This window comes from Culex pipiens, chromosome 2 (assembly GCF_016801865.2).
Source record: "Culex pipiens pallens isolate TS chromosome 2, TS_CPP_V2, whole genome shotgun sequence".
Taxonomy (NCBI): domain Eukaryota; kingdom Metazoa; phylum Arthropoda; class Insecta; order Diptera; family Culicidae; genus Culex; species Culex pipiens.
This window is the reverse complement of record NC_068938.1, coordinates 141099765-141160712: the sequence shown is the minus strand read 5'-3', so window position 1 is coordinate 141160712 and position 60948 is coordinate 141099765. Positions and strand designations below refer to the sequence as shown.

General features: G+C 38.9%; 7 protein-coding genes across 8 annotated transcripts in view; 5 read left to right on the top strand and 2 right to left on the bottom strand.

Moving 5' to 3' along the window:
* Window positions 1-744: 744 nt before the first annotated feature.
* On the top strand, window positions 745-2220 carry LOC120415229 (inactive CLIP domain-containing serine protease A30-like). Its single transcript, XM_039576686.2, has 3 exons — window positions 745-973; window positions 1034-1535; window positions 1595-2220. The coding sequence occupies exons 1-3, from the start codon at window positions 768-770 to the stop codon at window positions 2174-2176; spliced, it is 1290 nt and encodes a 429-aa protein (XP_039432620.1). The 5' UTR covers window positions 745-767; the 3' UTR covers window positions 2177-2220.
* Window positions 2221-7580: 5360 nt separating this feature from the next.
* LOC120415239 (uncharacterized) lies at window positions 7581-17460 on the top strand. Its single transcript, XM_052706999.1, has 7 exons — window positions 7581-7743; window positions 11704-11885; window positions 11958-12104; window positions 12166-13058; window positions 13235-13286; window positions 15767-16030; window positions 16288-17460. Exons 2-7 carry the CDS (start codon window positions 11712-11714, stop codon window positions 17335-17337), a joined length of 2580 nt encoding a protein of 859 aa, XP_052562959.1. The 5' UTR covers window positions 7581-7743; window positions 11704-11711; the 3' UTR covers window positions 17338-17460.
* Window positions 17461-21456: 3996 nt separating this feature from the next.
* LOC120415226 (balbiani ring protein 3-like) lies at window positions 21457-25028 on the top strand. The gene is made up of 2 exons (XM_039576681.2): window positions 21457-24024; window positions 24089-25028. The coding sequence occupies exons 1-2, from the start codon at window positions 21649-21651 to the stop codon at window positions 24602-24604; spliced, it is 2892 nt and encodes a 963-aa protein (XP_039432615.1). The 5' UTR covers window positions 21457-21648; the 3' UTR covers window positions 24605-25028.
* A 1151-nt stretch (window positions 25029-26179) lies between these two features.
* On the bottom strand, window positions 26180-28787 carry LOC120415227 (uncharacterized). Of its 2 annotated transcripts, none has more exons than XM_039576684.1 (3): window positions 28604-28787; window positions 27087-27517; window positions 26180-27020 (listed from the first exon to the last, which is right to left on the bottom strand). In XM_039576684.1, exons 1-3 carry the CDS (start codon window positions 28734-28736, stop codon window positions 26289-26291), a joined length of 1296 nt encoding a protein of 431 aa, XP_039432618.1. In that variant the 5' UTR covers window positions 28737-28787; the 3' UTR covers window positions 26180-26288. The 2 variants fall into 2 exon arrangements, with proteins under 2 accessions (XP_039432618.1, XP_039432616.1); XM_039576682.2 differs by having other exon boundaries at window positions 26180-27023; window positions 28604-28785.
* Window positions 28788-33524: 4737 nt separating this feature from the next.
* LOC120415228 (phenoloxidase-activating factor 2-like) lies at window positions 33525-35737 on the top strand. The gene is made up of 5 exons (XM_039576685.2): window positions 33525-33712; window positions 33774-33892; window positions 33951-34114; window positions 34188-34387; window positions 35015-35737. Exons 1-5 carry the CDS (start codon window positions 33620-33622, stop codon window positions 35570-35572), a joined length of 1134 nt encoding a protein of 377 aa, XP_039432619.1. The 5' UTR covers window positions 33525-33619; the 3' UTR covers window positions 35573-35737.
* Window positions 35738-39887: 4150 nt separating this feature from the next.
* LOC120415240 (uncharacterized) lies at window positions 39888-49015 on the top strand. The gene is made up of 3 exons (XM_052706998.1): window positions 39888-41614; window positions 46328-48358; window positions 48418-49015. Exons 1-3 carry the CDS (start codon window positions 40067-40069, stop codon window positions 48940-48942), a joined length of 4104 nt encoding a protein of 1367 aa, XP_052562958.1. The 5' UTR covers window positions 39888-40066; the 3' UTR covers window positions 48943-49015.
* Window positions 49016-55732: 6717 nt separating this feature from the next.
* LOC120415223 (phenoloxidase-activating factor 2-like) overlaps window positions 55733-60948 on the bottom strand; it is a 12407-nt gene continuing 7191 nt past the window's right edge. Inside the window, exons 2-5 of the mRNA XM_052709185.1 lie at window positions 56898-56980; window positions 56660-56838; window positions 56400-56605; window positions 55733-56335 (exon numbers count right to left, since the gene is read on the bottom strand). Coding sequence (XP_052565145.1) covers window positions 55796-56335; window positions 56400-56605; window positions 56660-56838; window positions 56898-56980 — 1008 coding nt within the window. The 3' untranslated portion in view covers window positions 55733-55795. The remainder of the gene's footprint in view (window positions 56336-56399; window positions 56606-56659; window positions 56839-56897; window positions 56981-60948) is intronic.

Below are 60948 nucleotides of genomic sequence, written 5' to 3'. Positions count from 1 at the left end.
TTCCTTGGGCTTATACGAACCCAACGCAACAAAGAGCACCTCGATCCGACGCTCCGTTTTGAACTGATTCGCGTTCGAACAAAACCGTCGAAATTTTTTATATATATATATATATATATAGATTTTCTTGATTCTGGATAAAACCGTTGATTCCGACGACCCCAGATGTATTGCCGTTGAGCTCGAGTCAGGTTCAACGAATCGACCTGGTCTCTTCAGGAAAGTTGTTCTAAAAACGATTTCGCTCATGCTTGGTCACACCAAAAGTTACCGTTTGTTTTCTTTAGGAGCTTGTAGAAGCGATTGAACAAAACATCAGAATTTCTTGTAATAAATCCCATTAAACTCTTACCAGGTTGAGGCAAGCCAGTTTCCAATCAAATGAGCTGATATTTGGAGTGAGAATCCCTAGGGGGAACCAATCCAGAACTTGATCTGAGAACTGTTCAAAATCCGTACGGTTCCTATTATATATGGTAAGAAAACTTCACATTGATAAAAAAACAATTTCCACCTATACAATATTTTGAAAAACAGTTTCCCTGTCTCGTAATATAATCCCTGATACGTGAGTTGCTCTAAATCTGATCGCGAACTGCTATGTTGACCGTACTTTCCTGGGGATTCCCACGAGATGCTGCCGCCTGCGTCTGTCTACCAGCGATCCTTGCCAACCTTTGCTCTCGTATGCGGCTCATCATATACGTGGATTTGATAAGAACGAATACAAAATAACGTCCCGCGAAGGTACAGTTGACCGCTCAGCGATGTACGGGAAGGTTGTAGCAGCGTTGTTTTGCTTCTTGTGTGCCACGGTGTTCTTCTGGTGTGTGGTTGCCCAGAACGACGCCGACGAAGTGTTTAACTTCAGCCGGCGTAGATCTACGACGCCGGATCCGATTTTGAACTTCTTCGCGAATCCTCCCACGTGTGACAATGGCCGAGGCGTTTGTATAAAGGAGTGCGCGGACATGTAAATCGATGTTCAATATCGTTGATAGTTTAAATGACTAATTCACTTAATAAATTACAGTGCATTGATGAGGCCCGATGTCAGCTGTGGATCGATTTTGGTTTGCTGTAGCAGAGAATCCGACAACTCGGTCAACCAACCTGACAATGGATTTGCATTTCCCACGCGTCCCACGAAACCACCAGCAATTACCACTAAGAGGATCAAACAAACAAGACCAACTACTACAACGACGACAACGACTACGACTACGACTGAAGAGCCCGAGCTTCCGGAAGAACCGTTTGATCCTGAAGACTGTGGCTATGGAAGTTCGGAAGAGGATTCCAGGGGACAAGCCATTGGGGACTCTCATCGTGGTGAATTTCCATGGAATGTGGGAATCTTTTCGCGTGAAAAGAGCTTCTATGGAACCAACCAGGACATCTTCCACTGTGGAGGAACCATAATAGATGACTTTGTGGTCCTGACGGCAGCCACATGCGTTCATAATAAGAACCAATCGTCTCTAATCGTTATCGGTGGCATGCTAGATGTTTTTAGTAAAAGAGAAAAACGACAGGTACTTGGAAATCTTCTTAATCGTATCTTTCACATTTTAAAAACTTATAATACTTTTAGGAGCGCTCCTTGGAGCAAGTCATTATTCACCCCAAATTTGGCCACACCTCTCGAATCTACGACATTGCGTTCTTAGTGCTGTCGGACAAGTTCGACTACTCTCGTACCATCAACCGGATCTGCTTGCCCAGACTCGGAACCAGCTTCAAAGAGAGTAACTGCCTGTTTACGGGCTGGGGCGATGGAACCTCGGACGGAGTTCGTCCGGTTATGAAAACTGTCGAGCTGCAGCTGACCGAGTCGAGACCCTGTGAGGACAGCCTGCGACGTATGATTTACAAAAACGTGTTCAAGCTGAGCGAATCCTTCCAATGTGCCGAGGAGGAGGCCAACACCGTCAACATTGGCAGGTTGGATGTGGGATCGCCGTTGGTTTGCACGGTGCCCGGGAAGGACCGGCAGTTTTACCAGGTTGGGCTGTACTCCTGGAGTACGGTGGAGCCGAATGTACCCAGTGTATTCACAAACGTAACATTCTTTCGGGAGTGGATCGATGGTCAAATGAAACTCATCGACAGACTTCCGTACATTTACGAGCCGGAAATTGAAAATGAAGAAAATGAAGGGAATGAACACAACTAACCTTCCATTTGTTGTTCATATAAATATCAGATGATATGAAAGAATTCCTTTTTTTATTGAATTACTAAAACAATGAATACAGTACTTGTACAATAACTGGGCTGAGAACGTAGCCCAGCCACCGAATGCTGCTCGTTAACTGGGCTGAACGAAAAATAACGAGGGGATCACCGACGCATAATATTTTCCTGATGAAATATAAAAGTAAAAGTTTCTCAAATTTATTTACAATGCTTACTTTTTATATTTCTTTTATTGTGACTTGAAATTAAATAAAAGTTTGAAAAAAGTGTTTTTATTTATTGAACATGATTGTTGCATCCAATAACCCCTTGGTAATTTGTTTTGGTTTTTTGACGTTTGTCTGCTTTTTGACTGGGCTACGGCCCAGTTATCGAGCGCCCAATTAAAAAGCAGCCCAGTTAAACAACGCCCAGTTACAGAACAACTACTGAATCTGACATCCGAAATCATTTTCCCCATAAGAAATGCCCTCGAAACTGAGCATCAAATAGTTTGTGACTTATTAACCCTATACTGCCTAAATTTTTTTTCGATTTTTTTTTATTTTACTCTTGTTCAGAAGGTCATTTTGAGCAACTTTCGTTCTACGAAACAAAATCTTTTCTCTTGTTTTATATTTTTCTTGTTTCATTTTTAATATGTTTATTTGCACTTATGTTGTTAAGTTTATATATGTTTCTGATACTATTTGGCTTACTCTACCATCTCCTATCATTACCTTTGGCCTATCTATTTTTTGCATGATTTTAAAGTCATTTTGTCAATTTTTTGTCTTTTTTTCTCATTTTCTACTATAAAAAAAAATCAAATTATTCGCTCTACAGCATTGCCTTGGCGTTCTCGATTGCGAGATTCCTTCTCAAAACTAGGTGTCCGAGGGCGTGATTGTTGAGGCATTTGCAAACCTCTTTTTACACCTTAGCTTCCATCCATATAGGCGGGGTTTGGTTGTAGAAAGTTAAGAGGGACCAGAATACACTTATTTCTCTATTGATTAATTTTATAGAGTTTTTTCTGTCCAAAAAAAGATTTATGTCGGGTTTCTTCATTTCAAATTACAAATTTATCAAACGATTGACACTTTGAATACTGTTTTGCCTCAATTGTTAATTGGGAAATAGAATTATATTAAACAAGCCTTACCCGAAAAACTTCGTCTTTTCCTTTTTTCGTTTGTTGACGTTTTTAGCTTTTTCCTTATTCAGCCTCCTATGATCAAAATTTGATTTTACGCAACTTATTCCATACAATCTGCAGATTTTCCGGAATCGGTTCCAGAGTTGCCAAAGTTGCAACTTTTTGGCGTAAGAACCTTCCTAGCACCCAGAACTGGGCATCGGCATACGAGAGGATAAAGAGCACGATTCGGTAGTAAAATGGTACTGTGTGCGGACGGAGAGGATAAATCCAGAAACTACCGAGAGTACTTTACTCATGGGTTCATCTTCAAAAAAAGTTCATCTATCAAAAAAAAAGTACCGGTACCGAGACTCGAATCCAAGACCTTCGGCATATTGAACCGTGCCTTTGCCGTATGGGGCACCATGGTTCGGTGACTAAGTGGTGGTCATTTGTCCATATAAGCCACTCAATAGGATGAACTGTTCCAATGAACGAATGAACACGCGAGAGGACTATACTCTCGCAAAATAGCACTTTCCTCACGTTTCTTTTCGTGAGGACTTTTCCCTCGTTCTTTAACATTGGGTGTGGGCGTATTGAACAGATTCGCGTTCGAACAAAACCATCGAAATTTTTTATATATATAGATTTCATGCGAATCAAAGAATGTAGCATTTTGATATTCTAAATAAATATTCAAGTAGTCAAATTCATGAGAAGTTCACTGAATTTTTATGCAGAGTGTATGGGTAATAAGATTTCTTTTTTTTTAAATATTGTCAAACAAAAAGGGTTTGACTTTCATTTCAAAAACGAGAACGAAATATAATGCCATCGAACACATAAAGTTGGTATGTCAGCACTTTGACAGCTTCTAAAAAGGGTTTTAGACTGCAATCAAGTAATTAATAGCTCAGTCGGAACCGGAAGTGAGAAAGCATGTTTTCATTAATAGTATTGCATTAAAAAAATGATTGAATAGAGAAAATCGACGAATTGGTTGGAAGTAGAATAAACTCCTATACCTGTCATACATATTAGAACTTCACTTATTACATTTTTTTAATTATAGTAAACCGGGGTGACATTAACAAGGGTTAAATTTAATTTTCAAATATTATTCAAATGGTTATTCTTAAGATATATTTAAATAAATGTACTGTGGTAGGCCACACAATGTCCCTGTCCACAAAAAAGCTGTAAAAAAATGGTTTCATTGAAAATTGTAATCTTAAAAATCGAGGAGACTTAAAGTAGTGTACAAATTGGATTGAATAAGGGGAATTCCATCTGAAGCGGAAGCGAAACAGGTAGCAGTTATTGATCAGCCCGCCTGTGTGATTCTAGCAGATGTGGCGAATGAAGCTGATGTAGGTTATCTCGAAAACACAAAAGTTTAAAATTCGATATCTCTGGAACGAAACATATTCATTTCTGTCGATAAGTGATTCTTATGTAAAATTGACCGGGGAACACGATGGTGAGGTCAAATAAAAAAAATAAGCTGGGGTGTTTTGAGATACGGCCGTTTAAAGTTTTCAATTGCGCAATACAGGTAGAAAACATAAATTAATCAAAATTTTGATAACGGATTTTTGGATTCTACATCCAATTTCCTTCAAAATTGAGTCTAAGACCGACCCTCTAAGATTTGTGGTTCCTGAGTTATCGTCGTTTGAAACTAGGAGGTTTGGTCAAAAATCGCCAAAAAGTCGATTTTTTGGGGAGGTACAAAATTGGAGGGGGTGGTCCGATTTGGATGAAATTCGGGATTCTTGCATGTTTTGATAGTATCAACAGCTCTGCCAAATTTGAGCAGGATCGGAGAGGGTAATTTTCAAATTTGCACTTTTTCGTGCACAGTTGAGATGGAATGTCAAATTAACCACAGGTAAGCCATGATTATCTCAAGTTTCGATTTTGCGAAGTTCAGTTATCTGAAGGTTTGTATTGGACTTCGGATAATGGAATCATCATTAAAAAAGTTTTTTGTTTTATTTCTTTTTAATGTTGTTTCTTTTGACATCAAATTCTATTTCTGCGACCCCTTTTAGTCAAAATATAGAGGTGATCGGCATTTTCTCAATATTTAATATCCGCCATTTTGGTCACCATCTTGAGTCTTAAAATTCTGAGTCTTTTTAAGTGGTTAAGAGCGAGTTTTTCACCGATGTGAAACAGGTCGTATCGAGGTGCTCCGATTTGGATGAAACTTTCAGGGTTTGTTTGTCTATACATGAGATGAACTCATGCCAAATATGAGCCCTCTACGACAAAGGGAAGTGGGTTAAAACGGGTATTGAAGTTTGAGGTCCAAAAAACATGAAAAATCTTAAAATTGCTCGCATTTCCGTAAAACTTCATCAATTCCATCTTTCTTAGATGCATTCGAATGGTCTTTTGAAGCCCTTCAAAATGTGCTATAGACATCCAGGATTGGTTTGACTTTTTCTCATAGCTTTTGCAAATTACTGTTAAAAATGGATTTTTTTAAAACCTCAATAACTTTTGCCAACAGCCTCCAACACCCATACTCCCATAGGTCAAAAGTTAGGGAATTTCATGGACTAGAAGCCTACGGTATTAACTGTTTGGCCAATCGCAGTTTTTCTCATAGTTTTACGATTTTTCTAGAACAAACATTTTACAACGTTAGTTTTTGCCCTGTAGGCCTCCATAGCGGCACTTTTTGGTATCAATTTTGACTTATTCGGAATCCTCTGAAAATTTTACATAAGATTGAAGTGTTGTAATTAAGAATTTGATTGTAAAAAATGCCATTTAAAATTAATTAAAATATTATTTAGCATTTTGTCGGATTAGGGGTAAAACAAGTTTTCGCCTACTTGATACAGCATTTGACGTATTGATCACAGGGTAAATAAGATCTATTTCTTTTTTCAAAAATGTTTTATTTAATTATTTTTTAAATCAATATTACAACTCCAATACTTCTAACTTACGTGAAATTGTCCGAGGATTCCGAATATGACAAAATTGAGACCAAAAAGTGCCGCTGTGGAGGCCTACAGGGCAAAAACTAACGTTGTAAAATGTTTGTTCTAGAAAAATCGTAAAACTATGAGAAAAACTGCGATTGGCCAAAAAGTTAATACCGTAGGCTTCTAGTCCATGAAATTCCCTAACTTTTGACCTATGGGAGTATGGGTGTTGGAGGCTGTTGGCAAAAGTTATTAAGGTTTTGAAAAAATCAATTTTTAACAGTAATTTGCAAAAGCTATGAGAAAAAGTCAAACCAATCCTGGATGTCTATAGCACATTTTGAAGGGCTTCAAAATACCTTTCGAATGCATCTAAGAGAGTTGGAATTGATGAAGTTTTACGGAAATGCGAGCTATTTTAAGATTTTCATGTTTTTTGGACCTCAAACTTCAATGCCCGTTTTAACCCACTTCCCTTTGTCGTAGAGGGCTCATATTTGGCATGAGTTCATCTCATGTATAGACAAACAAACCCTGAAAGTTTCATCCAAATCGGAGCACCTCGATACGACCTCTAGAACAAACCGAGCAGAATCTACAAATACTGCCTCTTAAGAGGTCCACACCGAAGCTTGATTATCAAAAATAAGACAACGAAAATTTATTTATCGTGATTGGATTATCCGCAGAGAAATTTTCCCAAGGCCGTCAGAGTCTGGACTATATGTGTAGCCATCAAAAGCAGTTTTATAGTTTTATTTTACTAAGAAACTTGTTTTATTGAAGGTTTGAATTCTATTTCAATAACAATTAAAACTTGTAATTTAGAAATTAATTCTTACTGTTCTTTGTGTAGAATTGTCCAAAGAATCGGATAAAGCAGTCCGTTTTACAATTCGAACTGATTTTCATTGAGAAAAATAATCACATTGAGAGTATTTTAATAATCATATTTATCAATGATTCAAAATCTATAGTTCAACTTTATATCTTTTCAAAAATAATTGGAATTTACTTTTTGAGGTACTTTGAACACTACCAAGCTCAGCATGGTTCCATACCATTCTGTTTGTATTGAATTCGTAATTTTCATTAAAAAAAACTTCAACCCAGCTTTCAATTTAACTTCGGTATACGGTATGTGTAAAAGTTTCTTAAAAATTAACTCTATAACAGATCACAATACTACCCCAATGAGTGATAGTTTCACAAAAAAGAGAATTCGTGAGCTAAACTCTCTCAACTTACACTAGCAAACGAGCCGACGACGAATCGATTCAAATCAATCAGAGATCGAAGAGGATCGGTGATCGCTGACCCGTACCATACAAAGCAGAGGGTTAAGGTGGAGCTATAGCTAGAGTTAGTTGGGTTTGCTTCGTGTTCGCATCCTCAAGGGAATCGGCGGTCAGTGTCATTGGCGTCAGGACAAGAAGACCAGACAAGAAATACCGGTTTTGCTGGCAGGCTCATCGTAAGGTAAGTTCTGCGTACGCTAATGTTCTAGGCGAGGAAGAAGATGCTGCCAAAGTGGGAGCTTAAACTTGTTTGTGCATAATCACTCGTCGTACCAAACAGCATATTGATCGGAACGAGGAAGCTTCGCAACGAATTGTGCGACCTGGTGGAACCAACCCAAACGCCACTGGTGAGGTCACACTCTGAGATTGATACTGGGATTTCCAACAAAGTGCAAAACAACCATGGTGGCGTTTTGTTGTGGAAACCGTTGTATTGCGCGGCGCAAAAAATGGCGATTTTACGGAGTATACATTTCATCTGTTGACATTGGATGGACAAAAACGAGCTGAAAACCGGCTAATGACCGGTTTTGGAACTGAGAAACAAATAGCTTTTAGCATTCATAATTTTATTCTGTTTGGGTAGTTAAATCATCGTTTAAGTAATATCATGCATTGAAAGGTTGTGAAAGTTAGCTTTATTGTTTTGTTATAATTACAATTTTTATTATTCCAAATGTTCATAAAATCAAATATTGTATTAGAAAATGTTGCACGACGTAATGTTATCAGCGCGTCCATTACATAAAAAACTTAATAGGGCGGGTAAAATTTTTGAAAAAATCTCAAAAAGGCAGCAACTTCTAGTAGGGTCAGTGAAGGAATTAAATTTTACATATGAACGATTTTTTTAGAGAACAACGTTCCCGAAGAGACCAGGTGAGCAATTCTCTACGAAATCTGATATGAGTCAGGGAAAACTTAAATTTTCCAGTTTATCTTTCTTAAAGCCGCTGTATCTCAGCACCCAGTAGTCCAATCTTCAACGTCTCTTTGACAAAATTTTAGCATTTTTTTTAAATTGACAAAAATAATTTTAGAAATGAATGAGTTACCATTTTTGAAAAATCGAAAATTTATCATGGTTAATGCCGAGTGGTCCGAAACTGAAATCTGGCGTGACAAAATTGATAGCGGCCACACGTTAGGATTTAAGGGGCATCTTTTGGTAAATTTTCGGGTGGTTCAGAGTTTTTATTTTGACGGGATGACGAGTTAGCACTTCGGTGTCTTCAGAAAAATTGTAGGGAACACCATTCGAAGCAACTGTGCTGAAAAGCACAAAGCTTTATCTTCATTCAATTCAAAATACTCATTTTTTCATACACATCTAAACCGAACATCGATCATTTTGAAATGTGTATAACTTCAAAAGGTGGTGGAGTTTGACCTCGCTCTTGAAAGCATCTGAAAGTACACATTCTAATTACATTGCTTTCTCGGAGGTCTTTTTTGTTTAACTCATTTAATTTCAATTTTAAATGAGCATTTTTAAATCGTTTTTTGCCTATAACTTTTGATAGATTTGACCAAAATTCGTTTTTCAGGAATGAAATTGTTCATTTTGACAAGCTCTACAGTTGTGTAGCAGGGCTCAAAAATGTACAAAATGATCTAGTAGTTTTAAAAGAATAAATTAGTTTTAGCTGAAATATTTACATATTTTTTTTTAAATTTTGTTGACCACCAACTCGCTACGATATAAGCCTGAGTTAATAAATTCAAAATATTTATTTTTTCATACACATCTAAACCTAAATCACAAAAATGGCTCTAAAAACTTCCCGTTTGACGATAGAGCTCTATGCTCTTGAGCAATGTTGCTTAGAATGGTGTTCCCTACAACTTTTCTGAAGACACCAAAGCGCTATCTCGTCCCCCCTTCAACATAAAATTCTGAACCACCCGAAAATTTGGACCACCCTAATGACCGCCATACCAAAAGATGACCCTATTGGCCATGATTATTTGTCCCGAAGACACCAAAGCTCTAAATCTTAACGTGTGGCCGCTAACTATTTTGTCACGCTAGATTTCGGTTGATGACCACTGTGCAATGTAAACAAACCTAAACAATGGCACTGTATTTTTTCGTTGTAATGTTTTATCATTTCAACTGTGTCTTAATTACTTACCGTTTGTGGTTTGGTTGAGCGTTTTAGCAGAATGCATTACTGTGAATACAAAGAGACGAGTTGTTCCTTTTAATTCCGCTATATATTTTAATATCTTGACAGATACGTATTTCGTCTACTACTTGCAGACTTCATCAGTGTTCTGTTCTCGAGTCGAGAACAGAACACTGATGAAGTCTGCAAGTAGTAGACGAAATACGTATCTGTCAAGATATTAAAATATATAGCGGAATTAAAAGGAACAACTCGTCTCTTTGTATTCACAGTACTTACCGTTATTTTTCAACGCCCTCTGGTGTTTCGAAGTGTTACTTAACACTGGAACTCCCAACGCATGTCCAACTTACACGGACGCCCAAGCCTCCCAAAAAAGGTGGAACGGTGACTTCAACTCGCTGGTTCTCGGGCATTACTCAACCAATTGGGACGATTCTTGTTTCCAGTGATTTGTTAGGATGTCTAGATGATTCTAGAACTTTGCAGAACTTAATTAATTCAAATCTGTAATTTTTGCGACCAAAAACATCGTTCCATCTTTTTTAAAACGATTGCCTCCGCGGAATTTTTGGCGATTTTTTTTTACACGCGAAAAAAAAGTTGGCACGATGTTTTTGATCGCAAAAATTACAGATTTGATCAAATTAAGTTCTGCAAAGTTCTTGAATCATCTAGACACCCAAACAAATTACTGGAAAGAAGAATCATCTTGATTGGTTGAATAATGCTAGAGAACCAGCGAGTTGAAGTTACCGTTCCAACTTTTTTGGAGCCTTGGGCGTTGGATTGTTAATGTATGAAATTTCGATCCAAAAATCACTATTTTTTTCAAAAAACTTATATCTCGGCGGCAAAATGTTTGACCATACTTCTTTATCGCTCAAAAGTTGCGAGATTTGGTCCACTATGAAATCAAAAAATCTCGAAAATAAGTAAAAACGGGGGAAATTTGGGAAATTGAGTTTTTGCAAAAATAAGTTAATTAAAAAATCGACAAAAACCGTGTACCTATTATTACTGAGTAGTCCTCATCAATACCTACAAATTTTGGTGTCTTCGGAAAAATTGTAGGTTTTGATCAGGAAATTCCTCCAGAAGTAACAGATTTTCAAATATTAACGTATCATTATATGGAGACTTGTATGAGTGAACCAATGAAAAAAATGGCAACTTTGGTCATAGAAAAGGCCCCACAAAATTTGAGGTAAATAAAACATACAAGTAAAATCCATTTCGGGTTTGGCAGAGAATTGCTCAAGGCGATTCGATCAACCCTGATCGGTCTCAATGGCAATACATCCAGGGTCGTCGGAATTAACGGTTTTCCGCTTAAAAAGCATAAAAATTTCCTTAGCATGCTCTAAAAGCTTGCCGTACACCGCGATGCCACATGTCAAATTGCTACCACGTGTATTAGAATCGTAATTATGTGCTTATTCATGGGAAAACCGTTGACTCTCAGGATGTATTTGCCGTTGAGCAAGACGCAGTTTCAATACATCGATGTGCTTCCTTCGGAAATGTTGTTCTCCTGACAATTTTGCTGATATCTGTCCGTACTAGAATTTGCTGCATTTTTCTCCAACCTGATATTTGGCATGAGAGGTCCTATGGATATTCTCTACAAGGGACACTACACTAGAACTTGATCTGAGTACTTTTTAAAAAGGGTGGGTACCCTAATAATTATGCACAAGAAATTCAAATATACATTTTCCAAAACATTGGAAAACCACCTTATCTGCATGCTGATTTTCTGTTTGGAATAAACGAAATCCTGGGGATTTCAAAGCATTACCGGTTATCAAATCACCAACCAAGCTCTAGCGATACGCCGCTCGTTCCGTTCGAACTTGAATTTACAAATAAAATTAACGTTCTCTCTCTCGCTCGTGCGCGCGCTCACGCGTTCTCGGCGGCGTCCAACCGCGCGCCATCTCACACCTACACTTGTATCATTATAAATCGCCGAGTCTCGAACTTCAGCACCAACATTTGTATTCCAGCATCCGAAATGAGGCGTACCACTGCGATATGCGTCGTGCTCGTCCTGGCTTCAGGGGCCGTCCTAGCCGAAGATGGCGACTTGGACTCCCTCATCAACAGCCTGTTCACTCCGGAACCACCGGGGAAGGTCGAGACGAGTTCGATGGCTCCCGTGCCTCCGGCACCGCCCGTTGGATCGCAGGTTGGTTTTGAGCTTGAACTTGGTGGTGAGTTGAGGTTTTGACGAGTTTATTTTTTTTCGGTTCTGCTTCAGGGTAACTGTGAGCATGGTCAACGGTGCGTTCAGAAGTATCTCTGCACCAACGCGAGCACATCCGGCGAGGGTCTGATCGATATTCGATTCAACGATGACAACCCTTGCGTGGACTATTTGCTGCAGTGCTGTTACGAGGAGGACATTGTAAGTGATGAGTAGATAGCTAAGTGTGTTGATTGATACTAATGAACTACTCTCTTAACAGATCCACGCTCCAATACCCCCACCAACGCCGACTCCACCGACGGTCCCAGTCATGAACGAACCAGCATGCGGCAAGCGCAACCCGGACGGTATTGGATTCCGCATTACCGGTTCCAAGGACAGCGAGTCCGAGTACGGTGAGTTCCCGTGGATGATGGCAGTGTTGAAGCAGGAAGCCGCGCTCGATCAGGTCGTGAATGTGTTCCTCTGCGGTGGCTCGTTGATTCACCCAAGGGTGGTCCTTACCGGTGCTCACTGCGTGCAGAACAAGTCACCCCAGCAGCTGAAGGTTCGCGGAGGTGAATGGGACACGCAAACCAAAAACGAAATCCATCCCCATCAAGACCGTAACGTGGCCGAGGTCATCGTCCATCCGGAGTACTACAAGGGTGGCCTGTACAACGATGTTGCCCTGCTCATCATGGACGCTCCCTTCAACCTAGATGAGGGCATCCAAACAGTCTGCCTGCCTCCTCAGGATGCCAAGTTCGATCACCAGCGCTGCTTAGCTTCCGGCTGGGGCAAGGACGTGTTCGGCAAGGCCGGATCCTACCAGGCCATCCTCAAGAAGATCGAACTTCCGATCGTCCCCTCAGCCCAGTGCCAATCCGCCCTCCGCTCAACCCGCGTTGGACCCAAATTCGTCCTACACAATAGCTTTATCTGCGCCGGTGGAGAAAAGGGCAAGGACACCTGCAAGGGAGACGGAGGTTCCCCCCTGGTCTGCCCCATCCAAGGCTCGTACCAACACTACTATCAGGTCGGGCTCGTTGCCTGGGGCATCGGCTGTGGGGAGAACCAAATTCCCGGAGTGTACGCCGACGTGGCACACTTCCGGAACTGGATCGACCAGCAGCTGCATACGCGCCAAATCGACACGAAAAGTTACACTCCGTAACCAGTGATACTCTCCTCACTTTGACCTCATTTCTAATCGTGTTACTATCAGTCGAACTCTAGACCATTTTTAAGTGTGCCCATTTCAAAAGTGTGTGTTATCAGAATAAAATAATTAGTTTACGAATCTTGGTTTTCTTGTTTTTGTTTGACATCATTTTATTTTTTTCCAGAAATGAAAATAGAAAACATGTTTGTGTCAACCAAGGCAAAAAGAACCGGTTTGTGAGCGGCAGGGTTGCTGAGTCGGGTAGCAAAAAGTAGTAAAACTTTCTCCAAGTACTCTTCCAAACTGTTGAAGAAGGTTCCTCCAATCATCCTGATCTTTAAATTTCACAAAAAGCTAGTAGAACTCTAATATAAAAAATGCAGTTCTTATGACCGCTGTCTGGCTCAAAATATCATCATAGATTATAAATTTTAGAGAACTTGCTCGGCAAACCGTTCTCTACAATGATATTGATTCAAAAATGTTTAAAAGTGTTACGGTGTAATGGGGCAGAGGATTGAAACAATAATTTGAGAAACCTATTGAGTAATAAATAGCTTTTCAATGAAATACTCTGAGTTTAGTATTGCTAGATGCTCAAATTTGCATTCGGGCAATATGTTTTTGTATTGCTGTACTGGATTCTTGGTTCTGGGTAATAGCGAAGAAAACTAGAAATCTGGTTGATTTGGTCAAGGTCAAATTTTGTGGAAACGCGTAATTTAGAGTCCCTCCAAGCTTATTCATAAGAATTTGCTGGATATAAACATGAATTCATTGGATTTTCTGAAGAAATATCTTATGAAAAAGTAGTTCTAGACCCTCTGATAAAATTTGTCGATGCATCTCGAAAAATGTTGGGAAAGAGCCCATCTTGCATGGTGCCAAATTACAGTCTTGCCGATTTTTATTTTATTTTAATGTTCTTTGAAATGATGTAAAACGCAAAATGATTTCCCATCAAAATAGGAAATAATGTAAAAGGCTAGTATGCAGATCGGAAGGAAAGGGAAACAACTTTACGAACAGCAGAACAAAGGAGAGGGAGCGATTTCTTGGGGATTTTCTTCACCCTCTCTGACTTGCTTGCGCTGCCGCTGCTGCCCATTTGATTTTTTTCTTGACCGGTTCCTTCCGAAGTGCGTATACCGCTAAAGGAGAGAAGTCTCCTTAATTTAACATTTTTGATTTTTTTATTTCTGGTCTGTTATCTCTCTGTAATTTTTTAAGGTGAACTTTGAGCTTCCCAATTTGGTGATCATGTCATCGATTACAATTTTCGGTATTTTCTAACAACTTCAATTTTAGCAAATCAAAGATGCATTGAAAGAATCGAATTTAAAAATAGAAATAGTAGTTTATGCAACAAGTTGTAAAAAGAGGATTTTTTCAGCACGAGTCGTACATTTAACCAACGAGGTTCACCGAGTTGGATAAATACTAAGAGTGCTGAAAAAATCAAGTTTTGCAACGAGTTCCATACAACATTTTTTGCAATTCCAAAAAACACACACTGAGTGAAATTTTAAATCAAATTTTCATGTATTTTGTCAATAAATCGTTTAAATCAAAAAAAATGTTGAAAAGTGTTACTTTTCAAAACAAAGGCTGAAAAGTTCAACTTTTCAGCACCCATTTGAGTGCTGAAAAGTAGAACTTTTCAGCATTTATTTTGAAAAGTGTTGCTATTCGATTCTGTTATTTTTGGTACAGAAAAGTAGGCTATTTCGTCGTTCAAGAATGACAGGAAAAGTGAGTAGTTTCACGACGGAATTGCAAAAATGTAATTTAATTTATCTAATGTTGCTAATTTTCTTTATGCTATTTTGCTTCCATTATTATAAGTATCAAAATTGTCGTGAGTCTTGATCAAATTTACCAGGATTCGAGATGCTCAAAAAATGACAATTTTCAGGGAAAATTTGTACCAGAAATTCCCGCTCATCACCCCCAGAATCCAGTACCATCTATTTCATACAAAAATAAGAGTCATGTAAAATCGTCAACACTCTCATCGATACGATGCGTTCAAAGCATTCGAGCATCACGCGAGAGCGTATCACCTCTCAGCTTCCACACGTCGACGGATTTGCTACGCCGGGTTATTCCATCCGCTGAACATTGTTATGATACACAATACCGGTTCCGAGGTCGCTCACAACCACAACAACCGGCGCCCGAATCGATTGGCAACCGATCACCAATACGCTGATCGTCGTCAAGTTCATACGCTCTGGGAAGCCCCGAAAACCGGCGATTCCTCTCTCACGAGTCGCGAGTTGACTTAAATGATACCGATCCGTCGGCGGCCAGCGTTAATCGCGTACGAACCGCGAACCGTGTGCTACATCTTCTGAGAGTTCCTGGAAGTGTTCTGTAGAGAGATTCAATACGTAAGTGTGAAGATTTAGTGACTTTTTTGTGCTCGTATCATTTGTTGGAGGAGAAGACAAGATCACAAAAGCTGGTTTAACTGGTTCTGAAGGTTCTTTATCTTGCGTTGATTGCGTTTTTTTTTGTTCTATCCTTGTGAAGAAGACTTAAGCCTTGAAGACTTGTCTTGACCGGCCAACAATATTTATGACTATTTCAAAATTTCGTGCCCTACTTTCCGCTAGCTTCCACTATCAGTAACCAAAGTTGGAAGGTCAACATTTCTCAGATTACACACTTCAGTGTCACTTATCACCTAACTTCTCGCTTTCTTTTCCTCCAGAAAGTACGATTAGAACTTAAGCCAACCGCGATGCTGCTGCGGCTACCGACCGTTGCCACGTTGGTGGTGGTGGCCCTGCTTGGGTTCTCCCAGGCTCAGGACGATCTGGACGCGCTGTTCGAGTCGGTGTTCAACAACCCCGATACCAGCTCCAACCTGGCTCCAGTTCCAACGACAGCCGCACCGTTACCTCCTCCGCCGCCATCGGCGGGTCAACCACAGGCCCCGATCGCTCCAATTCCACCGCAACATGAGCCGGTTTATGTGAGTATTGCAGCTTATTTTTTCGTAGCCATTTGCTTTTTTATTGTCTAAATTAACGGCCCTACAAATGGGAACAACCCTCATTTCGCCATTTTGCTATTCTGCTCACTGCTGAGTTCGAACAGTAAATTTACTGGAGAGATTTGTAATTGATTGAATAAACAATTAGCTCCATAGCGATAAGATGTTTGCCCAAAACATGATCATCAACTCTCGACTTAAGCGGCTGGTTTTTCATTAGCGTATTTCTATTCCAGACTTGCAACGGTGAGTGCGTCCCGTACTACTTGTGCAACAATAATGAAATCATCACCGACGGAACGGGCATCATCGACATCCGCGTTGGTGAGGACACCACCCAGGAGAACGAGTGCCCCAACTACCTGGATACTTGCTGCGAAAAGAGTGACGTGCTGATTGAGCCACCACCAACGGCGACCCAGGCTCCACCACCAAACAACCAGTACGGATGTGGTCAGCGTAACGCCGATGGTCTCGGCTTCCGCATCACCGGAAACAAGGCAGGAGAGTCCGAGTACGGCGAGTTCCCCTGGATGGTGGCTGTCCTGCGCGAAGACAAGGTCATGGACTCGACGTTGAACGTGTACGAGTGCGGAGGTTCGCTGATCGCCCCCAACGTCGTCCTGACCGCGGCCCATTGCGTTGCCACCAAGCAGCGCGAGACCCTCGTTGTCCGTGGAGGAGAATGGGACACCCAGACCAAGAACGAACTGTACCCGCACCAGGACCGTCGTGTGCGCGAGGTCATCGTCCACGAGAAGCTCAACAAGGGCTCGCTGGCCAACGATATTGCTCTGCTCATTCTCGAACAACCGTTCGACCTGGCCGAAAACATCCAGCCAGCCTGTCTGCCCCCGAAGAACACCAAGTTTGACGGCGCCAACTGCTTTGCCTCCGGCTGGGGCAAGAACATCTTCGGCAAGGAGGGCAAATACCAGGTCATCCTGAAGAAGGTCCAACTGCCGGTCGTCGCCCACGACAAGTGCCAGGCGTCCCTTCGCAAGACCCGTCTCGGCAACCGTTTCCGTCTGGACCCGAGCTTCGTGTGTGCCGGTGGCCGTGCCGGAGAGGATACTTGCCGTGGTGATGGAGGTTCGCCGCTGGTGTGTCCCATCCAAGGATCTCCGACGCACTACTATCAGGCCGGTATCGTTGCGTGGGGTATTGGCTGCGGAGAGGACAACGTGCCCGGAGTGTACGTCAACGTGCCGCTGTTCCGCGACTGGATCGATCAGCAGCTGGCGACGCGCAAGGTCGAGGCCAAGCACTACACGTACTCGGGTTAGAGCTAGGAGTGCATGAGATTTGTGAAGGACATTTTTTTTTATACTTTAAGACGATCGGAGAATACAAAGTCAGTAAACGTTAAAACTAGACAACCTACAAAAATAAACGATTTTGAAAATTAATCATTAGTTTTGTATTGGGTATGACCCAAAAAATATTTATCACAGTAGAAAAGCATGTATACAAGGGTTGCTCTACCTCCGGCTTCAACGGAACTGGAAACTGTTCAATGACTGCCCCATGGGCACTTTATGAGAGCCTTATGACGTTTCGCGTACGCATACTAGTGCACCATCTGATTTTGCTGGCCGGACAAAATTTAACCTCAATCTTTTTCGTGTACGTACACTCAATACATGCGCACTAGGGTGTTTCAACCAAACAAAAAAGTTCTCAGATTACGGCAAACCGAGGTTCCCCTTGTAGAGGATACCCATAGGGACTCTCATGCCAAATATCAGCCCATTTGTATGAGATTTGACCTGTCCCCAGCGGTTTAAGGTTTACATGGAAATTACTATAGGATTTTTGTGCTTTTCGTTCAATCGTTCCTACAGGTCTGGGGACAACATGGATTCACTCGGAATAAAGACAGGTGTGTAGGAGATGGTCGCATTGCGTACGTAGAAATCTCTACATTTTTGATCTAGTGAAACCAATAACTAGGATTCGTGATTTTCACGCCTAAAAAATGCAATTTTCACGGGAACCATAATTCTAAACCTCAATTTTTTTCGGGAAATTTCACGGAACGTAAGTGCATCTCCAGCGCTGGTGGCAAATATCGAAGCAAATCAAATTTGCACCCGTCGTCAACCCCACCGCTGTACCTGTCACGGTAGCAAATTTGCTCTCAGTTCTTTGGGATTTCACTTTGCTACCCGGTATCAAGAAATTAAAAGTGCAACTCTGACTCTGTTTTTTGCAATCATTTGTTTTCATAACATCCAAATATTGAAGAGATTTTTTTTGTACCGAAAAAAAACTTTTTGCGGTATTGAAATTCCACAGAAATAGAAAATCTAGTGTTTTTTAAAAGGTCCTATAAACTATTGTCAACCAAGTCAACTCGTAAATTTTGTTTTCGTGAATCTCCGAGTGGCATCGGAAGGAGCATAAAATTTCCGATCTTTTGATACTCAAACATCTAGGTTTTCTATAAACCCACGTTTTTAAATACCTGAGCAAAAAGTAAGTTTGATTCACGAAAACAAAATTTACGAAATTCCATACATTTTTGGCAGGTTGCTCAAACTAAACCATAACAACACAGCAAAGAAAGTAGTAATCTATTTTGTGTTATTCGTTCTCCCATACAAATATCTATACAATTTTGGCAGCTGTTCATACAAAAATGGTACGTAAATATTGAAAAAATCTGTAACTTTTCAAGATTTTTTTTATTGAATTGGTGTCTTCGGCCATGTTGCTCATTTTTTAACACTTCTTGTTTCCAGTAATTTGTAAGAATGTCTAGATGATCCTAAAATTTTGCGGAACTTGATTTGAACAAATCTGTAAAAAACTGAAAAAAAAACAAGTTGGAACGATGTTTCTGATCTCAAAAATTAGATTTATCTAGACTACCTAACAAATCAGTGGAAAGAAGAATCATCTTGATTGGTTGAGTTAGGACCGAGAACCATTGAGTTGAAGTTATCGTTCCAAACTTGGGCATTGGAATGTTAAGCCATTCAGAAGTTTGGAGTTTGAACATTTTTCCGACGAGTTATGATTTTTTGAAATAGTGATTTTTGTAGAAAAAATCTTGTTATTAAAATTTTTTACCCTCATTTTTTATGTAAAATTCAATTTGCAAGATCGGAAACTGTTTTTAATCATGCGCAACCGATTCTCTAGGAAATTTTATGATAAAAACTGACTTTTTACGAATTTTTGTTCAGCCTGCTTTTGCGTGGGCTTGGTTGACACCCTGTAGGTGTGTCACCCAGCATGTCAATAATTTTAAATAAAAGCCACATTCATATACAACAACTTTTTCTAAGACACCATTTTACTAGGTTGCTTCCTTATTACGTTAAAAAATAAGATTTCGAAATATCTACCGAAGTACTGGCAGTGTTGGCTAGAATAGAAGTTTATGCAACAAGTTGCAAAAAGAGGATTTTTCAGCACGAGTCGTACATTTATCCAACGAGGTTCACCGAGTTGGATAAATACGAAGAGTGCTGAAAAAATCAAATTTTGCAAAGAGTTCCATACAACATTTTTTGCAATTCCAAAAAACACACACTGAGTGAAATTATAAGTCAAATTTTCATGTATTTTGTCAATAAATCGTTTAAATCAAAAAAATGTTGCAAAATTGTTACTTTTCGAAACAAGTGCTGAAAGTTCAACTTTTCAGCACCCATTTGAGTGCATTTATTTTGAAAAGTGTTGCTATTCGATTCTGTTATTTTTGGTACAGAAAAGTTGGCTATTTCGTTGTTCAAAAATGACAGGAAAAGTAAGTAGTTTCACGACGGAATTGCAAAAATATAAGTTTCAGCACTTATTCTGAAATGCCTCTTTTAAAAACTCTGTATCTTTTTTCAGAAGCAAGATAGGACCATACTTTTTTCGGGAAAGTTTTAGAGGATATTCAGGAATATACTTTTACGGTGTTAGTTTTTAAATTGAGTGAAAAATGAAAATCATGACAATCAGAACACCAGGTAGCAGCTATTGATCAGCGCGCCCGAGTGCTTCTAGCAGATGCGAATAAAGCTTATTTAGGTAATCTAAAATACTTAAAACTTTAAAATTTGATATCTCTGGAACGAAACATATTCCTTTCTGTCAATAAGTGATTCTTATGTAAAATTGCTCGGGGAATACGATGGTGAGGTCAAATTTTAAAATTAATTAGGGCTGTTTTGAGATACGGCCATTTAAGGTTTTCAATTGCGCAATACAGGTAGAAAAATATTTAAATCTAAATGTTGATCACGGAAAAGGATTCTACGTCCAATTTCCTTCAAAATCGAGTTTAAGACCGACCCTCTAAGATTTTAAGTCTGCCTGTGTGGATCAATCGGACCGCGCACTGGACTCACAATTCAGAGGTCGCTGGTTCGAATCCCGAGGCGGACGCAAAAATTCTAAGTGTAAATATAGGTATTCGGTGCCCTCTCCCCGTGCCATACTTTCCCACTTAGGAGACCCGGGAGGCGGAGTCTTGTCGCAAAAAGAACGATACACACCTGTGGAACCGTTGACGAAACCGCAAGGTTTAAGAGGGCCACATTATAAGGTGTTACGTCGATTCCGTTTTTTTTCCTCTAAGATTTGTGGTTCCTGAGTTATCGTCGTTTGAAGATAGGGATTTCGATCAAAAATCGCCAAAAAAAAACAAATATTGAGGAATATTTGTAAAATAAAATCGAAAAACCCAAAATTCAAAAGGAGACTACATCAATCTTCAACTAATTAAAACAGATTAAAAATCTATCAATTCGAAAAACATGATTTTAAAATCTAAGAATTTCAAAATTTTGATTTTTTTTATTATTTAGAATTTTTCGATGTCCGAATCTTTTAATTTTTGATTTTTTGAATTTTGTTCATGTCTCACCAATCACCACCTCTCACCAATCAGAGCATACATCCGAAAATCTCCAAAACACGCATTTAAAACTTTGCTCTCGGCTTGCCGGTACTTGTCGGGTATCAAAAAATAAGTACCCGGCAGGATTAAAAAGTTTTATAAACTTTTAGCATTTATAGACATGAATCAACGCACAAGTATTGATTTTGATGGCAAACGAGGACAAAAACTGAAAAAAACCAGAGCATCTGAGTTTTTTTAAACCGATTTAGACTTTTGAGGCTATAATTTGCCACGCGCTCTTGACCTTTATTTGATTATTCAATTCGCTGCACAAATTTGAACAATTTCGTATCAGTTTTCATTGGATAGTGGAGCAGTGTTATTGCAATGTCCTAACGCTGAAGATAAAAAAGTGATTTAAATATAAAGTAGGATCCGCGGAAGAGTGTTAAAATTTGTTATATCTCCCGACAACAATCAATCAACAGTACTAGCACATTTTATAAGTGAATCCCATCCCACTGTGCCTTGATCATCCGCAGCACATTCTCTCTCACATCACAACCACGCTGTACGCGAGTACCTTGGCAAAGCTTATTGGCGCGCGTCGTGCTTTCCTCGTCACTGTTTAGTATCTCCAGAACAGGTATTCCGATAACACACGTTGCCGTGCTCGTTCGCGGGACTTCTAAATCAAGACCCAGCCCTCAGTTTGTTGGCTGCATTTCATTGCCACATCCGAAACCAGTCCGCGAAGATGGCTCTACCAGGAAGAAGTTGTTCTACTGCGCTGACGAAATCGCTAGTACTGCTGCTGCTACAAGCTGTGATTATCGCCGGGAATTACGCGGAAGAAACAATAACCTGTTCAAGCGGTGGCTATTGCGTGCCGGCGTACCTGTGCAACGGCAATGGTACTGTCATTACGGACGGTGATGGGCTGATCGACACGCGGAATGGCGCCGACGAGTGTCCTCGGGGGTTGGTGTGCTGTCGGGAGGAGGACTCCAACGAGATTTGCGGTGGCACGTGCGTTCCGGAGGGGGCGTGTGAAGCTGGTGGGATCAACCTTCGAGTTGGTGGAGCTGGTGGAGGTTGTTCTTTTGGAGAAATTTGCTGCGACTTGCCGCTGAACCGATGTAGGGGAACTTGTACAACTGTTGATTTGTGTGGGGATAACGGGAGGGTTGATCTGAGATTCGAGGATCAGTTGTGCCCAGGAAGTCAAGTTTGCTGTGAGAAATCTAAAACTAATGCGATTTGTCGCGGTCGGTGTGTGGCAGCTAATGAGTGTTCGAGGTCATCAAACCTAGTAGATCTACGAGTTCAATCGAACGACGGTTGTCCCGGCGATCGTATCTGTTGCCAGAATACCTGTGAGGGTCAGTGTGTTCCACGGGGCCAATGTGGAGACGACACTAAGGACATCGATTTAAGAGTTGGTGATTCAAGCTGCCCAGAGAACCAAGTTTGCTGCAAAAATCCCCGAACCTGCACGTGTGTAGATCCTTCAAAGTGTCCTCAGATGATCAATCTGAGATTCTCCAGCGAATGTCCCTTCCATCAGGTGTGTTGTGACTCCGTTTCGGATAGTAACTGCCAAGGCTTGTGTACACCCGACGATCAGTGCAAAGTGCGATCTAACGGAACCTGTTCCGGAGGTCTGACATGTTGTGGGAAGATCAAGCCATCGTGCGATGGCTCGTGTGTTTCCCTTGGACAATGTCCGACTGGAGCTGTAGATTTGAGATTATCTTCGGACGGTAGCTGTCCAACAAACCAAGTTTGCTGTAGAAATGCCTCCAAATTGTGCAACGGAAGCTGCGTGTCTCAGGAACAATGCGCTGACTCCGGATTTGATCTACGTATTTCAAGCCAGACTTGCCCAGGCAACGCCGTTTGCTGCAAGAACCTGTCGAAGTCACCCACGGGGAAAGTTTGTCAAGGACGTTGTGTACCATCCCAACAGTGCACCGGGCAATCACAAAACAGCGTTGATTTACGATTCTCAGAAGGACTGTGTCCTATGAATTTAGTTTGCTGTCCAGCTAGTACATCTTGTTCTGGATCGTGCGTAGCTGGAAATCGCTGCTTGGACACCACCCTAAGCATCAACCTACGAAGTGGTACAGGAAGCTGTCCTGCCGGTCTAGTTTGTTGTCAAAATGTTAACAAGGGATCAACCTGCGACGGACAGTGTACCTCACGCGATCGCTGTGCGGACTTAACGTTAGGCATCAACTTGAGACTTTCTGATCAAAGCTGTCCATCGAATCAAATCTGCTGTAAGAATGTAAGAAAACCGTTGCCAGACGCGGAATGCACGTGCGTAACGCTGGATCAATGCGCCGACGATCAACGATCGATAGATCTACGAACTGGAGGTCAGAAATGTCCTTCAAGAAAAATTTGTTGCACCAAGCTTAAAACTACCATCGAGAAGTGTGACGGTAGCTGTGTCTCATACCAAGACTGTCCAGAGATTGCGAACGCTAGCTCAGTGGATCTCAGACTGTTCAGCGGAGGATGTCCAGCGAATCAGGTATGCTGTAAATCTCGATGCGACGGAGTCTGCGTACCCTTTGGACAATGCAGCGATGGCTCTTTGGGAATCAATTTGCGGAACGAAGATGGAGGGTGCCCCCGCAGTATGCAATGCTGCAAGAATCCGTCTAACACTGCCAAATCGAGTTGTGAAGGGAAGTGTCTACCAAGAGAGCAGTGTCCATTCATCAATTTGATCGATCTACGGGTTGGTGAAGAAGGTTGTCCAAATCAACAAGTTTGTTGCAACTTGCAGCAAGATCCATTCGCAGTTCCAACGTTAGACGGACCAAATCAAGCTCCAAAACAAGATCAATCTTCTTCGGAAGAGCCGCAGTGTGATCTCAAAATCGATCCCACCAGTTCAACGCTCACCAAAATTGACGTCCCATGGCTGGTAACAGTTTGGACTCGGCGGGAATACCTCGGCGTTCAGCGGAACCAGTACGAGTGCAGCGGAACGCTCCTGGCGCCGGATCTGATCCTCACCTCGGCGGATTGCGTTTCCGAATTGATGGACGTCGAGCATGTTTACGTTCGCGTTGGGGACTTTAACCTGAAGCCGATTGAAACGCTGTCGCGAAGAAGGGTTGGTATTCTTGATCTTGATTTTGAGAGCCGGAATAACCCCCAATAATAACATTCATTCACAGGAATACCGTGTGTCCAAAATTGACACTCATCCCGACTACGACGGAAGATCAAACTACGCAAATGTGGCCACGCTTCGATTGGCCAAGAACTCTACCTCGAAATCCAGTACCTGTCTAGCACAAACTTCAGATGATCGTCCCAACTCTAGCTGCTTCCTGATTGGATGGAGCAAACGCGATCTGGCAAACGACTCTGTTCCGAATGCACTTCCGGTGAAGATCCCGCTGCATTCGACCGTTGAAGGTTGCTCTCAAGGTTTGATCTGCTCCGAGAGGGCTTCAGCGGTAGATCAATGTGATGACTTCCAAGGATCTTCCCTGATTTGTGAATCTGATCAACGTTGGAAGCAGGTCGGAATAGCTACACGAACGCAATGTGGTGATCTGGGAGTCCCAGAATCGTTCACCGCTCTGAGTCTTCACTGGTCGTGGATACAGGAGCAGATATCTCCAAGTTTCGTTCAAGTAATGAAGCCAACGGAGCCGTCTAGGTTTTATCTACCAGCAAAAGTGTGATTTAAGATATTGCGCATTTTGCACTTTACTAGAGTCTTGTCTCAATAATTTCATCACAGTACCTTTTTATCACAGTGATTTTTCATTACACTTTATGAGCTTGCCATAGCAACTGTGTTTTTGTTTGTTTTCACTTTCCAATTACGACAGATTTTATAAAAAAGAGCTTGTTTATTTAAGTGAAAAAACTAGTGGAATCTACTACAAATGTGATGAAATCAACGTGATTAGAACCGCTGTCTGAGTTCTTGAAGGATCCCGTCGTAAATTGCAGTGTCGTATTTGGTATTTTTGAGCTTAATAAATGTGTTCGTGTTCAAGGCTTACCACATGATTTATTTCAGACCAGTGCCCAGTGCACATGTGCAGGGAACTTCTTGACGACCTCATGTCCTGTAAGAACCTCCAGTCTTATTACGGTTCTGTGAGGCAGAATCAATCCTTTCGGAGAAATCCCAAATACAAGATACAAGGTGATTCGAAGAAGACGATTGCGACTGCTTGTTTCGACTGTGGAATTCTGGTCTAATAATGCCATTCTAAAAAATGTTTTTTTCCAGGTTTTAGCCCCAATAGGGTTATAACAAGATCCTTAGAATGGAAAATTAGGCATATCGTTCTGAAAAATATACAGATTTCATTCGTTCAAAATTTATTGGTTTTTAAATATAATATTGTTGAAGTTACAGCCAATTCCACATAATTTCAATTTTCCTCCACCCAAAACTAGGTAGTAATCGTTCGAGTAATGGTACCATTTACGGACTCAGCGAACTCAGCTCGAGGTGGCCGATAGAATTATGCCCTCCAGCTTTTTAGAAAAAAAATAACCCGTCAAAAAAACTCGAAAGTTATAACTACGAGAATCGAGCCAGGAACCTTTAACAGACCATCTCAATGACTTAACTGCCTAGGCCACCACAGCTTGGTGACTAGATTGTGGTCGATGGTCGATGCATTACACTTGTTTAGTTTTGATGGTGTGATGAAATAGTAGTTTATGCAACAAGTTGCAAAAAGAGGATTTTTTCAGCACGAGTCGTACATTTATCCAACGAGGTTTACCGAGTTGGATGAATACGACAAGTGCTGAAAAAATCAAGTTTTGCAACGAGTTCCATACAACATTTTTTGCATTTCCGAAAATACCATTGATTGAAATTTTAAGTCGAATTTTCATGTATTTTGCCTATAAAACGTTTAAATCAAAAAAATGTTGAAAAGTGTTACTTTTCGAAACAAGTGCTGAAAAGTTCAACTTTTCAGCACCCATTTCATTGCTGAAAAGTAGAACTTTTCAGCATTTATTTTGAAAAGTGTTGCTATTCGATTCTGTTATTATTGGTACAGAAAAGTAGGCTATTTCGTCGTTCAAGAATGACAGGAAAAGTAAGTAGTTTCACGACGGAATTGCAAAAAATCAGTTTGCCAACTGTGATGAAAATTTTCCCGCAGCACTCTACTGAGGTGCAAAGTGCGCAAAGTTGACAGTTCTCAGTCCTGCAAAGCAGTGTGATGAAAAAATCTAGGCCTAGCACGATTGACACAAAACTCTAGAAATTGCTGCAAGGCGCAATACTCGGTTAAGCACATTTAATGTAAATAAATTAATTAGAAACGTTTACAACAATTTGGATCACTGAGAAATGCACTAAACACAAACACACTAACGAATGCGAAATTCTTAGTCCGCCTTCCTGATGCAGAAAAAGCTGGCCAGCCGAGCTTTTTTCGACGCCTTCTTCTTCCGTTTCCGGGCACATTCATCGCAAATTCGGTCACTTTCCACGTCCTGCCGATCACTGCGTCCAACGGAGACCACGGGTTGATTGCTGGTTGATGGGTACTGCTGACGTCCTACAGCCGGAACCAACTGCGGATAGTCCGGTGAGCTTTCGGGGTGGGTCGCCGAATCGGGACTGATGTCATCCTGCACGTTGTCGTCGTCGTCCGGGTCTTCCTGCTGGTCTACCGGATACTGGAGACTTCGCTTCGCCCGAGGACCTGTCGAGGCGTTCGGTTGGCTGGAGCTGCTTGCCGCAATGACCCGTTCGAAGCTGTCCTCGCTACCAAACGTGCTCATGTCGAAGGTCGTGCACGGTTCCGGACTGGTTTGCGTGCAGGTCGTCGCAAATATCCGGTTGTACTGAAAATACGCCCCAAAAACCGTCTTCCGATCCAGTTCCTTCCTGAAGTCTCGTTCTCGTTGTCGCTCCACATCCCGCTCGGCTTGCCGCTTAGATTCCTCCAGACGCATTGCTTCGATCTTGCGCTTCAACGTTTCGATCTTCACGACCCCGTCCTCACGTTGAATCTCGCTGAACTCCAAATGGCGCTGCAGATTCTCGTTTTCAGCCGTTTTCTCCCGCAGCATCGTTCGAAGCGATTCCACGTCTGTTTCCTGGTCAATTTCACTCTGCTGTAAACAAAAGCAACTCATTAAAACCACCTAAAACCCCGCACCAAAAAAAAACCACCAGACCTCTTCCGTTCCGCGGCTGTTGTTCGACTCCGGCATCGATTTGTGGCGCACGAGCACGTGACGACCTCGCTGGCTAATCGCCTCATCGATAAACTGTTTCACCTTGCTCTTCACGTGACCATATTTGGGCTGACGCTTGAGCGAATGTCCGCTGGTGCCGCTGCCACCCGACTGATTCCGCAGGTTTTCCATCGATTTGGCCCGCTTTTGGCCGGGAGTTGATTTGGCCAGCGCTTTGGCCCCGGCTAGGGCCCGTTTGGCATCCTTGCTGGCGCTGACACGCTTGCTGGTCGTGGTCCGGAACTTGGCCGTTGTCGGGTGGCTCGAAGTGCTGCTGGAGCCGCTGCCGTTTTCGTTCTCCGTCGACAGGCTGTAGTTGCCGCTGGAGGTGTTGGACGTGTGCGATGTGGTGGTCGCTGGGGAGCGGGGGCCTGGAAATTCATTTTAATTTTGAGCATTCACTACGGATTTTTAAATTTCGATCAATTTTGAATGCTGGTGGTTAACGTGGACTACTCGATACATACAATAAGCAGATTTCCTTTAAAAGTCATTGTCAAACTTAAAAGAGCAAACTCGATGTTAAAATCCAGAGTTTTTTTTTTCAAAAAAAAGGTCCTATAAACATATGAAACACAATAGCTTATAGGACCTTTTTAAAAAAAACTCTAGAAATATAAGAAGAACGAAATAAATGGTTCTGAAATAGGAGTTTTTATAACAAATTGGAAAAAGATGATTTTTCAGCTCGTACCGTAAAACCGGGATGACATTGATAGGTATTCACATTTTTTTTAGGAATATTTTCTAACTGGTAAGGTTTGAATTCAGATTATTATTTTAAAAACATAAACTGGGGTAGGCCACACAAGGTCCATGCACTAAAAAGCTTATGAATCGGTCCTGAAAATTCACATGGAATGCGTTGAGACAATAATTGTTATATGAACATTACTTGCTGGATTAGCTAAAATTTAGAAAGAAACCTAAAATATGAAAGAAGTAGTATTACGGCTAAATTAATGTAATTCTTACACTATTTATGATTGTATAAAAATACCATATTTAGAATAATATGTAAATTGCATGGAATGATGAATCTTTTTCCATTAAAATTAAAACAAGTTGATATTGAGTTAACTTTTTCAGGTTTCAAGAAAACATCGTGAGGCAAGGCACGTAAAATAATGAAGAAGAATAGGATAACAAAAATATTTATTTTACTCTTCTAGACAAAGGAAATTTATTACAGCAAAGATCAACGTGCTTCAAAAATAGATCGCAATCTACCTTTCTTCTTCCTTTGAAGTCCAAAGTTCTCTCGATCTAGTTTTACGGTTTCTTGTGTTTCGACGGCGACGTGAATAATAAAATCCACCTGAGACTGGTTTATTCCACCCATAAACAGATGAAACTTTCGAACCACAACCGCTGGAATCCCCCCCACTGACAAATTGCATGTGAAGGTAGTCAACCTCGGAAATATCTTCCAGCGAATTTTCCCAAAACACACTCACCTGATGCCACGTCGGCCTTTTCCGTTGCGGCCAGCCCCGGTGGGCTTATCAGGAACTCATCGTCCAGCTCGTCAAACTCCATCAGCAGGCTCGTTGGGAAGGTTTCGTCGTTCAGCTTTTTGTAGGACGACATCTTGGACGGCACACAACACTTATGCAACTGCTACGAATTGTTTTGTGATTGAGATGGTGGGCATTGTTCCTGGAGTTTAACCTTTTAGTGTCCAACATTTCAAAAAGAATATAATGTACTTATTATATTTTAGGATTTATTTTTTTTTACTTTGTTGCTCTTTAGTACACGTTTTTTTATTATTTAGCAGACATTGAGTCCACTTTGGGCAATTTTGACAAAAATTCCGAAGCTATCAAATTTTTGATAAATTGATGATTTCATGGAAAAAACATTAAAAAATTTCAAAAACTCTGCCATTTTCCGTTACTCAACTGTAATTTTTTTGGAACATTTCATTTTAAGGGAAATTTAATCTACTTTTCGAGTCTTCATCAACCCAGAAGGGTTAATTTTTTCACCAAGAACAAAATTTTTCATTTTAAAATTACGTGTTTTTTCTTACTTTGCAGGATAATTTTTGAGAGTGTAACAATGTTCTACAAAGTTGTAGAGCAGACAATTACAAAAAAATTATAAATAAACATAAGGGCTTTGCTTATAAACATCACGAGTTATCGCGATTTTACGAAAAAAACGTTACTTAATCCACCTTTAGGTGGTTGGTGCCTTCCTCTCATTCATAAAGTCAATACATTCAGTAAAAAAAAGCAACATTCCCTTAACATGTTTGACAAATCAACTTTATTACTAATTTCTTTTGATAGGGTTCGCAGACCTTCAATTTTCTGGCTCATCGGAAAGGTCTGATAAAAAAACCTATCCAACGATAGTTCGCATGGAAGATTCAGACAATATTGTTATCACAATATCTGAAATCCGTCCTCTAAAAAGTGTATAAATAACACTTAAGAGCCAATAACTTTTGATAGGGTTGTCAGATCCTCGATGTATTAGGCTCATTTGAAAGGTCTTTCGATTGTCTAACTAACGACAGGTCGCATGATGGACCCGGACATCATTTTTACTAAAATATCTGAGATCCGGCCTCCAAAAAGTGTATAAATAACACTTAAGTGCCAATAACTTTTGATAGGGTTGTCAGATCCTTGATATTTTAGGCTCATTTGAAAGGTCTTTCGATTATCTAACTAACGACAGGTCGCATGATGGACCCGGACATCATTTTTCCTGAAATATCTGAGATCCGGCCTCCAAAAAGTGTATACATAACACTTAAGTGCTAATTACTTTTGATAGGGTTGTCAGATATTCAATGTGTTGGACTCATTGGAAAGGTATTTTTAATACCTTTCTGTAAATGTATAACATGATAGGGTTTCTTGCAAAAACCACCCTTTTTCACAATCTTCCGGTCATACGCCAAAATCGTTTTTTTAGCATTACTTTTGAAGTACTTAACTAAACTTGCTGATTTTAAATAGAGACCTATGGGACCCCAAGACGGATCGAATGAGACTAATACGGTCAAAATCCGTTCATCCAGTCCGGAGATAATCGAGTGACAATTTTTTTTGTCCACCCACCTACACACATCCACACAGACATTTGCTCAGAACATGATTCTGAGTTGATAGGTATACGTGAAGGTGGGTCTACATGGTCGAAGTAAGAAGTTCATTTTCCGAGTGATTTTATAGCCTTTCCTGAGGAAGGCAAAAAGTTTGAAATGTTTATATATCATAATTTTTGTAATCGTCTGCTCTATAACTTTGTAGAACATTTTTACACTCTAAAAAATAATCCTGCAAAGTTAGAAAAAACACGTAATTTTAAAATGAAATTTTTTATTCTAAATGAAAAAATGACCCTTCTGGGTTGTTGCGGTTGTTGCAGATTCGAAAAGTACATTAAATTTCCCTTAAAATAACATGTTCCAAAAAAAATTTACAGTCGAGTAACGGAAAATGGCAGAGCTTTTATAACTTTTTTAGTGTTTTTTTCAAATTCAAATTATTGGAAAACACGTCTTTTTCGCATGTTCAAAAATGGCAGGGGTCGTACCGATCCTCCGTCACGATATATTAAAAAATGGACCTCAAATTCGTGATCAGGGACAAAAGTTACCCCTAAGGACAAAGTTTCACGCAAATTGAAGAGGGGTCGGGGCAACTTTTCCCAATTTCGTGTGAGTTGGTAGAGAATTACCCATAATATAATATAATAAAACATATATTGCTTATTGCGAGATAAAACCAATTTACTCCTTCGCTGTGACTGACAGGAGGTTACTGCCGCCGAACTACCGCTGTATAAAAATCAGCAGGTTGAACTGAAATTCAGCGTTGATTTGGCTGTCAACCTGATTTGTTTTGAATATTTTCCGAAATGTCAGCGAAAAACTCAAGGCAACCTTTGACAACAGCCAAAAATTTGTTCTGCGGCTGTCATGCGGCCATTCTTCTGCGGTCATATCAGCGCGCGTGAACTCTAATTATTAACGCCCCTGATAATATTTATATGTTTTATAAAACAAATAAAAACTTTTTATGCTGATTTGAATGTCTCGGGGCCAATGCTGAATATATTTGCCTATGCATATTTTACAAATGTATGACAAAAGGTAGAAAGACATAACGTTAAATGGGCAAAAAATCGAATGGTCAAAAGGTCGAAAAAGGATAAAAGGTCGAATGGACAAAACGTCAAAAGGTCGAAAGCTTTTAAAACAAAACTAAGTAAGTAAATCTTTCCCAGTTCCTGAGGGGAACACCCGTGAAGAGTATCGGGGCCGGCATTTACAAAGCGGATTCAGTGGCAGTTTTTTGCTCAACTAATGTCAACATGTTAAGGTTAATGTTAACATTCCATAGGTCGCCTTCCTAAGGTGTCGTGATAAGGTCCAGTTTGTGACGATACACTACCTTCCCTTTACTAAGCAATCGAATCCAGAAGGGAAAAGATCACCAGTTGTGTTGGTCCGAGCCGGGATTTGAACCCCGATCTACCGCTTACGAGGCGGAAGCGTTACCACTAGGCTACGTGGCTCGGTCAAAACTAAACAGCTTAAAATTGAATAGTGTTTTTACATAATATTCAATTTCTCAAAATATGTTTTTTTATCATTTCATTTGAACTGCTCAGGTTTGAAAGAATTGGACAATTCACAGTATCATAAAAAAAGGTGCGAAATACCCTCACAAACATAGTTTGGAAGCTTTGCTATTTTTTTAAAGAACTGCTAATAAAGAAGAATGGCAAAACTCGCAGAAAAATACGGGTTTGTTTTTAAGAACATAAATTCAACAAATATGTTTTGGAAGCCTGACAATTTCTGCACATGTTTAAATGTATGTATGTATTCTATGTTATAAATTCACGAAAATACTATAGAATCTTGATTCCATTTTTCCTCACTCGACCTTTATCCTTTCGACCTTTTGACGCACATCCATGTTTTACATACAGAATGTTTTATGTAACACAAGCCTTACCCGACAAACTTCGTTCTGCCATTTTTTCGTTTGTTGACGTTTTTTTGCTTTTTTGCTTATTCAGCCTCCTGTGATCAAAATTTGATTTTACGTAACTTTCTCCATACAATTTGCCGATGCTCCGGAATCGGTTCCAGAGTGGCCAAAGTGTCAATTAGTTAGCGTATAAACCTTCCTTGGGCTTACACGAACCCAACGCAACAAAGAGCACCTCGATCCGACGCTCCGTATTGAACTGATTCGCGTTCGAACAAAACCGTCGAATTTTTATATATATATACAAGCCTTACCCGACAAACTTCGTTCTGCCTTTTTTCGTTTGTTGACGTTTTTAACTTTTTTGCTTATTCAGCCTCCTGTGATCAAAATTTGATTTTACGTAACTTTCTCCATACAATTTGCCGATGCTCCGGAATCGGTTCCAGAGTGGCCAAAGTGTCAATTAGTTAGCGTATAAACCTTCCTTGGGCTTACACGAACCCAACGCAACAAAGAGCACCTCGATCCGACGCTCCGTATTGAACTGATTCGCGTTCGAACAAAACCGTCGAAATTTTTTATATATATATACAAGCCTTACCCGACAAACTTCGTTCTGCCTTTTTTTCGTTTGTTGACGTTTTTAACCTTTTTGCTTATTCAGCCTCCTGTGATCAAAATTTGATTTTACGTAACTTTCTCCATACAATTTGCCGATGCTCCGGAATCGGTTCCAGAGTGGCCAAAGTGTCAATTAGTTAGCGTATAAACCTTCCTTGGGCTTACACGAACCCAACGCAACAAAGAGCACCTCGATCCGACGCTCCGTATTGAACTGATTCGCGTTCGAACAAAAACGTCGAAATTTTTTATATATATAGATTTAGAAGATATCCAAAAATAGTGAATATACATTAACAGAATTCTGAGATATGATACCTAAAAAAAATCGGAATTCGCCACATAAATTGAACAAAAAGCACCATGAGGCTCCAGCAAAATGTACTAGAAACTCATTTTGAAGGATATTTTGTAATATTTTCCGTTAAACATATAAAATGTTTAAGGATACTTAAAAATTCATCTTTTTCGAAACAGCTTAGTAGAATACCCGTTTTTGTTTTCTAAGCTGGTTATTATTTATTGCCATTTACTAGCATACAGATAAATCAAGGTACTATTGGTTTAGAACCACTGTCCTCTGAGGAACACCGCCTAACTATAAATCGACTTTTTCGAATTCTCAAGCCCACTTTTTGAAGATTTTTGATCTTTTGCGTCACATTCTCGCCGGGTGATGACAAATCGGTTGTTTACGCGAGAAGATCTTCGCTCACGATCGTGGCACAACTTCCACGAAAAACCAGTTCTACCGTCTCGCGGTGTGGCGACTGTAGTGGTACCACCTTCAAGCTTATAGTGTACCGACGATAAGCTGTGCTAGACACTCTCTCGATCTCCCCTGTCCAGAGCTAATTCAGGTGATCGCAGTTCAACACAACGCTCAGAATGGCAAAGAAGTCTTCGTCGAGGGTGGCGTTGTTGATAGTACTGATACAGCTGCTACTGCTGGTCGATGAACGATACGCTCAGTCGGCAAAGGTTCGTACGCGGGGATACAGTTGAGTGATTAGTGTGATATTAGTGTTTGTTTTAATTCTAGAACTGCAGATGTGTTGAGAAGCACCGTTGCAAAGCCGAAGGCAGTACCGACGTCGTAGTGCTTCCGTCTACGATAACTCCTGCTAATGTGCTGACTGTGGCTGGAGATATCGATCTTAGGTAGGATATCCTAATGAGTTACTCGAGCAAGATCTTAGTACTAAACAGCAATCCACAGATTTGACGAGAATCATTGCGAACGAGTGGAGATATGCTGCGAAGAAAAGGACATCACCAACTCCAGACTCACAGAGCATGTGGCGTTCGATCGTTGCGGGATTCGAAATTTAAACGGTATTGGGTACAGATTGGTTGGTGACAAAATTGGCGTTTCGGAATATGGTAATTTAATCCATCAACAAACAAACGACTTTCATCGAAGTTTCACGAAGTTTTTCGATTTTTTGTTCAAAAGGGGAATTCCCGTGGACGTTGATGGTGCTGATCAACCAGCAGGTCGTGGAGATCTCCAAGCAGGTTTACCTTTGCGCTGCTTCCCTGATTGCGCCAAATCTGGCACTGACGGCGGCACACTGCGTGAAGCAGAAGGAGCAGTACTTTGTGCGTGCCGGCGAGTGGGACACCAATACGGATAAGGAGCGCTTCCAGACGCAGGTATGGATCACACTTTTCTTAAAAGATGTTTTTTTATGAACGAGGTTATTTCCTAAGGAAAAAGTAACCGAAAATAACCTCCTGACTCGTGCGATTTGAATCTTCTTATACTATTTTCTGAAAACTTTAAAATATTCTTGGATAGTTACTTATAAATTTTTGGATTAACATTTCTGATTTTTAACATCATTCACAAGGTTCTATATTTTAAAGTCCGATAAAATATCTCGAGTTATAATTATCAGCCGTGATTTCGATAACATAACTCGACAGTTTTTGATTTTGACGCTTCAGTTTAGTCAAGGTATGATTGATTTGGTTTCCTTAAACACGCTACAATCGACAGAATCGAATATTAGAGAATTCCCTGAAAATAAAAAAAAATTGTAAATTTCGGGTACAAATGGAATAACACAGGAAATCATCTTCAGCAACCATGCGCACCCCTTTATGTTTGCTACGCGGGTGCATATAGGAATTCACTAAAATTCAATTCTGCTGGATAGAGCGTGATTAGGGAGCCCAAATCTATCAAAACTGAGGCGTTTACTGACATCAATTTAAAAAATGTCGAGTTTTGTTATGTTGTGATGACTACAAATCCAACATTCTTCAACCTATTTGCAGACCCGCGAGGTGGCACAGGTGATCATCCACGAAAAGTACAACCAGCTGCACCACAACAACATCGCCCTCCTCAAGCTGGACAAACCATTCGAAGCGGACGAGAACATCCAGACGATCTGTCTGCCCCCACCGGACGCCAACTTCAACGGGCACGACTGCTTCACCGGCGCTTGGGGCAAGGACAAGTTCGAGGAGGGCCGACTGCAAAACATTCTGCGCCGGGTGGAAGTCCCGGTGGTTCCCCATGACAAGTGCCAGGACGCGTTCCGATCGACCCGGTTGGGACCGTTTTTCGTGCTGGACAAAAGTTACATGTGCGCCGGCGGTGAGGAGAACGTGGACGTTTGCACCGGGGACGGGGGAGCACCCCTGGTTTGTCCCATTGCGAGTGGAAACGATCGGTACTTCCAGGCGGGAATCGTCGCTTGGGGCATCGGATGCGGCCAGAAGGGCATTCCGGGTGCGTACACCGATGTGACCAAGTTCGTCGCGTGGATCTACGACAAGATGGCGGCGCTGGGAGTGGATCCGGCGGCGTCGAAGTATTCGCTGTTTTAGGGAGGGAAGTTTAGTTTTTAAAGTAATTATTTATTATTCTGACATGTATGTTTGATTGGAGTCAAAACAGATCAAAATATTAGTGGAGGCAATAAAACCATCTTATTAACATAGATAGTGAAAGCAATGCATTTTACATGAAAAATAAAAACGAGATAAAAGATTGCTGTTGTAGTCTTAATGTATGGCAAAATATTGTACCTTTATAACATAAATAAGCTGTTTGCTTCTGAAAATGACCATTTTTGCACAGAGGGCTCTATACTAGGGTGCTCAGAATATGGGACGTTTTTTCTCAAAATCTCGCTCTACAAGCTGTATATTGTTCCTTGGGCTATTTTAGGACTCTGGGCCAAATATGAGCAATATCGGTCAACATTTACCCATTGATACTCAAAGGTGAAGTTTGTATGAGAAAATCGAAAAAATGTATGGAAACCCCAATTTTCTTACGGTTTGGTCTGCACGTTGTGCTACTTTCATCCAAATATTCCCAAAAGTGAGTTTTTCATTGAAAATTTTATGCTCTACAACTTTTTAGAACATAACAAAGCCGCAAAATTTGATCCTGCAAAGTTATTAGCGATTTAAAAAAGTTATTTTTGTATGAAAAACATTATTTTCACCACTGTAGGGATTATGGGTTGCAGGATTGAATATGTAATAAATTATCAAATGAGTATCTATATACATAAAAAATTTCGACGGTTTTGTTCGAACGCGAATCAGTTGTTCGGGCGCGGCGCAGCAAATACCAACGCACGAAGCCCCTTGCGACGGACAATCGTGAAGCTGGCTGACATGTCATGATGTTCACGTCTGCGCGAAGAACCGTCAGAGCGAGTGAAGAGGGAAAGGAAAAATCAAACGTAAACAAACAGTCAAGGAAGAAAGTGGTGGAAATTTGAATTACTCTCAGGTAAAATTGATTACCACGTTTGTTAGTTTTAGTTATTTAATTATTGAAATTTAGATTACGCGTTGTTGATACGGTGCTGCTGCAACTCGAGGCGACGGTGTAGCTGCACGGAAAGTCGGGAACGGTCCTGAAAGAAGAAGGAAATTGTAAGTTAGAGAAGAGTGAAAAATGTTAGGTTAGAAATAGAAAATTGAACTAATTTGTAATTTAATTAACTTACCGTACAGTTGCTCTTGCTGGCACGGCTCACGAAGTTGGTAGATCCGAGGATTTGAGCAGGGAAACCAATAGTGAGTAAAACCTGTAAAAAAAATTACTAATAAACTTATTAGCTTTTAGCGATTACTTACCAACTACATCCCGGTGTGATCCGCTAAAGAGAAGGTGTCCAAAATCCTCCCCAACAAGTTCAATACGGAGCGTCGGATCGAGGTGCTCTTTGTTGCGTTGAGTTCGTATAAGCCCAACTAATTGACACTTTGGCCACTCTGGAACCGATTCCGGAGCATCGGCAAATTGTATGAAGAAAGTTACGTTAACTCATATTTTGATCACAGAAGGCTGAAGAACAAAAATCAAAAAACGTCAACAAGCGAAAAAAGGCAGAACGAAGTTTTTCGGATAAGGCTTGTTTATTATAAGATTGATATAATTCATAAATAAGAGTTTAGAGCGCGACAAAAAGTGCGCACCTTCATGAATATTGCCTTGCTAGCTGACAGATTGCAGATTGAGTGCGAGAGCGCGTTAGCGAGCTGCGAGAGAGAACAACGAGCGAGTAAACAGCGAGATGCGCGCGGCCGGCGAAAGAGAGAATGAAGATTGTCAAATCAGTTTTGTGGTTAATTTGTGTGGAATAAGACGTGTTGTTTGTTAATTGCAAAATATCTGTGAGCAATTCTGTACGAAATCGGTCTTTTTTCTTCAATTTTAATTTTTGTATTTTTTAATCCGACTGAAACTTTTTTGGTGCCTTCGGTATGCCCAAAGAAGCCATTTTGCATCATTAGTTTGTCCATATAATTTTCCATACAAATTTGGCAGCTGTCCATACAAAAATGATGTATGAAAATTCAAGTATCTGTATCTTTTGAAGGAATTTTTTGATCGATTTGGTGTCTTCGGCAAAGTTGTAGGTATGGATACGGACTACACTGGAAAAAAATGATACACGGTAAAAAAAATTTGGTGATTTTTTTATTTAACTTTTTATCACTAAAACTTGATTTGCAAAAAACACTATTTTTAATTTTTTTTTATTTTTTGATATGTTTTAGAGGACATTATTATAAAAGAAAGTCCCCGATCACGACAACCAACATTAGGCTCGGGTATTAAAAAGTTAGTCTAGGTTTAAAATTTTGAAAATATTTTTTTCGAAAAGATCAGAAAATTTCACGAATGTTTCATATTTTAACATTGTAAATCGAATCATTAGTTGCTGAGATATCGACATTAGAAAATGGTGGGTTGTTTGGGTGAGACTAAGAAAACATCAATTTTCCTAGTTTTGAACGTTTGCATGGCAATATCACAGCAACTAAGAGTCGTATCAACAAAGTTTAAATAAGCAAAATATAGAGAATTTTCTCAGCTTTTTAAAAATATTTTTTGTGGGCAAACATGTGCACTAATTTGAAAAAATTGAAAACTGCGACTAGTTTCAGAAAAGTTACCTAAAAATGGATTTAACTTGAAAACGGTGCACTTTATCAAAGTTTCACTAAAGTTCTTTTTGATTGCAAATTTGATTTTACATCGAAAAATGAAGTTGAAAATTTTTTGCCGCGAATATTTCGATTTTTTGAAAAAAATCAGTATTGATTCAAAAATTCATAACTTGGTCAAAGATTTTTTGCACAACCTGGAAATTTCTGAAATATGATGTCCTGTGATGTTCCTGTGTTTTTATTATAAAAGAAAGTCCCCGATCACGACAACCAACACTAGGCTCGGGTATCAATGGGTTAATCTCAAACAATTCCACTCAAAATTTGCACAGATGCTTAAAATAACCCAATAAACCGTTTTCCGCTTGTGGAGCAGGGGGTCATTTTTTCTAGGCACCCTACTCTATACCCTTATCAGCCAAACATAGTTGAACTCATGCAAAATATTCATAGTTTTGTGATAAATTGAGAGAGCTATGTCGATTTAAAAAATGCGATCAAGTCTCCTCACTCTAGCCTACGTTATTGAAGCTTATCTTATCTAACTTATCTGTATGAAAACTTTGTCCGGGTCTATCATCCAACCTATCGCTTGATTCCTTCCGAATCCAAGTCTAAAAGTCAGAAGATCTGGCAACCCTATCTCAAGTTGACCGCTTACGTGATATTGTTGAACTTTTTATTTGATTCTGTACCAAAAATAAAGTGTTATATCAGATATGAATTATATTCGTAGCTTTTGTATGACCAATTTTTGGTTCAAAGAGTGAAGAAGACACCAACCACAAAGGTGGATTAAGCACGCTTCATACAAAAAAGATTATGGAAATTGTCCAAGAGGGGAGGGGAGGAGGAGGGGGGTTAGATTTTAGAAAAGTTTCCACGTTGTTTAAGGATGATTTCGTGTTTTCTTAATTATGAATTTTATTATCAACCGCTTTTGAAAACATAATAACCAAAGCGTCTTCTATATGCCAAAAACTTAAATATTTGATTTTTTCCATATAATTTTCAACGACTTATGCGAAGGAGTTTCCATAGTCAGATTGGCAGAGTCTGGCATAATTGGGGGACTTTAATTTACATCAATTTACTTTATAGGAAATGACTTTTCAAAGACAAATGATATCATGATTTTTGAGTAATGGCAACAGTCAACAAAGTGCAGGTCTATGTTATTGAGAAATCCTTGAGTTACTTCCTTAATAAAACAATATAATTAAACCACAGACCTTGTGATTAAGCCAAGTAAATTTGAAGTCATTCATCATAAACGAAACATTAGATTTTAGTCTGAACGCCTATCTTGAATATCCTGACCGCCATTAGATGTAGATACGAGACTTAAAAAAACATGTTAGTTTAGCTCAATTTAATTCAATTGTTATTTCATTATCCGAAAGGTGACAAACATTGTGCAAACATTAGCCACAACTATTCAGAGTTATTCCCATAAAGTTCAAACACATCGGCATGGAATGGCAAGAGTAACACAGTGCTACAGAAAAATGTCGATCTTTAGTTGGAGGATTTCCATTTTAGTTTTGTGAAGATAAATCAAACTAATTTGAACACCACCTCAGTAAAATCGATAATTTTCTGTCGTGCGGTGTAAGCAGTCCGCTGGTCACTACAGCCTGAGTTCGACAACTCAATCGTCGCGAAAGCTCCGGTGGTCTTCCCTGCCATAATTGCTGAAGAGAGCCTGTTCACCTTGAGTATACTTAAAAAAAATAGTAGTAGCGGCCGAAATCTGCGCAGAGGCCATCCAAGTTGGAGAGGTGTGTTCAGTCACTTCTTGTGGACTCGCGTTGGACGCATCTTCACGTGGTGGGGCAAACCTTTAGCTGATTGAATGTCTCCGCGAGACGGTCGTTAGTGCGCACGTTGCGATCGGGCGGTACGATGCGTTTTTCGGGGCTGTTGGCTTTGGCCGCCGCGGTTATTTCGGGTAGTTTGGCGCAGAGTGATCCCGCCGGGGAACGCCGCTGTGCCGTTGGGGGAGTCTGTGTTCCGTTCTACCTGTGCAAGAACGGGCTCGTCATCGAAGACGGGGATGGGTTGATCGATAAACGGTTTGCGGACAATGAATGTCCGGAGGACTTTTTGTGCTGCAGGGAGAGGGAATCCGAGTGTCGAGGACAGTGCGTTCCGTTCTACCAGTGTTCTAATGCGGGCGCGAAGGACCTGCTGAATTTGAGGAGCTTTGACGATAAGTGTCCGGGAGATCTGGTGTGCTGTAATGAACCGCCTGTTGAAGCAACTCCGTGCACTTGTGTGGCATTCTATCAGTGCTTGGATGATGTGGTGAACAGTGGAGGGAAAGATTTGATCGACTTGAGATTTTCCGAGGAAAAGTGTCCGGGAGATGAAGTTTGCTGTGTAAATCCAAGACCACAGGACAACACGATCGTCGTGGAAAGCAGTTGCAAGGGGAAGTGCGTCCCGTACGCTCTCTGTCCGAACAAAACCAGTACCTCTGGCCTTGACCTGCGAACTTTCGATGATTGCCCAAACGATCAAGTGTGTTGTGAATCATTGCCGGATACCAGCTTAGAAGTTCCTAAAATTTGCGATGGCAAGTGCGTGCCGTTTTATCAATGCCCAGGGGGAGTTCCGAATACCGGGGGACAACACTTGATCAATCTACGAAGTGATGAGAATACTTGTTTGGGAGATCAAATTTGCTGTTCTACGTCGAATTCTTCACCGAAACCGGTAATTTCAAAGCCAACAGTAACGGAGTCCAGCAGCTGTAATGGAACGTGCGTCCCCTTCTATCAGTGTCCCAAGGGTAAACCCAACACTGGAGGTCAAAACTTGTTGAACCTTCGAGGACTCGACGACTGTCCGAGCGATCTGGTGTGCTGCGAATCGTCAAGTGATATCCTTCCCAAATGTGAAGGTCAATGCGTTCCGTTCTATCAGTGTCCTGCTGGATCACCCAATACAAGTGGGAAAGATTTGCTAAATCTGAGACGTGACGAAGGAGCTTGTCCTGGAGACTTGGTGTGCTGCAAGGAATCTTCAAAAGTACCGGAGACCACTTGTAAAGGATCGTGTGTTCCTTTCTATCAATGTCCGAGTGGGAAGTCCAACACTGGAGGCCAAGATCTGTTGAATCTAAGAAGCATTGACGATTGTCCAAACGATATGGTTTGCTGTGAATTGAACAATGATACGATCAGCGAGGCTCCACCAACTTGTGAAGGACATTGCGTTCCATTCTACCAATGTCCTGCGGGATCTCCAAATACTGGTGGTCAAGATTTGCTAAATCCTAAAAGTGATCGCGGCACTTGTCCCGGAGATTTGGTTTGCTGTAAGAAGTCTGAAGAAGTAACAACCGCTCCAACCAGGGCCGTAGCCAGGATTTTTGTTCGGGGGGGGCTTGGGTGCAAAAATTCAAGGAGTATAAAAATCAGCAAATCATTTATACCATCACTTGGTTTGTGGTATAATTATTGAGATGAATTGTAAAATTGTAATGTATTGTATGCAAAAAAGTTTTCAAAGATTTTCATATTAAGTTTTCAATGTCTTCATTGAAGAAACTCCTTCGTCATTTTTTTTCTTTATTTAAACAGCTAGTTTGTATTAAAGGAGTAGAGAAGAAAGTGTTTTTTTTTTTTACATTTTCTTGAATTGTTTAATTGTTATCCAATTGCGTGATAAACGTCGCTAAATTTAAAATATACATAACTTGAATCAAATTTTTGAAAGCAAAACATTTTTTTTAAAGAAATATCGATTTATCTAACCATAAGTATAATGTTTTCTGTATTTTATACTGAGAGAAAAACCCACGAACAAACTGCTAAAGTTGAACTATCAAATTTTAAACCGTCTGGATTTACATTTTCAGCTGTGTGATAATTGTGATGGTTTATCTGACATTTTTCATTTTTTCTAGCACAACATAAAACTCATAACTGGAATATTTGTTTTTCTTAAAATGTTATAAACAAACTTAAACAATGTTTTATTTTAATTGTTCTAAGCTATTGAAGCCATTTCATATTTTGCGAAGCTCCTGGTGCTCTCAAAAATAAATAATTTTAATGAAATACAAACAAATATAATCGTTGAAATTTCAGCTTCTGAAGTGTCTCCATGGTAATTGGACGACCCTATAAGCCTATAATGGATATCTGTTAATAAATAGATTTGAAGAAAAAAAATCAGTGATTGAGTTTAATTTTAATGTGTTAAAAAATTTAGATAAAATGTATTAAATTAAATTTTAACGCCAAAATATTTACTGGAGTTGTTAATAATGCATATGTAACCATTTTTAAATGCATATGTAACCGTTAAAATTTTCCTCGATTGCATCAAACATTAAAACGATTCATGTTTAACTTTAATATTCCGACTAAACGCCATTTTGAAATTCATTACTCATTGTACTCTGAAAAATTGGTCCAGAATTTGAGCAAAAACAAAATTTTAAAACATGACAAAAAAATTTAATCCGATCTTAATTTCTAAAGAAAATTTTTTAATAAAATTTCAATCTATCGTTGCAGTGCTGCTTATCTTCGAAATTTAAAAAAAATTAAGTTAAAAATAAAATTTTCTGATCGAATAAAAGTTTAAATTTAAACCAAAGAGTATCAAAAAGACATTATTTAAGATATCCAGGGTTCAAAAAATTTAAATGTCTATGAATTCATAGAAATCATTCATTTTTTATCGATAAAAAAATAAATCCACAGTAAGCTTTAAAGTGCATATTTCGTTAAAACACAAAAATTAACATTATCCAATTTATTGAAAATAGTGTACAAACTGTTTAACAAGTATTTTCATGAAAATGATATAACAGCAACATCAAGCAAAACTTTGTATTGTTCTTATCGTGTAAAGACTCAGAACCATTGGAGATTGATCTATTAGTTCTTGAGACACATCTTCTTGAAATAAAATAAAGTGTACGATAAAAATTGTAAATGCGAACACGATTAACATTAAAAATCTTCAATTCACTTATTTCTTTATTTTTAAATAACTGTCAAAACTATATTCATTTTTAAAATAAGTTTTGATAACTAATATGATTTTACAAGATAAAGGGGAAAAATAATGTAAATTGGCTGTGGTGGTTCTAGAAAAGACTCTCTGAATATTTCTAAGCAAAACAAAAAACCACACAAATGAAATCCTTTTTTTTTGTATTTCTGGGATCTAATCATGTTGAATAATTTAGGATTGTAACCATTTATTAAAATCGATGTTTGTTCAAGCAATATCTTGTCTCTGGGAACAAAATCCTGCACATTTTATGGTTTAGAAATTTAATATTTACGAAACCTTGCTAAATCAAAAATAAAGAAAACTTTATGTAAGAATTCATAAATCGATCAGTTTTATCCTGTAAATCTAATCTTAGTCTGCACTAGAATTCAAACATACAAATATTCGAAGCATCAAAAAATTAAGATTATTAAAACATAATTTATTGAAATGATTGAAAATTATTTTTTGAATATCTTTATTTAAAATTGATAAAAAATGTTTTTTATAATTTAAGGATTTTTTTAAGTTGTAATTATTTTATAATTTTTTAAGTTTTTGATTTTTTTCATTTTTGGAATTTCTGATTTTTTTTTAATTATCATGTGAAATTATTATCTTAAATTTTTGATGTTTTAAAAGTAAAGAATACTTTATGTAAGAATTCTTAAATCAATTATTTTTCCTGTAAATCAAATCTTAGTCTGAATTTTGCTACAAGAACTATATCTTACATTCAAACAAAAATTTTAAAAAATGTCCTGTAGTACGGAGACTCTTAAAACCCCATACAAAAAAAAATCTCATGAAACGATCAAGAAAATGTTTACGAAAAGACTTCTCTTAAGCGGTACGCAGCAGAAAAGGAACAGAAACAAAAAGCGTCGTTTGGTATCTCTTCGGGTGCAATATGTGTTGATGAGATTTTGATTTGTTTATTTGAATGCGACTGAAAATAACATTTGAAAATAATGTTTTCGCTTAAATAATATTGAAGAATTGCCTCATGAAGTTGACTGTCAAAACGCTGAATCTTAAAATGCTGAAAAAAAGGGAAAAGCCTTTACAATAATCACTTAATTTTCTGGTAAAAATAAATAAATTTAGGAATACTAGAATTCAAACATAAAAATATTTAAAGCATCAAAAAATTAGGATTGAAAAAACATAATTTATTGGACTTTGAATAACATAATTTTAAAATGATATTTTTTTAGTTTAGGATTTTTTAAGTATTGATTATATTATTAATTTTTCAGTTTTAGATTTTTAAATTTTTGGAATTTCAAATTTTTTGATATTATTCTGTTGAATTGTTATCTTAAATTTGTTTTGTTTTTATTATTTTTATTTTTGATTTCTGGCATTTCTTTGTCTTACACTAAAAAATTTGAAATCAAAAATTATGAAAATTTAGAAATTTTAAAGTGTAAAATTTTTAAATCTTTAATTAGCCGTTGCGAATATTATTCTGAAGTTTATGTCACTAAACTCTGACGAAAGTCGAGAGGGTTTAAAATCAAAACTACAAGCTATGGTTTTATTATTTTAAAAGTGTTTCAAAACACACTTTAAATCAGTACAGTTGTTTTGCATAATTAGTTTTCAAAATATCTAGCTGATGGCGAAATGCTTTTTTCGCGACAAAAAACTTTCCGCGGTTCCGCGACATGTTACAAAAATTCTAAATATTTTTAAACGAAATTTAAATGAATCCGAGCTTAAATTTTTTAACGTTTTTTATATTTTTATCATTTTATTTCTTCCTTTAAAAATCGCAAGCTCATGCACAAAGTGAAAATTAGTTGATAATAAGGATTGACTTAGTTGATCTTCCGAATTCACTTAGTTGATCTTGGAAACTAAAAAATGTGACCAAAAGAAAGCATTTTGGACGAGTGGTTTCGGAAAAAAGGTTTACGAAAAAGTAATAAAAAAAATACACACAGATATTTCTCAAGCATTTTTCTCTAAGGTCTCAGATATGTAACTAACCATATTCTTAAAACCAAAACGATAAAATTAGAATTGTATTTCTGATAATAGTCGAAATTCACTCAAAAGTTTTTCATATTAAATGCTTTCATTTTTGAAAACAAAATCTAAATATTTTTGAGAAATTATGATAAATTTTAAAAAATGTAGAAAAAAAAACATTTGTTAACAGTTTAAAGGTTTTAATGCAAATAAAGAAGGGCTATTAATTTTACAGTCCAAATTCGACTAGCCGAAGCCTCGATTATCCAAAGTTCCTTCGAACTTCGGATAATCGAATCAGGAACAAATGAAATCGGCATGTTTTATTTGCTTGTTTTTAACATCAAATTCGGCATCTGCAACCACATTTTAGTTAAATTTGAACAAATCTGGTGTTTTTTTAAAAGTCCAATACACAAAATTTTCAGTTTTTGCTTATGTGTGTTTTTAATACCCCTGACTCAAGGCGGTTTCAAAAGCACCCAAAAAGCAAAAACTGGAAATTTGGTTTATTGGACCATTAAAAAAAACACCAGAAATATTTCTTAACCTCCATTTTGGCCGCCACATTGAATCCAAAAATTCTAAATTATTTTATGGCTCTTCAGGGGTCATACTTAAGCTCTACAATCAAAAATAAGACAACGAGATCTAAGGATTTTTGCTGTCCCTATTCAGACTGTAGTCCCGATTCGCCCCAGATGACGGTAATTATTTCTATGTAGCCCCTTAGAGCAGTCCGCTCGGAAATTGCTATTTTCGAAGGTTAATAACTTTTTAGCAAAAAACCCAAAAAATAAGGGAAAGTTTTTCCAAATTTAAAGAAGATATTAGTTCTGAAAATTGGTAAGAACTGGATAGTTATTGCGCCTTCCATTGGTCAAAAACTGAAACAGTTGACGATTTTGCCCAAACTTGGTGGTCAGTGGTCAGAAAAAGCTCAAATTTTGGAACTTAGGCTAGTGATGGGTAAATCTTTGATTTCAGGGGATAGCCCCAAGTAAGCCCAGATTTGGACCACCCTAAACATTGTAATGCTAAAACTACAAGATAAATGAGATGTTACTGAATGGAATGTTCAATGTTCAAATCTGCAGCTCAATTTTTAAATATTGGATCCATAATCTACAAAAACTGAGCCCGGCAATGGACAGGCAAATTACTTAGTTTGATCAATCAATTCTTGATTCTCTATCTTACAATTTTTTTCTGGGAAGAGAACACACAATCATTGATTTGAGATTTTTTAAGGTAGTACAATTTAAAAAAAAATGGAAAAATTTCGGGGGGGGCTGCAGCCCGGTAGCCCCCCCCCTGGCTACGGGCCTGGCTCCAACTCCAAACAGCTGCAGAGGTTCTTGTGTTCCATTCTATCAGTGTCCCCAAGGTCAGCAGAATACTGGAGGTAAAGGTCTGTTGAACCTGCGAAGCTCTGACGACTGTCCAAACGATCTTGTGTGCTGTGAAATTCCGTCTACTCAAGTATCAACTGAAGCTCCAACAATTTGCGAAGGGAAGTGCGTTCCATTTTATCAATGTCCCTCGGGAACTCCTAACAAAGATGGTCAGAACATCCTGAACTTGAGAGGCTACGACGATTCCTGTCCTGGAGATCAAGTTTGCTGCAAGGAGCCTGTTCAAACTCCGAAATCGAGTTGTAAAGGATCATGCGTACCGTTCTATCAATGTCCCTCAGGAAAGATCAACTCAGGGGGTAAAGACCTTCTGAACCTTCGAAGCTTCGACGATTGTCCAAACGATTTGGTCTGCTGTGAAGCTGCTACAACCGGAGTATCCACTGAGCCTCCAAGTGTTTGTGAAGGACAATGCGTTCCCTTCTACCAATGTCCGGCGGGATCCCCAAATACTGGTGGTAAGGATTTGCTAAATCTGAGAAGTGATCGCGGCACTTGTCCCGGAGATTTGGTTTGCTGTAAAAAGTCTGAAGAAGTAACAACCGCTCCAACTCCAAACAGCTGCAAAGGTTCTTGTGTACCATTCTATCAGTGTCCCCAAGGTCAGCAGAATACTGGAGGTAAAGGTCTGTTGAACCTGCGAAGCTTTGACGACTGTCCAAACGATCTTGTGTGCTGTGAAATTCCGTCTACTCAAGTATCAACTGAAGCTCCAACAATTTGCGAAGGGAAGTGCGTTCCATTTTATCAATGTCCCTCGGGAACTCCTAACAAAGATGGTCAGAACATCCTGAACTTGAGAGGCTACGACGATTCCTGTCCTGGAGATCAAGTTTGCTGCAAGGAGCCTGTTCAAACTCCGAAATCGAGTTGTAAAGGATCATGCGTACCGTTTTATCAGTGTCCCTCAGGGAAGATCAACTCAGGAGGTAAAGATCTGCTGAATCTACGAAGCTTAGACGATTGTCCAAATGATCTTGTGTGCTGTGAAACTTCTCCAACCGAAGTATCCACTGAACCCCCAAGTGTTTGTGATGGAAAGTGCGTTCCGTTTTATCAATGTCCATCAGGAACTCCTAACAAAGATGGTCAGAACATCCTGAACTTGAGAGGCTATGATGATTCCTGTCCTGCAGATCAGGTTTGCTGCAAGGAACCTGCTCAGTCTCCAAAATCGAGTTGTAAAGGATCTTGCGTACCGTTTTACCAATGTCCCTCAGGAAAGATCAACTCAGGAGGCAAAGATTTGCTGAATCTCCGAAGCTTTGACGACTGTCCCAACGATCTTGTTTGTTGTGAAACTGCTCCGGTTGAACGCAAGGTATGCCAAGGACAGTGCGTACCATCGTTCCAGTGTATGTCTTCGACCAGTGGAGCTGAGGACTTGCTAGACTTGAGAATATCCAACGACGCGTGCCCTAAAGATCGTGTGTGCTGCGAGAAGACCGAAATCATTCATATGAACCCCCAAAGAGCCATGTGGATGCAGTGGATCAACGACATCAACGGAATGCAGGTCATCGGGAGTCGACCCGTAAAGCATAGCGAGTGCTCTCTTCAAGTCGACCTCAACGGACAGTTTGCTGAACAGCGTGAAGTCCCTTGGTTGGTGACCGTTTGGAGTAAAGTGCAATACTTGGGACAAACTCGGGACGATTACCACTGCGTGGGCACGGTTATACGCTCCGACGTGGTCCTAGTTCCAGCGGATTGTGTAGCCAGCCTTCCGGCGTCACAGCTGTACGTCAGATCTGGAAATTACAACTTGAAGGCGACTGACGGTGTAACAGTAAGTGAACTGCCTTACTTTTAATGTTTCAATCATTTAAATGATTTTTTGTTTCTCAGGAGCTAAAAGTCAAGATCATCAACATTCATCCAGACTACGACTTCACAACCGGCCAAGCCAATATCGCGCTTCTCTCGCTTCAATCTACGGTCGCAGCTCCTTCAACGGCATGTCTGGCAAATCACAATCAACGTACAAATGAGCAAAACTGCCTGCTCGTTGGTTGGACCAGCTTGGATCTTATTGGCAGTGATGCAGCGTTGCCTCGAAAGCATCGCTTGAACTTGAAACCAGCATCAAGCTGTAGATCTGATTCGTTATGCATCGCTGGAAATACCCAACCTAGCCAAAATTGTGTCAGCTTCCACGGTTCACCGTTGGTGTGTCCGGATGTAACTGGACAGCAGTGGAGGGTTGTCGGCTTAGTCACCAGATCTAGTGCGAGATGTGATTCGAACGCAGTACCTGAAACCTTGATCAAGGTTAGCTCGCTACAGCCCTGGATCAGCGAACAACTTTCGCCAAGTTTCGTCAACAAACCGGCTACCCCTGAACCTTCAAGACAATATCTTCCAGGGGTTTAAATGTATAGTTAAATTTCGTAGAAGTGTAGCCATAAGATGTTCATATAAATAGACAAACAATAACCAAAACATAGGTCAATGTCACCGAAATTCAGCGTCAGCATCATTAAAATTCAACCACCAATGATGACATAAAACCAACTCCATTCAAGCAGAAAAACGCTGCAACAGCTAACCAAATTCGATTTGATGATTATTCAAGAAACGCCTTTGCGCCAAAAATGGCCATCCGATCGTGTAGTGCCAGGTCACAGCTTCTCGGGTGACACTTTCTATAGACACGTCGCAGTGTGGTAGGTATCGCAATCAGCAAATGGTTACAGAGCGCAAGAGATCGTTGGGGTTGACCTTTGAGTAGTTCTGTGGTGGGTCATCAATGACCACATACTTGTTTGATTGGTGGAGCCATGGTGTGATACTAATGGCACGCAGTAAAAGGAACGATTAGCTAAGTCTGTTTTCGGAAAACTGTTGATTTTTAAATAACATTGCCATGGGAAGTTTAAGCTTGGACGGAAAAAGAATACGTGGAATCTTTTTTGAATACATCGTCAGCTGTGTGCTATCTTGTGACATAGACCATTTTGGTCGAAAATGAGTTAATGATGACGTTTTGCTATACTTAACAAACACTACAAGATGCTTTAACCCGATTTTGGAAACTCGCTTCCGTTTCCCGGATATTGCAATACACACTTGTGACATAGACCAATTTATCATCAAAATGATCGTGCACACTTGTGACACGTCATACATGTTGTTGGAAAATGTGGAAAATTTGTCTTGTTTTTCACAAATTTATGTTTATACACACTTTCTAAAAGTAATGCAATCTTTTGTTTTTGAAAATATACTGATTAAGTCAGTTAAACTATTGATTTGAGCTTATTTTAGTTTGTATAGGAATTCTGTGCACACTTGTGACACGTAGTACAATTTTACTTTCGAAACACACTTGTGACACGTGCTTTTCAGATTTTTGATTACATAATTTACTGTATCTTTTAACTGATGTAACCAAATCAGTTGAAACATGGAGCGTTTGTTAAGCCATAGTATACGAACCGATTGCTTCAAAAGGTTTGGCTCTACCATTCATAGTTTTGAAAATATTTACCATCAAACTTTAAAAATCGATTTTCTCGAATAGTACTAAATGGTCGTTGTCACAAGATAGCACACAGCTGACGACATGTAAGGCCCTTAAAAAAGATTTGCATCCTGATAAACAGGTGAGAAACAGCAAAACTGTTTTTTTTAAATTGTATTTTAAATATTAAATTGTACACGGTTCGTATTATAGAATCAACTTCAGATAAAATATTCATGAATGTTGAAAAAATAAACTTACGGATTGATTGTACGATTGTCCAAGGTTCATACAAAAAAAATATTTTTGTATGAAATTGTCCACGAGTGGGGGTGGGGGTCTGAGATTTCAAAAAAGTGTCCACGGGGTTTACGGATGGTCCCTTGTGCACAAAACAGTTTTTTATTTGGTTTACAAGGCACACTAAGCATTTTGTTTGAGTTAATTTCTAGGAATTCTTTTTTGATATTAGGGTAATTCTCTACCATCGAATTGGTTTTAATTCCCTTTAATCAATATCTAAGCAACCTGGGCTGGACAATCATCACATATACATGACGAAATCCAGTCGGCAACCCGCTAAGATCACCATCTCCATGCGAATGCGAATGCGAATGCGAATTAGGGTAATTCTCTACCATCTCACACGAAATAGGGAAAAGTTGCCCCGACCCCTCTTCGATTTGCGTGAAACTTTGTCCTTAGCGGTAACTTTTGTCCCTGATCACGAATCCGAGGTCCGTTTTTTGATATCTCATGACGGAGAGGCGGTACGACCCCTTTCATTTTTGAACATGCGAAAAAGAGGTGTTTTTCAAAAAATTGCAGCCTGAAACGGTGATGGGATAGAAATTTGGTGTCAAAAGGACTTTTATGTAAAATTAGACGCCCGATCTAATAGCGTACTCAGAATTCCGAAAAAGACGTATTTTTCATCGAAAAAAACACCAAAAATGTTTTAAAAACCCTTCCATTTTCCGTTACTCGACTGTAAAAAATTTTGGAACATGTAATTTTAAGGGAAATTTAATGTTAACCTAAAAAAAAGGTTTGCTTATAAACATCACGAGTTATCGCGATTTTACGAAAAAAAGTTTTGAAAAAGTTACTTTTTGTGTTTCTCTTTGTTTCGTCGTCCGTGTCTGTCGCGGGTGATCGACGACGACCAACTTTTTCAAAACCTTTTTTTTTTCGTAAAATCGCGATAACTCGTGATGTTTATAAGCAAACCTTTTTTTAAAGTTTACATTAAATTTCCATTAAAATTACATGTTCCAAAAATTTGTACAATCGAGTAACGGAAAATGGAGGGGGTTTTAAAACTTTTTTAGTGTTTTTTTGATGAAAAATACGTTTTTTCGAAATTCTAATTACGCTATTAGATCGGGCGTCTTATTTTACATAAAAGTCCCTTCAGTGCGTCCATCCCGAGAATTCCCGGGACAAAATTCCCGGGATTTTTACAAAACCGGGAATTCCCGAATCCCGGGATTTTTTAGATTTTGTCCCGGGAATTCCAGAAATTGAAAAAGAAAACAAATTTCGGTCTGGAAATTCAGCTTTGGTTGTAGAGATAGATGAAACAGCATAAAACAGCAGCATCTGTCAAATTTAGCGAATTAAGACAGCTGTTTAAGCAATTTGTTTTGCAAAATGATTTATTTTTTTAATTGATTTTTTGTTATAAACAGAACAAAATAATTAGTACACCGATTTAAACATGTATTGTATAAAATCTCCTGTTCATATTCAGACTGCAGTCTCGATTTTCCCCAGTTGGCAGGACTGATTTAAAGATATTTTGTAAAACATATTTTTTTTAAAACATGACATTCTAAACTTATCTAAAATTTTACATTGACTGTCGTTGTTGTCGTTTCTTGTTTTTTTTTTCAAATACTTTCAAAGATTTTGTTTGGCTTTCCTAGTCGTGTCATATTAAATAAAATGAATATATTTATAAGATTTATTCAGTTTAATCACCTTAGATTAAAAATTGTGGTTCATTTAAAAACCAAAGCACATCAAAGATTAAAAACATCCATTTTTTAAAATCTTTTAAGCTATCTAAATTTTCCGTCCTTGTTAAGATTGAAGTGTAGATTATCACCAATTAACAGTATTGAGCTAATTCTATGATTTTAAGCTTGAAAAACATAACAAATATATTTAAAACATAGATCTTATGACTGTTTTAAAAATTTCCCGGGATCCCGGGAATTCCCGGGATTCAATAAATATTTTTCCCGTTTCCCGGGAAATTTCAAACCCGGGAAATTTGGACGCCCTAAGTCCCTTTAACACCAAATTTCTATCTCATCACCGTTTCAGGCTGCAAATTATTGAAAAGCACCTCTTTTTTCGCATGTTCAAAAATGAAAGGGGTCGACCGCCTCTCCGTCACGAGATATCAAAAAACGGACCTCGAATTCGTGATCAGGGACAAAAGTTACCCCTTAGAACAAAGTTTCACGCAAATCGAAGTGGGGTCGGAGCAACTGCTGTGTGAGTTGGCGGAGAATTACTCATTTTCGAACAATATTTTGTTTGGTGTCTTTCAAGCCACAATCTATGAAAAACTGTACGAGTATTTCAAGTTTTTGTCCATCAGTACTGGCTGAGATTTAAAAAAATAGTACAATTTTATGCCTGATTTTATTTTTTATTTTTTGCATAAAATATCACAAAATGCTTTACATTACACATTTTTATATTAACGCTACTGTCACAAAGAAATTTATCAATGAATTAATGGCGATATTCTTTTTTGTAGTTTTCAACCCCCTTTTCTCTGCGTGACTTTTTCTCCATACAAAATTTAGACTTTTTGTATGGAGAATGGTTTTCCGCCAGACATCCCCTTCCTCCTTAAAAGGTCACGTGGTTTATGCACTAGCTTTTCTTCGTCTTTTCCAATCAATGGTCCCAAAATAAAAATAAAAGTTATATGATTAAAAAGCCTAAACTTGATAAAGTTAATTTAAAAGTTTACAATCGGCTTTAGACCGTTGCAAATATTTTTCAATGTTTATGTCTCTTGACTAACGTCTATTTTCATAAAAAAATATTTCTGTTGAACTTTTTGCCCGGTACAGCAGTGTCACAATTATTCGAACCGGCCCGTGGCTTAATGGCTACGGCTCCCGCCTCAAAAGCGGAAGGTTCAGGGTTCGATTCCCGACCGGTCTCCTTGAAATTTTTCGACTATAAATTAACTTTGAATATGAACAAAAAACGCATAGAATCAGGTAAGATTCGAACTCACACCTTTGGATTGGAAGTCGGACGCTCTAGCCATTCGGCTACCAAGGGATACATACTCCTTGAGTGAATTAATTCGTAGTGGTGAAATAATGTCACAAGGTCATTTACTATATAATACAACAACCCCTTCCTCCAACGATTCCCCTACACACCACACACCATTATAATCTATAAATAACTCGAACCGGTTGGTACGGTATGTCCCCGGCTTCTTCTTCTTCCCCTGATGGTACTATGAAATGTGGGATTCGTTCATAGAATATGTCTCATGCGGTTAATGCAACGCAGTAGGCCGGGCCGCTTTAATGAGTGTAATAGTATTACACTGTAATACACTTCGGGGGTTCTCGAAAGTACTGCAATCATTAATAATGACAAGAAGGAACTTGAGGCGTTGCATTAACCGGGAAGAACTTCCCGGATGCTTTCTTCGGACTGGCTGCGCTTGTGTTCGATTAGATTAGATTAGATTAGGTACAGCAGTGTCACAATTATTCGTTTCCTAAAAACATCTAACAGTTTTTTTTTATTTCCATATGTTTCTTTATCATTTTTCGTCTTGAAATTGTTTAAAAACCATTTCTAATAGTTGAGAAACTGTATAATTTTATAAGACAGTATTGGTATTGGTACACCAGTATTGGTTCAGCGAAACCTCTTTTTACGCGGTGCGTTACGTTTTTATAATTTATCGATTTCTCTGGTGCACATCAACCAAAGCTTTTGCACCCAGTTTTTTGTTATATACATTTTAGTATCTTCAAAACTACGGGAACTATCAATATAGTTTTGTATTCATCCCCTAAGCTACTATTTCCATAATGATTTACAACAAAATTTGTCAATTTTTATAATCAAATTATTTTAGGATTGGGTCCGTACAACAATTTTAGAATAAGAAGACAACAACTTCCTTCGTTGCTGTGCACCCTTAATAGCAAATTTTAGGTTTTGTTCAGATCTGCAAAACGCTTTTTAAAGCTTGCAAAAAAAAGTATGGTTCAAAAGTAATCGACGAAATAAAAAGCGTAACGCCACCGCGTTTCTCTGTGTACCAATTTCTTCTCAAGGTGCTTTCCGATATTCAACGTCATTGAAAATAAGTTTTTATTTTTGTTTGGATGTTTTTAAATAACAGTTCAGAATCAAATATCCAAAGCATCAAATGTTATTAAAATTGATTATCCGAAGCTTTCCATGTGAGTAAAACATTATAAGCAATTACGAATTTTGTTTTCAGGTAGCGATTGGTGAGATGTCACTTGCTCACTGAATCAGTCATTCTACAGCTCACCGTTTCACTGTATTATTTGATCATAGACACCTTTACTCATTCATTCACACGCTCTTACAGACACACGTGCTCACCTACTGACCCATTCACATACTGACTCGTCCAATTAAGAGAACCTTCGTTCTCAGGTTCTCTAGTCCAATTGCACACTCACTTGCTCAGACACTCTATCACTCACTTGCTCACTGAATCATACACTCACTCGCACACTGAATCACTAACTGACTCGCTCACTGACTCATTTGCTACACCCAACTGGCAGTCGCATGATTGTGATGCATGGCGGCATGAAAGTATATCAGAATCTGCATGAAATCTGTCCTCATGCATTTTTTGCGATATAGGAGTATGACATTTTTGCCCGTTACCGACAATTATCGACATTACCGACGGCTTTTTGGTTGTATTTCACAAAAAAAAAAACACTTAGCAGAACGAGGATTGAACCACCAACTTCTTGGTTATTGATCCGACACGCTACCACCGCGCCATGGACACTTGATGAAAAGTGAGTTAAAGAGCACCAACATATGCTTCTCTTTGGAGTGTTGCTCGGGGACGGGCCAGCATTATATGTGTTGGTGAGAACTGCAGATCGCTGAAATTTTTACACGCGGGCAAAAATTATCTACGGGCTTGCTGCAAAAAATGTTATAAAATAAGACATTTTCTGCAGCAAATCCAATGTTGCAGAATTTGAGATATATTTTTCCTTTGGGTGTAGTACATTCACTCGCTCACTCCTTCATTTACTCATACATAAGCTCATACCTTCATTCACTCATTTGCTCATATACTCTTTCATTTTCTCTCATTTCACTCACTCTCTTAATCGCTGACTTTCTTACTAACACAATCGAAATAGAGACCATCCATAAACCACGTGAACACCTTGGGGGGGGGGGGGGTATGTTCAGCGATTGTCCACGCTCCTGAAAAAAAATTTTTTTTTATGGAAATGAGAGAGAGAGAAGGTCAGAGTTTTAAAATAAGTGTCAACGTAGTTTATGGATGGTCCCGTAACGGAAATACCAAGCCTGTTTGTTTAGTACCAACATTTATTTTTATACTATCTTAAAATTAGGGCAGCGAATGACCAAGAAGGTTTAAGCTGCCAGAAATAAATGAATTAATTATTTATTTTCTGCCAATGATAATCAATCTCTTACTAAATTACTAATACAACACATCACAGACGCTCTCGTTCACAGCAAATACTCCGGGACGTTCCGAAGTTTCTCTTCGATCCAGCCACTAAACATGGCCACATTCGTGTACGCGGCCGGAATATTTTTCAACCCACATCCGACGCCCCAGGCCACGATTCCAACCTGGTGGTAAACCCTGCCGGAGGCATCCGGACAAGCCAGGGCCGCTCCACCGTCTCCGGTGCACGCGTCGACACCGTCATGCCCTCCCGCACAGATGTAACTTTCGTCCAGTGCAAATGCGGGTCCCAGCCTCGTGGTTCGGAGGGCGTCCTGGCACTGGTAACGGTCCACAATCGGCAGCTGGACCCGCTTCATGATGTTGATTTGGCTGGTGTCCCCAAAGTGGATCTTGCCCCAACCTCCGGTTACGCAGTTTCCTTGACCATAGGAGAAGTTTGGCGGGGGAAGGCATATCAACTGGACGTTTTCGAGCAATTCAAATGGTTGGTTCAGAACCAATAGGGCTATGTTGTTTTCAAATTGGGAGTTGGCATTATACTGTTCATGAGATATGATATTGCTAACGATTGCTTCCTGAAATTTTAAGTAATTCAAGCTGAATTTTGTGGAAATGTTTATTGTGATAAATAATTCTTACTTGAACAGGAAACATTTCATTTTCTTTGTTGGAGTCCCATTCACCGGCACGTACAACCAGCTCTGCGCCGTTGGTTTTGGACATTACATGTGCCGCTGTCAAGGCTACTCCAGGTTTAATTAAAGAAGCTGTGCCAACGGAAACGTACTTTGGCTCATCAAACAACACTTCCTTTGAAAGAATCATCAGCGTCCAAGGAAGTTCACCTACAAATTATTAAAACATTTTAAAAAGATATTTCCGGAAACAAATCCTCATACCATATTGAGACTCTGCGAGTGTACTTTCCGTGATCCGAAAGCCAATACCGTTGGCGTTTCTTTTGCCACATGTTAGTTTTGAAACCTTTTCCGGTTTATTTACAGGCTTGTTTATTACATTATAGGATGAGTTTGGACAGCAAACTTCGAAAATTTGATTGCATTCATTTTCTCCGAATCTAAGTGGAAATTTTAATATTAATTGTTTGTTGAACCTGCTTGACAAACAAGATCATACCTTAAATCAACCAATGGAGTTTCTTTCTTTGAACTTTTTTTGGTTGCGTCGCACGAGATTGCCACACATGTTCCGTCGCAAGCCTGAAAAGCTCACAAACCAATTATTAAGGTGAAGCACGAGAGTGGCGTGCGGCTAAAAATTGAAAATGCTTCGAAGTGCTCTGTGTGTGTGCGTGCGCGAGCGCGCACGACGGCCCTACCAAGAGAATGCTAAAAACAGGAAAGTAGATTTGCGTCGCGTCGCTCTGCGGCCCCTGCGTCGTTGCGCTGATGGGTGTTAGGGAATATTTGGCTAAGATGTGCAACGGTCAATGTTGAACAGGGGTCATTCATAAAATAAGTGTAATGTCTTTACAGCAGGGTAGCCTCCTCGGGAAAACAGGGAAACCAGAGGAGAAATCGAGAATTTGATATTACCGGGAGAAAATATTAGTTGAAGTAAGTTGAAAATTCATTGAAGCTAAAAGGATGACACTAGTGATTGGTACTAGCAGGAGTGGCCGACAGCTATAAGTCAACTTCGTTTTTTAGATTAAAATTAGTCAAACTTCTTATAAATGAACTCAATATGTTTTTCTTCACTGTAAGAAAATTATTCTAGTTATTATTTATGTGTAATTCACGTTCACTATTTTCCTGATGACACCGTGAGTGACTTTGGCGATCGTTCACGCTCCATGCAAACAATATTATTTTTGTGAAGGAGGGGTAGGGGGTTTGAAATTTCCAAAATAATTGCCCACGTGGTTTATAGATGGTCCGAATAAGAGCCGGATTATTTTCATCGCATTGCTGATAACTCATCAGGATCAACTCGGATCTTATTGCACCCTCCGACAAAGAATTTCCTACAAGTATCATACTTAGGCGAGACCAGCTCTACCTACCAGCAAAATCTTGAAGCGATGTTTTCCCCATACATTTTTGCAATTACTGATAGATAATGATCAATAAAGCCATGAGAACCAAATTGCATATTTTTTACAAATAATCAGAAATAAGTTTTGTTTTTATTTTAAGATAGTCTGGAATAATAAGTACTTCTTCCAAGTTGACAATATAATCAAGATTGATCATGACTTCTATTGGCAAAAAATCACTTTTATACAAAAAATCACTTTTAGGTGGACACAACACAAAAACAATAATTGAATTTTTGTTGGTTTTAAATTTGATTCTTCATCTGAAAAATAAGTTAAAAAAAATGTTACTATATTTTACACATTTCCATAATAATAAGGAATTGGGAAACAATCGCAGTACTTCTAAATTATTTTGTACCATCTTATGTATAACTCAAAAGATGACATTTTCAGTGATAAAAAGCCTAAAAATGACAATTTATATCTTGAGTCTGCAAAAAACAATAGCTTGAGATGAAAAATCTCAAAATTTATGAATTTATTTATTTGAAAAGTATTTTGATACTCAGGCCAGTTTAAGAACATATTAATTTGATGTAAAGATTGTCCATGTAATTTTTATTTCGACTTCATAGTATTTTTTTTATTTGGCTAAAATTTTGTCTTTGAGTAGTTCTCTACGATTTCGCAAATTTTTCACGATTTTCAAATTTTCAACTTTGTCTATCATTCCCTATATCAAAAGTAGCCATTTTTCATAAAAAGTTCTATAATAAAAGTCTACATATGCTGTATCTTTTTTTAGGGGCAAGCTAGCACCATACTCTCTTCGGGAAAGTTTTAAAGCACTTCTGGAGTAACCAAATACGATTTTATAAATATAAAATAAAAATATAAAAAAAAGTTTTCCCATACAAATTCCCATAGAAAATTGAACCGCTTTGCTCAGAATGAGGACTAAACTAATCGTTACCAAACTTTGGGGAGTTGTTTAGTACCAAAAAGGAACTGAAAAATTGCTGTGCTCACTTAATTTGGACAACTTTATTTGTTTTCTATACAACCATATTTCACCCTAATGGGTATACATTTTTGATTTCTTTCGTTTTTATCATTTAAAAAATACTTGTTGAAAGAAAAGGATATCTAAAACTAAATGGTTTTGAAAGACTGAGATTATTTTTACAATTTTCATTTTAGGATTTTGCAAACTTTGTGAAATTCTTTAAATTTTATTTCTTCTAAAAAAATTCTTCTATTTTTTTTCTTTCAATAAAAATAAATTAAAAATTTTAAAATAAAGCATTGATTTTGAAAAGGTAATAAATATATATAAAAAAAATTGCGTTGGGTTCGTATAAGTCCAAGGAAGGTTCTTACGCCAAAAAATTACAACTTTGGCCACTCTGGAACCGATTCCGGGAAATCTGCAGATTGTATGGGAAAAGTTACGTAAAATCAAATTTTGATCACAGGAGGCTGAATGAGAAAAAAAAGTTAAAAACGTAAACAAACGAAAAAAGGAAGAACGAAGTTTATCGGGTAAGGCTTGTTTTAGATAAAATTTCTTATTCCATAGTTTAGACCATAGGATCATATGACCATAGGACCGATAGAAACTAATTGTTCAATTTACAAAGCTTAGAAATTTCCTCAACAAATTGAGCATGAGAGCATGAGCATGAGAACCTCAACAAATTGTATGTTTTCTCGATTGCAAATTAGATTTTGCTTTGAAAAATTAGTATTTGTATTTTTTGTTCAGATTTCGATATTCCCAAAAAAAAACTCGATTTTTTAAAATCATGTCTCCTAAACAAGATTTTGTTAAGTACTTTAGTGAAATTTTGATATGGTCCATAAACCACGTTGACACTTTTTTGCAAATCTCAACCTCCCCCCACCCCCTTTGTGGACGATTGTCCTTTCAAAAAATCTTTTTTGTATCGAGTGTGGACAATCGCCATACACCCCGCCACTAAGTGTTCACGTTGTTTATGGATGGTCCCCAAAGTGCACAATTTTTAGGTAACTTTTTTGAAAATAGTCTCAGTCATTCATTCTTTAAAATTAGTACCCATGTTTGCCCACTTTTGAAAAAAAATATTTTTGAAAAGGTGGGAAAATTCTCAATATTTTGCTTTTTTGAACTTTGTTGATACGACCCTTAGGCTTCATCCATAAAGTACGTCACGATAAAATCGGCCACGCTTTTCCTATACCTATAACATGAAATGTCACACTTGCTAGTGAGAAAAAGAGAAATTAAAAATCAACAAAAAATGTTTTACCGTGTATAATTTTTATTCACTGTAGTCCTTATCCATACCTACAACTTTGCCAAAGGCACCAAATCGATCAAAAAGGTCGTTCAAAAGATACATAATTTTCATACATCATTTTTGTATGGACAGCTGTCAAATTTGTATGGAAAATTATACGGACAAACTAATGATTATGAATACAAAGAGACGAGTTGTTCCTTTCGTCTCTTTGTATTCATAGTAATGCAATCTGCTAAAACGCTCAACCAAACCACAAACTAATAATGCAAAATGGCTTCTCTGGGCATACCGAAGGCACCTAAAAAGTTTTAGCCGGATTAAAAAATACAAAAAATAAAATTAGAAAACGACCGATTTCGCAGAGAATTGCTCATTTGCGAATTCAAAGAGAACCACAACATTGTCATAAGAAGCAATTTAGCATCATACGTTTTTTCACATAAGCCTCAATACAATTTTGCGGCGAAGTCATATAAAGTGGGTACGTAAATATATGAAAATTTGTATCTTGAGATGGACCAACTCATACAGAAGTTGCCCCGACCCCTCTTCGATTTGCGTGAAACATTGTCCTAAGGGTTTTTTTTCCTGATCACGAATCCTAGGTCCGTTTTTGATATCTCGTGACGGAGGGGCGGTACAACCCCTTCAATTTTTGAACATGCGAAAAAATACATGTTTTTCAATAATTTGCAGCCTGAAAAGGTGATGAGATGGAAATTTGGTGTCATTGTGACTTTTATGTAAAATTGGGGCGTATTTGATGGCGTACTCAGAATTCCGAAAAAAGGCCAATCCATTCTTCGTAACTCAACTGTAAATTTTTTTGAACACGTCATTTTAAGGAAAATTTAATGTTCTTTTCGAATCTACATTAACCCACAACAGTCATTTTTTCATT

Excerpts from the sequence above, each read along its gene's own strand:
- LOC120415229 (XM_039576686.2), top strand. The coding sequence starts at position 768 with ATGTACGGGAAGGTTGTAGCAGCGTTGTTTTGCTTCTTGTGTGCCACG. Across the intron at positions 974-1,033 it reads ATAAAGGAGTGCGCGGACAT|TGCATTGATGAGGCCCGATG; the intron begins GTAAATCGATGT and ends AATAAATTACAG. Across the intron at positions 1,536-1,594 it reads GTAAAAGAGAAAAACGACAG|GAGCGCTCCTTGGAGCAAGT; the intron begins GTACTTGGAAAT and ends TAATACTTTTAG.
- LOC120415239 (XM_052706999.1), top strand. The coding sequence starts at position 11,712 with ATGAGGCGTACCACTGCGATATGCGTCGTGCTCGTCCTGGCTTCAGGG. Across the intron at positions 12,105-12,165 it reads GCTGTTACGAGGAGGACATT|ATCCACGCTCCAATACCCCC; the intron begins GTAAGTGATGAG and ends CTCTCTTAACAG. Across the intron at positions 16,031-16,287 it reads CGCAACATGAGCCGGTTTAT|ACTTGCAACGGTGAGTGCGT; the intron begins GTGAGTATTGCA and ends TTTCTATTCCAG.
- LOC120415226 (XM_039576681.2), top strand. The coding sequence starts at position 21,649 with ATGGCTCTACCAGGAAGAAGTTGTTCTACTGCGCTGACGAAATCGCTA. Across the intron at positions 24,025-24,088 it reads AAACGCTGTCGCGAAGAAGG|GAATACCGTGTGTCCAAAAT; the intron begins GTTGGTATTCTT and ends ATTCATTCACAG.
- LOC120415227 (XM_039576682.2), bottom strand. The coding sequence starts at position 28,736 with ATGTCGTCCTACAAAAAGCTGAACGACGAAACCTTCCCAACGAGCCTG. Across the intron at positions 27,518-28,603 it reads AAAGGCCGACGTGGCATCAG|GCCCCCGCTCCCCAGCGACC; the intron begins GTGAGTGTGTTT and ends ATGAATTTCCAG. Across the intron at positions 27,024-27,086 it reads ACAGCCGCGGAACGGAAGAG|CAGAGTGAAATTGACCAGGA; the intron begins GTCTGGTGGTTT and ends TTTTGTTTACAG.
- LOC120415228 (XM_039576685.2), top strand. The coding sequence starts at position 33,620 with ATGGCAAAGAAGTCTTCGTCGAGGGTGGCGTTGTTGATAGTACTGATA. Across the intron at positions 33,713-33,773 it reads GATACGCTCAGTCGGCAAAG|AACTGCAGATGTGTTGAGAA; the intron begins GTTCGTACGCGG and ends TTTTAATTCTAG. Across the intron at positions 33,893-33,950 it reads GCTGGAGATATCGATCTTAG|ATTTGACGAGAATCATTGCG; the intron begins GTAGGATATCCT and ends AGCAATCCACAG.
- LOC120415240 (XM_052706998.1), top strand. The coding sequence starts at position 40,067 with ATGCGTTTTTCGGGGCTGTTGGCTTTGGCCGCCGCGGTTATTTCGGGT. Across the intron at positions 41,615-46,327 it reads TTATACCATCACTTGGTTTG|CAATCAATTCTTGATTCTCT; the intron begins TGGTATAATTAT and ends ACTTAGTTTGAT. Across the intron at positions 48,359-48,417 it reads AGGCGACTGACGGTGTAACA|GAGCTAAAAGTCAAGATCAT; the intron begins GTAAGTGAACTG and ends TTTGTTTCTCAG.